Source organism: Ruditapes philippinarum, unplaced genomic scaffold, assembly GCF_026571515.1.
Source record: "Ruditapes philippinarum isolate M1 unplaced genomic scaffold, ASM2657151v2 ctg1235_1_1_1_1, whole genome shotgun sequence".
Lineage (NCBI taxonomy): Eukaryota > Metazoa > Mollusca > Bivalvia > Venerida > Veneridae > Ruditapes > Ruditapes philippinarum.
The window spans coordinates 209,339-281,427 of NW_026855406.1; positions in this window are offsets into that span (position 1 = coordinate 209,339).

The following is a 72,089-nucleotide window of genomic DNA, read 5'->3' on the forward strand; positions in this document are numbered from 1 at the left end:
AATGTGACTTTGACCTGTACTTGAAGCCTCTTTTAGGGTCATTAGTCATGTTAGTTTTGTAAACGTCTATAGTAATGCCTAGCATAAACTCTTAAGGTAGATTCATATGTGTTTGTCCTATACAAGTTAACATATAATAAGAAACCTTAAGAGAAGCTAAAGGGTTATAATCTATCAATATTAGCAGAGGACAATAAGTTTAGACTTTTACAAGTTTAGGGCATTATGATTTCTAAGTAAAAAATCTTTTGAATACAAGTTACTTCCTTATATAGGAGTAAAAAATAACTAAATAAACAATCCATTTTCACAGAAGTTCACCAGCCAAATGTTTTTTGTTTGGTTTCAAATCACGCCAACACAATAAAGGATTTAAGGAGACTTTCAAGCATTATTGGTGCATTTTTATAGGCATAAAATATACAGACACTTTTTCTCTTGATTGTTTTCTATTATTTTAAATTCAATTTCTTTGCAAACTGAGTGTATTGTTCTTATTTTTCTAACAATATCAGACGTTGGGAGCATGTTAACAAATAATTATTTTATTTCAGGAAACAATTGTCAAATTGTTCTAAATTACAATATGCAATCGAAATATTTAAAGTTTGTCAAGATCTAATAATCGTATATCTTTTATTAAGTTACGAAGAAAATACATTGACTATAGGTTGATAAAAGGCGTTAAACCTGTGTAATTATTCTGTACCATATTAGAAAAAAATTACATTTTCCGGCGTAACCGCGAAACACAATTCACGTCAATCGGCGTTACCTCATAAAACGGCTTGAGTCACATTTTATCAGTTTTATTTTAATTTACCTTATTACAAGAATTTAAGTTTATGTCACTTGCCTACCGAAAATCAAAATTATACGGTATAATATGCATTGTTGTACTTATAACAGCCGACAAAAAGCCAAAATCTTGCTCTAAACGGTAGTCAAGTTATGATAAACAAGATCAACAAGGAAAGGCGGGTTCAATGAACGCAACCACCATACGACCCAGCAACAAGAACCAGTGGCAAGGAGCCTAGGCGGACCCCAAACAGAAACAGGACAGGGCACAAAATCGCAATCGTTTCCATGTATGATCTTCAACAGAATACAATTTTGTGAAAATAATTTTGATGAGGGTAAAGAGTTATGTCTTCGAAGCCGTATGCGGCTATTGATTTTCTTTTCAGTTCGGTTAAATAAAAAAAATATATTGGCCAGTTTTCTTACCGCGTTGGAAATCTTGTCAGGTATGTGCCATTTATTGCACAATTCTGCGTTATTTATTGCACGAATCGTGCGTTATTTTCTCATTCCGGCGGTGCTGGATATACACGATGATATCTGTTTGATGATGGTATGCACTGTCCGCTATTCTTTTTCTAAATATATTTGTATTACATGCATTCAAGTGAAAAGTGAAATTATATTTTTTTATTTTTATAGTGAATTTATATTTGATTATTTTCCACTATATCCGGACTATTATTGAATGCGGATAGAAATAGATCTATTTCACAACTAAATGACTAAATGGATGATCAACAAAAAAAATCCCGTCGTATGTAAATTTTGTTTCTTTAGGAGAAGCAAGTAATTAACTGAAAACATTCTCTCACAAATGTAACAAAATTCGAGAGATTTTACAGCACTTAATTTCAACCTTGGTTCAGTGACGTCATAATATGATGATGTCATGAGAAGAACGCATGCCGTTTCGCGGCGAAACAAGTTTAACTATCTTTAAATCACTTAAAAGCATGATCTTAATTGAATGTTTGTTTTACATGTAAGACTGAAAAACATTTCACCCATTTAAGATATACTTTAGTCAAATTTTAATTTTAAAAATATTAATATTTGCTACACAGTCTCTTTGTATTTATAAAATAAACTTTTTTGGAATTCATTTAAGGTAGATATGATATGTTTTGAACTCTGCACACTATATGTAGTCACCATATGCATATAGAGTGTCATTGAAAAATCTGGCAGTTTTTTTTAAAAAAAGGACCAATTTTACTTGACCCGTAATAGAGAATGCAGCTTCCCATACATAGTTTATTCATTATTTTATTCAAATTAAACATATTCAGTAAGAATTTCTTGAATGCCAATTCATTTCCAAGTTAAAAAAATATTTACCAAAAGATGAGCACAGTATAACTTAAACATCAGCTATCATATTTCCAATCGAGGCTACGCCACAAGGTAAAATACTGCATCTTATTTCGATCTTACATACAAAGAAACCAACGAATATCCTTTATGCATTTCGAAAACTTCCTAAAAGCAAACGAAAAATTTTTTTGTGTAGGGAAATTTTTAAAAAATAAATTTTTTTAAGACATAAAACCGCTAAAGTTGAAAATTTTAGGGAAACTTATAACAAAAAATATAAATTTTTAAAAAATGGGTTTTGGTAAAATCCCCGGTTCTGGTCAAAGTATTTATAAATGCGACTTGACCAGTGACGGAGGACGAAAGGCCTTACATCGTGCAATTTATTCTTTCCATCAACGTCCTGTTTCATCTTCAAGCTCGGATTAAACATGTAGTAACATTTGTATTTCAATTTAGGACTTTTGCTTTTCATATCAACCAGTCCTCGCAGCTAGCACATAAATTCGACGCACACCACACGCGTTCTATGAGCTGCACCTCTGTTGCGTTACCATGATTATCGAGGTGCATTGCAATGGTACTGATAATTAATAAGTAGTTAATATTTCACTTTTGAATATTTGCAAAATTGCCTTACTTAATGTTAGGAAGATAACATGTATAAACAAATTTCCAATATTTCAGGATCATCACATAAATAAGCTTATTTATTGACGTAGATTATATGTAAAACAAATTCTGCTGTTCAATTTCAGAATGTTCTTGTTCAGCTGAATGTTCCAAAACAGGTAATTGTTGTTTTCCGAATACGATGACACCTAAAAATGTTTCTTCTGAAAAGGTTAAAGATTTTCAATATGGTCACTCTTGTCTGTACCCCCGGGTTCCTCAACCAAATGTATATGCACAAGATTTTTACCAATCGTTCCTTATGGTTTCCTCAGTTCAGAATAATTCAAAGAGCGGTCTTGGCGGACAGTCTAATGTATCATGTGGTGATATAAATGTTGCCCCATGGGGAAGTTTATATCCCGTTTACTCTGCAAAGTCAAGAAAAAATTATAAGAATATAGAATGCGCTAAAGAAGACAGTGAAGATGTTGATATCATACCATGGAATGCTGTTATCAACTGCCAAAACGGAAAGTGGACATCAGGCATTAGCATGGCTGCAAGTGTATTAAACGCAGAATCACTTCCTAGCAACTGTTACATTTATTTGACTTTTCCTGGTGATTATGATGAGTTACAGCCGTTGATGTGTTACAACAATCTTATTGACACTTGTTCTGAATCTCAAAATTTTCAAGTACCTGAAGGGATGAATGTTTCTAGAGATGATATAGTGACACTATGTACAAAAAGTGGTTTTCTGTCACACTTTCGACAATCAAAGAGATTGTATGCCAATGTATTTTGTCATATTTGTAATGAGGTATTTTTTAGGTATAGGTTTTGCAAAAGCAAAACTTATGATGAAGATCCGATTAAAACTGTTACAAATAATGGTGTATTTACAGCGCTGATTGATTACAAGTTTATAACCGGAAGAAAACACGATGACAATGGCAAGAAACACGTTATACCTACTGTATGCTCGGTTATAGACGTAAGTTAATTGTTTTAAAAGGAATAAACTAAAATTTGAAAAATTTTTGTCTGTAGATATTTATATTTTGTGAGAATGTATACATGAAACATTTCTTCGAGACGTAAGTGACTAATTCTTCTTCTATAAAGCAATATATCTGTCAAATTATTTGAAATACAGTACCCCTCTTATAATCTAATCCTTAGCAGAGTAAATGTTCCTCATACGCAGTAAAGAGAACTTAATTTTTAAGTATGTTATATTGAATTTTTAAACGAAAAAAATAAAGAAAGTTTTAGGAATCTGCAACCTTAACGGCATTATTCTTAGAAATTTGTCATCTGAATCATTTTACAATTTACATTCTCTGTGGTTAGTATTTAGAAATATCATATTACTCTTTTATGTTCTAGGTAAACAGGTGCAGTGAAATCCTATGTCCGACGGGACAGCTTAGGAACATAACAAAGAATTGTGTTTATCCAAACAAATTTTGGTACAATCAAAACTATGCTGTTTATATTAATCTTACATTTAGTACATTCATGAATGTATCTGAAGCATTTGGTATTCCATACCAAGCATCAGTAGCGGAAGATTTACCACCTCTGAAATCAGTATGGTTGGAAAAGTGGTCAGTTGCTTCTATACACATTAGAGTGACGGATGAGCCCCAACTGTCAAATAGTGTTATTATCATCATGCATAGAAATATATCAAGTGTTCAACCAGACGTCATAATTACAAACATTACGAAAATGATTGGGCAAGCGTGGTCCATACGTGTACGCAATGTTGTCTGAGTTCTAAAATCAGAAAACTTTTCATTGGTGAGTAAGTCAATTCATCGCGGACATTATTATGACAAAGGTGATGAATTCTACAACTTAACTGAGAATCTTGATTGGCCCATCTATGTACCTGTGTATAAAAATATGACTCATAGTAATGAAATGCATACTATTTCAAGGTTATATATTTGCAATCAAGTTGAGCTTGAGCCATCAGAATTTCTGCTGAGCATTCATCATTATGCCCTGTACATCTACAAATCAAAGCGTGTCTTGTTTGATAACCAATTTGTACTTATACTTTTCAATTTCAACGAATATCGCGCCAGAATTTGTAAAGAAGACACTGGATTGTTTGAAAGATACACAAATGTGGGATCAATTCTCATAAGCATGGATCTCTGTAATGTTGAAATAAATCTGTTATTGACATATCTATTACATGGTCTCCTTTGAATATTAACTATATATTCTAAATTTATGATTTTGTTTGGAAATAATCACAACACAGACGAACATGATGTTTTGATCCATTGACCTCAAAAGTTATATAATATTATTTAAAATAAAAAGGGCATTTCATTAAAAATCGAGCCACGGCCAGGTTAGCTTAATACATGTAATAGGGCGATCCCAGTTCGATCTTTGGACAATGATGGTCACTTTCGTTGTGGTTGATTATGGAATCATAACGGTCATTTGCCTCGTCTGTAGCTCATACCACTACCACCACAAATTATTAAGCCTATTTTACTGCGGACAGAATGTGTCCAACTTCAATATAAAATAACATATTATATATATCCCTTTCAATAATCTCTCCATATTATCACACACTTTATGTATTGGCATGAAGGCATGCACTGTTAAAATTAATTTTTACCAATTTTCCAAAGTAGGATATCATATACAAGTACAACTATATTATGAATGTGTATTTTTTGGGCAGAATTTACATTTTTCGGAGCAATTTGTTGAATTTACTCTTTATGTATTACAGTTGTTTACCAATAATTTTTAATACTACTAAGTATTTGAAATTTCAAGAATTTAACATTTAAAAGTCACAGCTCAAAACAATTAAAGGCAAATGCTAAGTAATCCATTTAACTCATAGCTGAATGTTAACTGTATAACGGCATCTTTTTTTACTTTGCATTTTCTTATAGTGATAACAGAAACATTTTTTGCGAATTAATGATGGTCATCTTGTTTATGAGGTTATATGCCTTTGACTGTTAACATTTTGCAAAATCCAAGGGCAGATAATATAACAATAAAGGTAAACAAGACGTTTTTCTGCTGTTCATGCATCTGACTTCTTCTCGTTGATTTTACAAAATAACAAGAATTGTGTTTCGTTTTTATATTGTTCATACAAACGTTAACATATAAACACATACATGCACCAGCAGAAGAATAAGAAAATACAAAATCGAATATTCATTTTTTGATGTTGTTGTTCTGTTTTATTGTTGTTCTGTTTTTCTTTAAATATCAATATATAAATACATGTGTATTCTACTTTTTTAAAAATATCAACATGTTGTGTTTTGTAGTATTCCTTTTTCTATTGTAATGCTAACACTTTTTCATGACATGCTTGTCATTCAAAAATTACATTTTTAAAACAAGAAAAAAGAAGAAGAAATTATTGTCAATGACGATGACGGCTGACGTATAGTGTGCTATTGCTTTGGTATCTCTAAATTTTCACTATACAGTCTTTATTTACTGAATTTAAAAGGTACAGAAGAACGCTTAAACAAAGTAATCATGCGTAGCAGTACTTAAAGCAGAAATCGCGCAATAATTTGTAAAGAAATCTCTGGATTGAATAAAAGAAACACAAACATAGGAGCAATTCTATTCTCAGAACCTTTGATCTTTGTTTTGTTAAAGTAAGTCTGTTGTTCATATTATTATTGCATGCATTCTTCAAATATAAATTTTACATTCTGTATTAATGATTTTGTAATTGGAAAGAGTCAAAGCAAAGACAAACTTGGTGTGTAAATGCAGGGATAACAAAAGTGATTTATATTAATGAAAGAAAGTGTTAGCATATACACATATAAACAGGCCAGCAAATCGCAATTAAAAATTCTGTTTTTTTTTTGTTGTTGTTTTAAAGTTTCAACATCTACATGAATAACAGCCATACATGAACTGGATTAAAAAACTGAAGCACAATGGAATAATGTTGTTGTTTTTTTGTATCATAATTAATTTTCTTCTTTTTGTCAAGTCTTACACTTGAACAGAATGATATGTTATCAACACGACATCTTGTTCATTCATGTTTATTATACATGTACTAAAAACAATATTCACACCATTGCCTGCTCATCTGAGATATTTCTATCGGACTAAAAACGGATCCTGACATAATGAATATTTTGTTTCAAGTGTGTTGCGACGTCTGAGAGATTTTTTATCTACTTAATGTCATTTTAAGAGAAGAGAATATTTGTATATCATTCAAAAACGTGATAAAGAAAGCATTTCTTTACATAGAAAATTTCATCTGCATTTATTTTCAAACAAGAAAAAAAGTCACCAACGTTCTTCAAATTAACAATAAAGCATGGCACAAAAACAAAAATAATGTATGTTTCCTTTATTAAAATAATATGGTTCTTCATGAGTTTCAGCCCGAGTAAGCTAATATGCTTGAAAAAGGTCATTCAATCACTTGTAGTTGTTTTATTTATGATATAATTGCAAATAATGTATTTTATTTAACCTATTCTTACCAAATTTCTTAAATAAACTTGTCCGGTTTCCATTGTTTTGGAACTGTTTATTATCCATGTCGGGGATATCAGGATAAAGCATGTTAAAAAAGACCTAGCAAACAGTTAAAATCCTGGCCAGACTGCACATATGTATTTCGTCATCTTACTTAGTCTATTCAGAACAGATTATACTAGAAGAATTTATAAAAAACATATTATCCTCCAACCTAATAAAACATGTAACAAATTAATTTGTTTTAAAGTCATGTAGAAACTGAAAATAAAGTTGAAACCGTATGACAACTTTATCGCTTAAATTTTGAAAGGATAAGAGTGATTTCAATAACAATAAACGTTCCGTAAGCTAGCTGAAAAAGCCTTATCACTTGAAAAAAAACCCAAACACTCTGAAGGAGAATGGCAAGTTACTTTCTGTATGCAACTCTTAACCACTCGGCCACTCGACACTATACTTATGATTAATATCAGCTTTTATTCAAGTATAATTTCATACACTGAAGATACAAAAATAAATGTCAGAGACGTCTGTCTGTATTACTTTGTTTCTGAATTAAGTAACACATATTTGGTTAAATAAATTATGTTGTCAAAGAAAATGGAATCATCTGACAGAGCTTACAGAAGGCATTTTTGCGAAGACAAGAACATATGAGCCGCGTTACGACAAAACCGACATTGTGTGTGTGCGACCAGCATGCATCCGCGCTGTCTGATCAGGATCCATGCTGTTCGCTTACAGACCCTATAACAAGTAGAGAAACTGATAGCGAACAGCATTGATCCTGATCAGACTGCGCGGATCCATGCTGGTCGCAAACCCGTTATGTCCTATGTGTTTTACTGGTTTAAACTGTTCAATGTAACAAAGGCGACGTCTCACTTGCTGACTGTCCTTTAAATCAATATTTTAAAATATTTTGCAATCGAGCACATCTAAGGTAGTGGACACTTTTGCAAATATATTAATTTTAAAGGGTTTATCTATCTCATATACTTAAAAACTTAAGAAATGGTTAAAAAAAGACAATAAAACATTTTGCAATTAATTTGGCTTATAATGTCATGTCAATATTTTTCAAAAGTGTATAAAACATATACGGTCCCTTTGTTAGCCTTTTTCTGAACAGTATTCATAGTTTTTTTCTTCCTATTACAAATTTAGTTCTCTTTGTGGTAAGAACTTTTTCAGTTAAATCCATTAGGATTTCCCCTAAAGAGGGCTTCCATTGTCCCTACGAAGAAGTTAATACCTCAACATCGGTGTCACAATACAGAACTCTTTCTCCAAGTGGTTTTAAAGAATTGAGTTTTACTTGGGCTTGGACTGTGGTAATGCAGGAACAATTACATTGGTTCAGGAGGATGCTTCCATAAAATAACCGGTATAACCCGAATACTCATTCAAATGAACGGAACTTGATCGTAAACAAACTAAGTTTGAGTAAGAAAAGAGTCAAATGTACGAGAACGTTTTTTTCTGAAATTTGTTTTTTGCTATCAACCGGAGGCCAGGGTTTTCATCATTTTATTCTCCTACACAAGAATTATCTTGAAAAATGCTCTTGAATGAATTGCCTTTGGCAGTTCAACAGTAATATTGGACACCACTGGCAACTTGTATAACTTTAAGAACGTGTCCAAATATTGTGTAATTTTACCCCCCCCCCGTTTTCTGTGTGAGGGCCATAATTGGCCATGTCATTGAAAAGCCATTTTGACTATTCTTATTTAAAGAATTGAAAAATACATATATGCTACACCTGCCAAATGCACCGACTCACTGAGCATTTTGAAACACCATTTGGATTCATCCCTCACCATAAAGCTATCTTTCTGCAAGAAACTGTAGTGTTATCAGTGACTGAAACCAGTCAAATTAAATATAATGTTGAAAGAAATTTAATGATCATAGTTGCATATTTTAAATTCTATTTGGAGATGTACGTTGATTGAATGTGCCGTTTCTAATGTGTAATTTCACGTTTCAAAATTGAGCATAAAACTGCAGCTTAAAGTTTACAGATCATGCCTTAAAGAAAAAATACAAATATTGTGGGGAAAATAGAGAGGATATTTTTCCTAAGGTGTTTGTTCAAACCAGCTTTAAAATGTAAGGGAATATACCCCGAATGGTTAACGTGTTGCTAAGTAATCAGATGATTGCTTGCCGTGTAAGTTCAAGCCAGGTAAGGGATAATCCGTTGTTCCTTGAGCAACATTCTTTACACTCATTGCTTAGTAATGGATTTTAAGACTTTCAATAAACTTATAGTTTCCAACAAAATCAAACTCAACTTAACTCTCCAAATAAAAAAAAAATCTGCCTGACTCAGAACATTTAATGTTCAGACTTAAAGTAGGTAATAGGTTTTAAGAACCGTTATTCAATGATATCGGATCCCCATTCAAGAGCAAGTAATAGTGAAATAATATATACATAAAATATATAATGATAGTTATTGCTTTTTATTTTTGATATACCTGATATGTATATGATTAAATGAGCTTATTTAAATGAATCAAACGACTGGGCTCAGCTGGACGAAACTAAAGTGTCGATCAAAACAAAGTCTGAATATACTATATCATTGCGAGATATCAAGTTATGATAAAATATTAATTTACATCAGAAAACTGACAAGAGCTCAGTTTTCAGAAGAAAAAGAAACAGTGACTTTGTAAATCTAGAAAAGAATGTAAAATAATGAGCTTCCATTACATTTATGGTAGGATTTTGGATGATGTCCTTAGAAGTTATTGCGTTGTTTAAATGAGTCAGTGAAACATTAATCACAGATTGTCATTTCTTCTGTATGTTCATAAAATCATAAAACTATCCACTGTGTGGAATGAGTTCCTACAAAAATTAAGAGATGTAAAGTCCTTTGACAAGTTTTAGGCCATTAGAAAGAAACACTTTTTTTCAGCTCAGTTCAGGTTTAATTAACTTTTATGTGATTCAATATCTGAACTGTTTATGTCTGTGTTAAGACAACTACGATAACAGAATTAAACATGTACACACTTGTTTAATAAGTGTCTGCATGCGTTTTACATTAATTTATTAATTTATAATCAGTTATCTGACATCAAATATTTAATTTGTATAAGTAGTAACAGTTTATTTTGCTCTTTCTGTTTGAGTTAATTGTGTTTATTGTTTGTTTATTTTTTAAATGTTGTTTTGGATTATTGTTGCAACGATTTATCATATTGTTTGCGGCAGCATGTTTTTGGTTGGACTTCCGTTTAAACTTACAGGAAAGAACTAAATATAATTATGTAACAATTTCATTGGTCATACTAAATTACAATCTGAAATCTCGGAATCTAATTTGCCATTGTTAAATGAGTAAACGTATATAAAGGACTTTTCTGACATGATAAACGCGTCTAATTTTTAATTGATCTAAATGTGTGATGGAAACGAACTTTCTAAATGCGTAAGTTCTTTAACTATCTAGTTAAATTTCAAATGATATTATCACTTATTTATGAGAAATGGAAACAAAGTTCATAATGTTCTTGTATTTAACATTTTAATGAAGTATCTATATAATCGCTAACGATATAATAGTAGGTTTATTATATATGTTTGTCAAAGAATTTTTGGACTGGAAAGCTTGCATTCGGCTCATTTTTCAGATTTTAAGTTTCTTCCGATATTTACAAAGGTGTTTTCCTAGAGCTCAAACAATATTTACAAAAATGACAATAAAGGAATTACATGACAGTAAAAATGAACTGAAACGAAAATATTGAGTACAAGATAAAACTTGTTCTGTTTGTAGTTCTTACTGTCTTCTTCTTTACTTTTCAATGATTTACTCCAGACTATATATATAATTTTGTTTCTTTTTGAAATACGTCGAATGTGCCAACATATGCATTTGATTTTAATATTTAAAAATCTTAAACGTAAAATTCATTAAAAGCGTCAATATCGTTATCCTTATTATTACATTTCCATGTTTCCTATGCAATTAAATCAGTTTTAGTTCGGCCCACAGGTGCCTGAAACAAAATTTTATGTTATATATGAGCTATATACTATAAACTCAATATACATGCATATATAGGCATATTATGTAAAATATTTGATGACGTGACTAGCGCCTATGATTAAGCCAAGTATCTTTTTTCAAAGATACTGCTTGTTTATATTTAATTTCAAAGTATTTTTAACATATGCTAAAAAGATGTCTCGAACTTATTTTTCATTTTTTATAACTATATTGTTCACTTTCTGTGATAAATTATTAAATTTGTGATAATCGATATTTTCCTATGTCACATAATACTAGATCTTAAGGAACTTAAAGGAAATATGAGTTTTTAAAGTTTTTTTTGTGTATCCTGATAACTAATATTTTATGGCATGTTAATTTGTAACGTCATATATCCTTTTTCTGTTTGATGTATATTTTATAATGTGCCATGTTATCCAATTGTATACCTATTTAAGTATGGTGAAATTTAATGTGCTGTAAAATGTATAATCATACTACATATGTGCACGCGGCGTCTAGTAGATATGCATTCACCTATTTAGCAATGGGGAAAAATTTGGACTTGTTTTTGTTTAATTTGTGTTTGTTCGCCCCTCTGTGTTCCTCAGATGTATGTCTATGTTGTTTTATACTGTTTTGGTGACACTTTTGCTTGTGTCTCTTGTTGTTTCTCGTCTATTGTAAGTATCTTCCCCTTTGTCCCTATTTTTTATTTATTTTATTTATCCCCCTCCCCTCTTCCGCGTATCTCATGTCCCCTTCCCCTGTGCCTTTCGACTTTATGGGCCTAATATTTATTCATTTATTTGTTTTCTTTTAGTTCCTAATCAGTTACTTATTATTTGCCTGCCCGTGCTCTACCTTATCCCTGTCCTATTTTTCTTTGGGGGCCTCCTGGGCTCCTTACCGATGGCGCTTGTTGCTGGGTCGGATGGGGGCTGCGTTCATTGAACGCCGCCTTTCCTTGTTGATCTTGTTCATCATATTTTAACAACATCACATTGTTAGAAATAGCTTTCCTGATGAAAAACATGTTACCGAGCTTTAAGGGATTAGAATTAACGTTTAGCTGAAGTGAAAGTGCCACGTTTGAATATCATATTCTTTTTATCAATATCTTTAAAATTTTATTTACCTAATAAATAATGTGCACGTGCCAATGAGCCAGTCTATAGTCGAACGTTCTAAAAAATCAAGGTTGAGAGAAGTTATTCCTAAGGCAGTGTCACTCACTTCATTTGCTCCGCCTCTGTTGAAGGATTCCGCCCGGTGAATTGTCGTATTCTTTGTTCTATAGTATGAGGCTTAATTCTGGATTCCACTATTCTTGATAAATTATATACTGTTGTAACACTGTTTAAATCCACAACTTTAAAAACTCCTGACTGCTGGTGGGTAGTACATCATTAATCCTTCCGCCAACAAATGAGTTCCTGGAAAATAATCAAAAACAACTTTCAAAGTCATCATAAAACACACAAAAGCTACACACATGCAAAAGATACACTAAAATTATGACCAATCTAACTAGAGATTTTTTTGTAAATTGGGCCACTTCAAAATTTTAAAGAACTACTTTCTAGACTACAACGGGTTGGGTTTTATTCCGTACCGGGTTGAGACCTTGAAATATATAGTATGAAGTATTATTGCAAAATTGAATATGATGCTCTGTATGCTAGCATTTTATCTGCCAGAAACAAGCAAAACCGTAAGTAACCCGACATATACATTTTTATAATAAATTGAATTTATCAAATGAATAAGCATATGCGGTTGCATATATTTCCAGAACAGTGATTATCCGTGAAGACGACTTGTCTACAGTTTTATATTCGTGTTTTATGTGTTTAGTTGATATTTACTAAATGTCTCAGTAGACGGTAAGATTAAATTGTACAACACTAATTAAAGTTATGTACAATTTCCAAGCAATACGGGAATATCTAGCTCGCTCTTGAGTAAACGAAAAAACTCAGCAGGGCCTCGTTACAGCCGTTATCGTTAATAGTTACCCGCGAGCTATATGTTCCGGTCTGTACTGGCAGCTGGTGTAAGATACTTATAGGATTGAAGCTTCATGCTTTGATATTCAACAATTTATTGAATTATTAAGTCCATTCAGTTTTTCAGTACAAGTTTTATCGTCAATTACATTTTTCCTTAAATTAATATAAAAAAGTGACTTATGCTCACATTAAATTCTTCATGGAATAATCATTGGATATCTAGTAGTTTTGTCAATTCCAATATATGACAATTATTTAGTTTTAAGCTGGGAAAACTGCTTATAGATGAGTGAGAAGATGTGTTACATATTTCAGACATTATAAGTATTATCATAAAAAACATCAGCAACAACAACAACAAACACTTGATATTATTTGTGTAATATTGATTACAAAAAGTTATGTTTATTTAACAAAATGCATAGCAAATTACAACAATTGTTTAGAAATATATAAAATTTAACCTTTTTTAAGAATATTTTATTTAAAATCCAAGAATGTATCAGCCCAATAGCTTTCTTAAACGGAGATGTACAACTAACTTTAAAAGAAGAGTGTGACGAAATTCAATTTAGAAGTATTTCTTGATGATGAGTATTTATTTTGTCATTATTGATGATAATATTGTTAATATTGTTGATATTTGTTGATATTATTTTCAGGAAACCCTCAACCAAAACAAGCTAATAGGTCTACATGGAATTTTTTTAATATATTTCAAATACATGTATTCGTTTTTGCTTGAATCATATATAAATGCAAGAAAAAGCGAAAAGATTATAGACAATTATTTTATCATTTAAAATGCCCGTGAAAATTATAAAGGGATGTTATGGCTTGTGATAATGTAATATTTCATAAAAATTATTTTGATATTTATAAGATAAAATTGAAATTGGATGTCCAACCGTAATACACATATCACGGGAACAATAAAAATGACATAATTGTGCTTCAATAATGACTAAATAAATAAATTAATTAATTAATAAATTCTTTAACTAATTAATCAATTAGTAGATTACAATAAATACTATAAATAAAAAGAAAGTATTGTGCTTTTTGTAACACTTATCTACAAAACTGCTCAATTTGAGATCCCTTGCCCCGAAAAATGAGAGTATATCCGGAAAGCTTGAAACAGTGTTATCTATTACCGAATCAAAAATCAAATGTCAAAATATGAATGTTTAAAGCGACATTTTAATTTCTTTAAACTATAAGTTGTATTTTAGAAGATTTTTTTAAAAATATATTTGAATGACAGCGATTTTCGCATGCTGTTTATTAGCCACAATGAATCGTTATATTCGCCTTATAAAATAGGGGCGTGAATAAACAACAAATAACCAATATCAACCAAGATCTTTACGGCCAATAAAAAAACGTTTTAGTTCGAACCATGTTACGTTGGAAAGATTAATAAATATATTTTCTCCCGATATTAGTGAAACTAATTCAGAGAAATAGTGGTTGAAACACAATGGCAGTCATTCTTGAAACAATATACACTTTCTAGGGGGCTGATATTAAAATAAGTATGTACAGTTTATTTATTTACTTTTTTTTAAAGTTTTTTATTCATTGGCGTAACTAAAGAACTCTCTTTACTAAATTAAATGTAAGAACTAAGCGTCTGCAAGATTAATATACAATATTAACTTATGTACTTGACATATTTTCTTCAAATTTACTTTTATATACAAGTAGCAATATTTTATATAGTACCGTACAATAAAAATATATACATGTGTATGCAATTTCTACACAATGTTTTTAATACAACAAAACCTTAATAGATCAAACAATGCATTTTAAGTAAGTAATTTTGGATGTAAAAAGTCACTTTTTCCCCGCTGTAACTAACACTCGAATCAGCTAAAATGCAAAATCGTCCTTTTTTGGGTATCTGGTTAGAGTTACTTTAATTACCGAAGGAGGACCAGGGCATATCATCACGTTAGCTTGTAAATCGCTTTTTATAATACATTGTGTTTGGGATTTTAACATAAAAATACCAAAAATAACAACATGGTAAAGTTCCCAGGGTTAAAGCGAACTAACATCAATTGAAATCTGATCCTCAAAAAAAACTGGCTGTATCGCTATAGGTTTTGTTTGTCATTTTAACATTGTTATAATTAGATTTAGCCATTGACTCTGTGATTTTGTGTTTGACTTAAAATGAGGGCCAATAACGACGCTTTGATAAAGTCAAACAACTCTAAACACGCTGAATAGTCGTCAGTAATTGCAATACATTTACGGCATTTCTGAATTCATTTGTTGAAAATATAAATGTATTACATATTTTTAAAGTCAAAGACAACTTTCAGTGTGACTTTTGCAGTTCATCCGATAAATCGTAGTGATTAACGCATAGCAAATTCATAACATATCGGTTTCGTCTTCTACAGACTTTCTATTAATATATAAACTCTCATATCATTTACACATATATGATTGTTTACTTTTATCACAATTGGTAAAATTTCACGGTCTCGCAATCAACAATCGAAGTTAAAGACAAAATTAAACTTAATACGCTTGTAATTCCACCTCACCTGTTCACGTAATAAATTTGCAGTTGTTTCTTGAAGGTGCCAGTTGAGGTTTATGTCAAACATAAACGTGAGACAAATTTTTATCTTTTAGGAAATATAGGTTTAAGGATATACTCCCATGTCTTACAACCGTGTCTTGTCGTGTTAATCAAATACTTGAAATTTGTGGTAGTTTTCAAATAATCCAACTTGATAATAATTTTGACAATAAATTCAAAGATAAAAATGAACATTGTTCCAAATCATTTTGTTTGTATCAAGGTTGCCACATACCTTACAATGGATATCGTACTGCAACTTGTCTTTCACAATCGTTTATATCTTTATCTGGAAATTTATCTAGAATCGATATCGGTAAGTTACGTACCCTGTAATGATACTATAACACTGACCTCTTTCTTCACCATCCTTATTCCATCATTGTAAAAGATTCTTGCCGCAATTTCAAATGTTTATTGTGAACAATTTATTCTAATAGCCAAATATAGGATATTTAACAGCTTTACGTCAGAAAATCCAATTTGTAGTCGGTGGGATAACTAACAAATATCAAATCATATGATGTCAAATATTCTTTCAGTGAAACCTTTTAGCTTTTAGCATTGTCAATAGAAAGTCAAAGTATGACCACATCTAATTTACAATGCAATAGCTTCATTTCTTATTCTTATTGCAGATATGTTACAACTTGCGACAATATGTGTCTGTTTGTTTGTGGGGTATGGTTTAGCAATTGAAGACTCGTCTCTTTTCACACGACTACCAGATATCATTAGCTATGTTTGCCCCAGCAGTGACGTATGCTCAAGCAACCGTTCATCCCAAACTGAAGATTATATAGAACTTGAACAAGGAATGGAATCTTGCTGTGAAGGTAGTTATATAACAGTGTATTGACCGTTGTTACAGATATATTCTTTATAACAAACAAGTTCATTAAAACTGTTTTACATCCCTTTCTAGTAGTGAAGGTCTGTGTAAGACTCTTGCAAGAATCTTTCTAATAATTCTACATGCAAACCACCGCGTGATGAAAGATGGATATCTTTATCATCATACACAATCGAGCCGCAACACGCACCATATCCTCTAAAAATAAAAGAAATACACAAATCACAACTCAATTATATGTAAGCAAATATGGTTATACGCAGACAACGCACATTATGTACGTTTTGACAGTGTCAAACAACGGGTCAGAACAGTACACTTCGTTGATTAGATTTACTACTAATAAAAATATCTTAACGTGAATAAACCTATGACAAAGATCATGTCAAACAAAGCGTAAACATGTATCTCTAACAAACAAAGTTCACATCAGTATGGTATAAAAAAATTGTCACATATAATTTTGCTGTACCGAACTACATTTGTGCCTAGTATGTTCAAGTTTTTTAATGAGAACTTACATTTAGAATTAAATTCTATATCACAGTACTGTTGTACATTTGTGCATAGTATGTTCAAGATTTTTTAGTGAGAACTTACATTTAGAATTTAATTCTATATGTTAATGACTGAAATCTGCGATTTATATACACTACTTTTAGTACATGAAAATAACACATTAATATTTAAATTATTAGAAATATATAATTGATCAGTATTAATGCAAATGCATGCAACATTTGCTTTAAGACAAAAATAAATTTACTGTATTTTAAAATTCTGCATTTGAAAGTATTCCAGACTGAATTTTTTCAGTAAATATTTCTTTCGACATATTTTTTTTTTCATTTAAAAGGGAGTTAGATTTTTTTTTGTATGTAAGGAAAATGGTTATCTTCAAGTTTATGTTTCAATTGATCAAAAACTTTCATGTGAAATTTGAGATCAATTCCTTACTCTGTTTTATTTTTCAGACACAACACTTTTCACTTAGAATAAAACAAACATCTAGTTTCCATTAAAAAAAAAACAAATGCAATGAATTTATGCCGCGGCAACATTTTCTGCCATCAGTGAAGACAATGATCAGACGGCATATCTACCATGTATTTCCAGTAACGCCGGAATGTGAAAATAAAGCACGGCTCGTGTAATAAGTAAGGTAAAATTGTGCAATGAATGGCGGATACCTGACAGGATTTCCAACGCGGTAAGTAAACTGGCCAATATTTTTTGTTATCTAACCGAACTGAAAAAAAAAAATGAATAGCTGCATACGGCTGCAGAGACATTACTCTTTATCCTTCATCAAGAATACTTCCACGAAACTGTCTACTGTTTAAGATTATTCGTAAAAATGATTACTTGACTATCGTTTTGAGCGTCATTTTTGGCTTTTGTCGACTCTTTTAAGTACAACAATGTATATCATAGGACTGCTATAATTTCGATTTAAGGTAGGCAAGTAACATTTACTAAAGTTCTGGTGATATAGAAAATTAAAGTAAGCTGATATGGGATTTAAGTCATTTTAGGAGGTAACGCCGGAAACAGTGTTTTTTTCTCATATGGTACTGAACTGTTAAACATATTTAACGCCATTAATCAGCAAGTATCAGCACTTTTCAAATATGTATTTGAATTTGTGGGGAAACTACAATTCATTTTCTGGTCACTCGTATGGATGTGACTTTGATCTGAACTTGTGGCCTCTTTTAAAAGTCATTAGTCATGTTAGTTTTGTAAATGTCTATAGCGAAACCAAGCATAAACTCTTACGGTAGATTCATTTGTTTTCCCTATACAAGTTAACATATAATAATAAACAATTCATTTTCATAGAAGTTCGAGAGCCAAATATTTGTTTTGGTTTGGTTTAAAATCACGCCATCACAATAATGGACATATGGAAACTTTCAAGCTTTACTGGTGCATTATTTCAAGCATAAAATATTCAGACACCTTTTCTCTTGATTGTTTTCTATTATTTTTATATTCAGTTTATTTGCAAACTAAGTTTATTTATCTTATTTTCTAACAATAGCAGACGTGGGCTGTATGTTCACAAAATAATTATTTTACTTCAGGAAACAATTGTCAAAAAGTTACAATATGCAATAAAAATGTAGAAAGTTTGTCAAGCTCTAATAATCATATATTTCTTAATAAGTTACGAAAAAAATACATTGACTGTAGGCCACAAATAACTTTATAAAAAAGTTAAAGCTGTGTAATTGTTCTGTACCATATAAGAAAAAAAAAACATATTTTCCGGCGTTACCGCGAATTTCAATTCACGTACATCGGCGTCACCTCATAAAACGGCTTGAATAACATTTAATCGGTTTAATTTCAATTTTCTTTATCACAAGAATTTAGGTTTATGTCACTTGCCTATCGAAAATAAAAATTATACGGTATAATATGCATCATATAATTGTTGTGCTTATAACAGCCGATAAAAAAGCCAAAATCTCGTTCAAAACGGTGGTTAAGCCATCATTTTTACGGATGATCTTGAAAAGAAAAAAAAATGTGAAAATAATTTTGATGAGAGATAAAGAGTTATGTCTTTGCACCCGTATGCGGCAATTGATTGTTTTAAGTTCGGTTAAATAAAAAATATATTGGCCAATTTTATTACCGCGTTGGAAATCCTGTCAGGTATGTGCCACTTATTGTACAATTCTGCGTTACCTGTTGCACGAATCGTGCGTTATTTGCACTCGGGCGTTACTGGATATGCACGGTGATATCTGTTTTATGATGGTATGCACTGTCCGCTATTCATTCTCTAAATGTATTTGTATTACATGCCTTCAACTGGAAAGTTGAATAATATTTTTTCATTTTCATAGTGAGTTCATATTTGCAAATTTTCACTGTATCCGCACTATATTTGAATGCGGATAGAAATATATATATTTCACAACTTAATGACTAAATGGATGATCAACAGAAATAAATCCCGTCGTATGTAAATTTTGTTTCTTTAGGAGAAGCAAGTAAATAACTGAATTTATTCTCTCACAAATGTAACAAAATTTGAGAGATTTTACAGAACTAAATTTCAACATTGGTACAGTGACGTCATGATGCGATGACGTCATGAGAAGAACGCATACTGTTTCGCGGCAAAACAAGTCAAACTGAATTTAAATCACCAATAATAATAGCTGTCCCATTTTGCAAGTCGGATCGGAATATCCGTCCCGAGGTGACCCGCCCACTGGGCGGTAACGAGGCTTGTCGATATGTCAGATATTTTTTCTTATATTCTTCGTTATTCCATTATATTTAAAATTCTTTATCTTTATTTTCAATGAAAATTTAAATCATTACAACCGTAACTACTTTCTTTCAACAGCGTATGAATTACAAAATCATTCATAACGGTAAAATGACGTCATTTTTATCGTGCAATTGTACAGCACGCGACTCATCTGGAACCCCCCATGCCAGATGAAATTTCCGGCATGGGTAAAACTGACGGAAACACCAGTCTGATATGCAAGAAAAAGCATGAAATGAATTTAATATTTGTTCGTTTTACATGCAAGATTGAAACATTTCACTAGTGAACACCAGCTATTATATTCCCAATCGTGGTTACGCCACAGGGTAAAATACTGCATCTTATTTAGATCTTACATGCAAAGAAACAAGCAAATATCCTCAGTCTATGTCTATTTCGAAAATTTCCTAAAAAACAAACAAAAAATGCTTTTATCTATGATGAAATATGGACAAGTTATTTTAAGACATAAAACACGCTAAATGTTGATAAATTTTAGGAATCTTATAACTAAAACAACCTATGAAATTCTTCCATAGAAATGCTGCAAACTGCCGGCTAGAACATCGACGGCTGCTGGTCAAAGTATTGATGAATGCGACTTGACCAGTGAGAAAGGCCTTAAATCGTGCGCTTTATCCATTCCATCAACGCCCTGTTTCATCTTCAAGCTCGGATTAACCATGTAAAAACATTTGTCTTTCACTTTAGGACTCTTGCTTTTTATATCAATCAATACTCGCCGCTGGCACATGTTGATGTAAGCGCTGATTTTCAGACGCTTTGATGACAGCATCTTTGAATAAACACTCAATAACACAAATATCTTTACGCACAAATTATGTCAATATTTATTATGACCTCAGTTTTGATTTTGACAAGATTGAAAATTACATGTATATCACGCAACTTTAAATTTGACGCACGCCCTAAGTCGCGTTCCATGAGCTGCACAACTGTTGCGTTACCATGATTATTTGAGGTGCATTGCAATGGCAATGATACATGTAATCAATCAATAGTTAATATTTCAGTTTTGAATATTTGCAAAATAAACTTACTTAATGTTAAGAAGATAACATGTAAAAACAAATTGCCGATATTTCCGGATCATCCCATAAATAAGCTAATGTATTGACGTAGATTATATGTAATACAAATTCTGTTGTTCAATTTCAGAATGTTCATGTTCAGCTGAATGTTCAAAAACAGATAATTGTTGTTTTCCGAATACGATGACACCTAAAAATGTCACCACTGGAAAGGTTAACGATTTTCAATATGGTCACTCTTGTCTGTACCCACGGGTTCCACAACCACCTGGATATATGCAAAATTTATACCAATCGTTCCTTATGGTTTCCTCAGTTCAGAATAATTCAAAGGGCGGTCTTGGCGGACAATCTAATTTATCCTGTGGTGATATAAATGTTGCTCCATGGGGAAGTTTATATCCCGTTTACTCTGCAAAGTCAAGAAAAATTTACAAGAATATAGAATGCGCTAAAGAAGACGGTGGAGATGTTAATATCATACCATGGAATGCTGTTATCAAATGCCAAAACGGACGGTTCTCACCAGGCATTAGCGTGGCTGCAAGTGTATTAGACGAAGGATCACTTCGTAGAGACTGTTACATTTATTTGACTTTTCCTGGTGATTATGATGATTTAAAGCCGTTGAAGTGTTACAACAATCTTGTTGACACTTGTTCTGAATCTCAAAATTTTCAGGTGCCTGAAGGGATGAATGTTTCTAGAGATGATATAGTGACACTATGTACAAAAAGTGGTTTTCTGTCACACTTTCGACAATCATATAGACTGTATGCCAATGTGTTTTGTCATATTTGTAATGAAATATTTTATCGAAATAAGTTTTGCAAAATATATGCTGAAGATGAGATTAAAACACCTCTTGAAAATGGTGTATTTACAGCTCTGATTGATTTTAATTTTATAACCGGGAGAAGACATGATGACAATGGGAAGAAACACGTTTTACCCACTGTATGCTCGGTTATAGACGTAAGTTAGTTGTTTTAGAAGGAATAAACTTAAAAACTGTAAAACAAAATATATATTAAAAACCTTGAACATTTTTTGTCTGTATATATTTATAATTTGTGAGAATGTATACATGCAACATTTCTTCGAGACATAAGTGACTAATTCTTCTGCTCTACTTCTGCTTAAAGCGTTATATCTATCATCACATTAATAGAAATACAGTACACTTCTTATAATGTTATCTTTAGTAGAGTAACTGTTCCTCATACGCGGTGAAGGAAACATTATTTTAAAGTAAGTTATATTGAATTTTTAAACGAGAAATTAAAAAAAGTTAAAGGAATCTTTAACCTTAACGGCATTATTCTTAGAAATTTGGTCATCCGAATTATTTATCAAAGTACATAGAGTTTCTCTGTGGTTAGCATTAATAAATATCATTTAAGTGTTTTATTTTCTAGGTAACCAGGTGCCGTGAAATACTTTGTCCGACGGGACAGCTAAGGAACAGAGCAAATAAGTGTGCCTATCCAATTAAATTTTGGTACAATCAAAACTTTGCTGTTTATATTAATCTTACATTTGGTACATTAATGAACGTATCTGAAGCATTTGGTATTCCATACCAAGCATCAGTTGCGGAAAATTTACCACCCCTGAAATCAGTATGGTTGGAAAAGTGGTCAGTTGCTTCTATACACATTAGAGTGATGGATGACCCCCAACTGTCAAATAATGTTATTATCATCATGCGTAGAAATATATCAAGTGTTCAACCAGACGTCATAATTACAAACATTACAAAAATGATTGGGCAAGCTTGGTCCATACGTGTACGCAATGAAATGTTAGTTTTAAAATCAGCAAATTTTTCAGTGGTGAGTAAGTCAATTCATTATGGAAACTACAACTCTATCAAAGCTGATGAATTCTACAACTTTACTGAGAATTTTGATTGGCCCAACTATGTACCCGTGTATAGGAATACGACTCATAGTGATGAAATGCATACTATTTCTAGGTTATATATTTGCAATCAAGTTGAGCTTGAGTCATCAGAATTTCTGCTAAACCGTAAACAATTTGCCCTGTATATCTACAAATCAAAGCGTGTCTTGTTTGATAACCAATTTGAACTTATACATAAGCAAACGTTATTCGAATATCATGCCAGAATTTGCAAAGAAGACACTGGATTGTTTGAAAGAAACACAAATGTGGGATCAATTCTCATAAGCTTTGATCTCTGTAATGTTGAAGTAAGTCTGTTATTGACATTTCTATTACACGGCCTTCATTGAAAATTCTTTGAAAATCGAGGCACTGCCAGGTTAGCTTAATAGGTAGTGCGTAAAACCTATGAATCGGGCGATCCTGGTTCGATCTTTGGACGATGATGGTCACTTTCGTTGTGATTGATCATGGAATCATAACGGTCATTTGCCGCGTCTGTTGCTCATACCACTACCACCCTAATTTATAAAGCCCATTTAAAGGTACTCTACTGAGGTACGGCCGAATGTCACAAAAAAGTAAAATTTCACGAACCGATAATTTTTGTTACCTGCGTGGTAGGGACATTCAAACAGAATCAGTGATACATTGATATGTGTTCTTTGGATTGGCAAATCGTTTGAAATACATATTTTCTCCAATTTCGTTGGAAAAGCGTTTAAACACCTTTCAGTTTGCAAATCCGAATAAAAAACGGTTACGTGATGATTCTCGGGATGACTAAAAAGGGAAACGGAGAATTTTTTGTGTATCGGCAGCAACGAAAGTGCGAAAGTGGAATATATCAACAATCCATAAATTTAAAAGCAAATTAGGGGTTTGTTTGTTAAATTTCTTATTGTTCACATATGTTCTTGTGAGAAAAATCTTTCAAAAGCAATTTCAATATATTTAAAGCATTACATTGTTGTTATCATGTTTTTTTCTCCATTACAATGATGAATTTAGCTAAACGTACGGAATTGGAAACTGACATACACAAATTTTACAAATAGTCTATGTTAATTTGAGAGCTTTCGTGTAATTATTAAATATTATGTATTAACTTTGTAATGGTTAAAATATCATGATATCTAGGCTAAGAAAATTTACTTTGTCAATCAGTGTAATGGGTTTTATTTCAAAGGTCACTTTGGTTTATCTGACACCCGTTCAGAAAAAAAACAACTTCGTAATACCTTTTATACAACGAACATGAACTTGAAAATTTAAGCATAAAAAATCACACGCACACACAGAATGTTATTCCAGAGATTTCTCTTTAACTCTGATCTAGCACTGAAAGCACTGGCTAAATAGAGAATGAATCCGGCGTCATTATAGGACATTTAGGCTTCAACTTTATTAGTTAATATTTCTTATGTATGTCTAGTGCAAATAATTAAAATTCTATAAGAAATATAAGAAAAAATCTATTTCCTTTGCTAGATAGATCTGAAATTTAATATTTATCATTTTACATACATACTTGCATATTTATCCGCATTGGATGTAAACTTTGTTGATGAGAAGATTACTACGTTTTGATCTAGACATTCAAAACTATACGTAATTGATTCCTGTTTCATGCACATGGTAAACATTATCAAGAAGGTCGGAAAAGAGTTACAATCTGGCTCTATTAATATTATAATAATCATTATTGATTTAGCAGATATCCTGATAAATTTCTTTCTTATTGGAAGGCCTCCGTACTAGTGATGGGTCAATTGAGCTGTGCTTTAATGTTACCAATATATTGAAGCTTCCCGGCGGAAAAGAAATTGAGAGCGTTATAAGAGTAAAAAGGAAAACTGGAATAAAGACAAACAAGACGCAGCCCCCGACACAGTCAAGCTTCCACAGCAGGGCTATTGCCGTGACTAGTGAAATAAACTTAAAACTGATTATATAGTTGTTGTTCTTTAAACCCTAACTTTCTTTCAAATTACTAGTAAACGAAACAAACAAAATTATGATACTTGCAAGACAAATGTGAAGGGCAGGTAAGTAAAAGTAATTTTAAGAATTCAGTAAGATATTATTAACCTCACCTCATACAACAACTATTGCTTAAACTATGTTTTATAATACTTCCAACTCCTAGACGGTATACAAACTTGGGAAAGGGCAATGCATATCTTAACCATTGTTTTTACTCCTTATAGCCTGTTTATCATGGCATACTCATTGTTAATAGTTTTGTAAATATTTTGATAAAAAAGGTCAGGTTCATTTCCCGAATATTAAAAAACACGAGTGACTGGTTTCAAAAACTGCAATGCCTAAATATTGATCGGGTGTATTTCATTGCATAAATAAGTTAGGAAGAGAACCCTGCTTTTCTTGCTTTATAGCACTAAAACCTTTACTTTTATCTACTTTTGTCTCTTTTTTCTTCCTGTTTTTCATTTTTTGTTTCGTCTTTTTATTTACCACTTGAAAGCCTGAAATTAATTTTTTCATTTATAATTTAGCCATGGTCCTGTGTTGCTTGGTCGTGTGGGTGTAGCATTCATTGAATGTTACCATTCCTTTTTGTATTTCTGATCGGAGATCAGGAAATGCAAAGCTTACATTCAATCTCTGACACAGCGGTTTCACGACAAACCTAACAACAAGCAGTTCTTAAAACAGATAAAAACTAGCGAATTAAAAGAAAGAAATATTTTCATTTTGTTATAAGTATCCAACAAATTACAACGCATTCAAAGTTTAAAAGTAGCTTTGGGTTAAAGTATTGTCAATGAATGCACATTCACAAATTACGCTGATGAATATCATTTTAATCAATGAAAATGCTATTTTAAGCGATGTCGAGAGCGTATTTCACAAATAAATCTGACTGTCGAGTAGTGGAATATATACATGTCGGACTGTTTTGGCGAGAAGATTTTTGTTAAATTATTTACACAGGTTTATCTTGAACAAAAAACCTCGAAATTAATAAGGATTACAAACCCGAAATGCAATGGAAAATCTAAATTTAGTATTACTTGATTTTATTCAGCCATTGTTCGTTTATCTTCTCTGTGGTGCAACGCGCTCGTTTAGTGTGTCTGGGGTTCAAATTCAATTCAAGGCAATTACATGTATTTTTTATAAAGTTTCTTTGTTAAGGAAATAGCCACGATATGCAAGGATAAAATGTGGCTGTCATTAAAAAGAACATAAGTGATTTTTTGATGCAACTCTAGTCATGCAAAACTCCATATGTATCAAACTCTGGTACCAAGCAAGAAGAATTATAGTACATGAAAATAAACTTATACAGGAAAATAATACAGTTATACAGTGCAATTTAGATTGCAAAGATCAGAAAATACCACAGACTTGCAGCCTTTTGATTTATCTTGTTTTTCGTATGTATGTTCTGGAGATTAGGTGGGTGTTTCTCGGAATACTTTAAGATTTATAAGATTGTGTATTAAAAGCCTTTGTAAATTATTTCGGAAATACTAGATATCGTTTTGAAAATTTATAAAGCTACTTGAGTATTTAAAACACATGAACGAAAAATTTCACAGTAACGGGAATTAAAATTAATTCGTATGTATTTCGGTTATAGTGATTATACCGTGATAAAACGTTAAATGTCTCCTAAGAAATGTTCTTTGGAATTAAAAATTCAGTGTAAGCACTAGAACATAAATCACTAGATTGCTTGCAAAATCTTTATCGGCTCACAAAACATGATATTTCACAGTCATGATCAAATGAACAGACTGTCACTTTCTTCCTGTAACCGAAAGATACGACCAGACTGTCATTTTCTTCCTGTTACCGAAAAAAACACGCCAGAACGATTTCAAGTAGAAGACACGTCACTGACAGAATGTTATTAATATTTGAATAGAAAAGAATTTGCTAAAGCCAATGTATGAAAGAGAAATCGGGGATGCTACTTATTAAATTATTTGCCCATAAAAGAGGGTTTATTTTACTCGTTTAGATTATTTTCAAAATCAAAAGTCTCAAACAGCAAAGGTCAGCTGATATTAAGATGTAAACCGCGACATATAAAATTAATTTACCTGTGAAACTGGAGTGAAAATGTGTTAGTTTATCCGTTTTTTTCTTCAGTGCCTTCAGCACTTTGATCTTATCTGTACATGTAGTACAAGTAAACTATATCGTTTTCACCGAAAAATCATTAAATTCTACACAAGTGTCTAATAGAATCATAAACATTTATTGTATCATAGTTTGAATACTTTTCTGTTGAAAACGTGTCAGAGTTAAATCGAATTCATATACATGCACAGTGCGTAATTGGAGTGCAGGTAATAGTTCCCCACACTCCAGAGCATGCCCATTGATGTACTCATTCTTTTTTTCTTTCTTTTTTTTGGAGGGTTGGGGGTGCTTTTTGTGGAATAACGATAGAAATGCCACATTCAGAAGCTGGTTCATAGGTTTTTATTGGGGGTTTCATATTGTTTCAACAGGGAACGTGCATTTAATTTTGCCTAAGGTATGAATATGATGTAATTGTGTGGGGAACGTGTATGTACGATCCTATCAAGATAGCCTACGAAATCAAATCAAATAAGACATGTCATTAACTGTATTTGATTTAAATACGTTATAGATAGCGTTAAATACATTTATTCGTGTGATTACACTGTGCTCGTTATAGTATAAATATCACCGATGCATTCTGTTTGCCTTAGAATATTGAAATTGAAACTGAAATGTCAATGAAAATAATTGTACATGTATATAATATCTTTCCGTTTTGTCTAGAAAATGTCCGTTTCGCTGGCGTTTGATTTTTCAAGACATCGAAATTGCTAACTTGATTTTCTTTTATACAGTTTTTCTTCGTTATACTTAAGTTATACAAACATGATAGGTTAGAGTGTTGTGAAAAAATCAAAAGACTGTTTTACCCCTGTTTACTCTGTTGTTCCAAAAATGTCCGTTGCGTATTTTAGTCATACCCGATGAATTGTTGGTAACTTCTGTACATGTCTGGGAAAACCAACTTTCATTTTTACATCAAAAGCTAATGTGAAAATGCATTTTCTAGCATAATTGTTGTTAGAGGGTTGATTAATGTGTAAGTTATTGTTATTTTAGTTATAATATTCTGATTTGTGAGGAAATTTGTTTACATTTTTTTTGGACACCAAATTTTTTGTCAGACCTCAGTGTAGCCCCTTTAACTGCGGACAGAATGTTTCCAACTTTAATATAAAATACCAGATTAAATATATCATTTTCAATAATCTCTCCATATTATCACACACTTTATGTATTGGCATGAAGGCATGTATTGTTATAATTGATTTTTACCAATTTTCCAAAGTAGGATATCATATACAAAGTACAAACAATTTATTAAATGTGTATTTTTAGAGCAGAATTTACATTTTTCAGAACAATTTGTTGAATTTACTCTTTATGCATTACAATTGTTTACCTATAATTTTTAATACTACTAAGTTTTTGAAATTTCAAGAATTTAAAATTTAAAAAAGTCAAAGCTCAAAACAATAAACGGCAAATGCTACGTAATCCATAGACTCATAGCTGAATGTAAACTGTATAACGCGTCTTTTTTACTTTGCATTTTCTTTTAATGATAACAGAAACATTTTTTGCAAATTAATGATGGTCATCTTGTTTATGAGGTTATATGCCTTTGACTGTTAACATTTTGCAAAATCCAAGGGCAGATAATATAACAATAAAGGTAAACAAGACGTTTTTCTGCTGTTCATGCATCTGAATTCTTCTCGTTGATTATACAAAATTGCCAGAATTGTGTTTCTTTATATTGCTCATACAAACGTTAACATATAAACACATACATGCACCAGCAGAAGAATAAGAAAAAACAAAATCGAATATTCATTTTTTGATGTTGTTGTTTTGTTTTATTGTTGTTCTGTTTTTTTTTAAATCAATATAAATATACTTGTGTATTCTACTTTTTAAAAAATATCAACATGTTGTTGTCTATTGTGTAAATGCTTACACTTTTTCAGGATATCCTTGTAATTCATACATTACATTTTTAAAACAAGAAAGAAAAGAAGAAGAAATTATTGTCAATGACGATGACGGCTGTCTAATAGTCTGATATTGCCTTGGTATCTCTAAATTTTGACATACTACATAGTCTTTATTTACTCAATTTAAAAGGTACAGGAGAACGCTCAAACAAAGTTATATATTTGATAACCAATTTGTAATCATGCATAGCAGTACTTTCAGCGAAAATCGCGCCAGCATTATTTGGTATAGAGACTCTGGATTGTATAAAAGAAACACAAATATGGGAGCAATTCTATTCTCAGAACCTTTGATCTTTTGTTTTGTTAAAGTAAGTCCGTTGTTGATATTATTATTGCACTGCCTTCTTCAAATATCAATTTTACATTCTGTATTGATGATTTTGTAAATGGAAAGAGTCAAAGCAAAGACGAACTTGGTGTATAAATGCAGGGATAACAAAAGTGATATATTTGAATGAAAAGACTCAGTGATATAAAATGCCATTAAATTGTTTAAAATGTCATAAAATCAAATTTTCCCGCCAAACGTATGTGGGTGGTTAACTGTATTTAGTTTTGTTTTATAAACAGTATGTTTTGATTGTAACTTACTTACTCTTAAAATATCAACACTTTCTTAAGTAGCAATCGTACAATAGATATTTTCAGATAAAAAGTATGACCAACCAAAATTTCTTTGAATACATGTTTCACTTTATCAAGTTTCTTTATCTGTTATGATAAAGGAAATGTATAAGATACAGTATTCATGTGTGATGAATGGCAGAGATATTCTGTGTTACACTAATTTTGTGAATCTATTTATTGTCATAGAAACAACAACTCTTTTTAAAGTTTATAAAGATATATAGCTTATACCCTTAATGTACCCATAATTTTTGTTTTTGAAACATATCTAAAAGACATAAAATCAATCACGCCAATTAAGTGGTTTTAATTTTTGCAAAAGAGTTTTGTATTAAAGCACGTGAACACTTTCCTATTTAAAGCATATATTTCGATATATCAAAAGTCGATTTGTCTCAGTATTTTTAATGGTCTATGTATTTTAAAACGAACTTGAGCCTATATAAAAAGCAGTATACAGAAAACAAACTTCATATCATTTTATGTGTAGGTTTCGGGCAGATTTGACTTATTACGGAACAACTAGTCGAGTTAACTCTTTATATATTATAATTTTATACCAATACTGTATAAAATTACTATGTCCTATTTTTTTTACAATTTTGAAATACGAATTGCAAAAAAACACAGCTTATTAAAATAGCTAAAGGCGTATGCAAAGCTTTTAATTTGACTTATAGCTGAATGTTAACTGTATAACGGCAATTATTTTGACCTGTGCATGATTTAAGATAGAAAAAAGAAATATATTTCATGCGAATAAATGGTAATCACCTTTGTTTTTTATGTTTTTTTTTGTTATTTGCCCTGGAATGTTAGAATATTGCTAAATAAACAATTCAGGTAAACAGGACCCTTCTCATGCAGCTGACTTTTTATTGATTGTACAAAGTAACAAGAGTTGTATTTCTTATATTAATGAAAGAAAGTGTTAACATATATATACACACATACATAGGCCAGCAAAACGCAATCAAATATTCTGTTTTTGTTGTTGTTGTTTTTGTTGTTGTTGTTTTAAAGTTTCAACATCTATATGTATAACAGTCATACATAAACCGGAAGAAAAAACTGAAACACAATGGAATAATGTTGTTGTTTTTTGTATCACAATTCATTTTCTTCTTTTTTTCAATCTTACACTTGAACAGAATGATATGTTATCAACACGACATCTTGTTCATTCATGCTTATTAAATACATGTATTAAAAACGAGAAAAGAAATATAAAAAATAAGTCTTTTTTTCTTGAAATTCTAGATCAAATCTGTTGATAAACTAGTGTTCATACATGTATATTAAAATATTCTCTTCAAACTTTTTTAAAACAATTTTTTAATGACAGAGAAAATATTACTAAACAAAATGTATTTGAAAAGCAAATCTATGCAATGATGATTGAATAGAATATCAACGGAATAGAAAATCAAAGCCATTTAGTTTTAAAGGTCATATTTACAAAAATATGTTAAAATGAAGAACTTGAACCTTAATTGTAAACCTGTAGCTAATGAAAGGGAAAAAAGGTAATTACTACGGTTGAAATTGCTTGCAAAGGTCAACACAACTGAACCATATTCACACCATTGCCTGCTCATCTGAAATATTTACATCGGAATGAAAACGGATCCTGACATAATGAATATTTTGTTTCAAGTGTGTTGTGACGTCTGAGAGATTTTTTTTGCCAAATATACTTTCTATTTAAGGTGATTCTGCTTTGTCAGCCATGTTTGTTTTCACAAAGTCTGTCCAAAGTGAAAGTAGGCCAAAATTCATATAACAAAGCTCACATTGTTAAAGATGAGCCATTTGCAAGTGCACTTCCAGTTATAGGTTTTAAAGACTATTTTAAACAAAAATAAAAAATGGTAATAATAAGAAAATTTTCCTTGAATGGGTTAAATTTCTGAAGACCAAAAACATTTTGTTGCAAAGTTTTATGCACATTTCATGAATGGCAAAATCCTTTTTAAAGTCTATTTTAGTGCTCACAAACGCTATTTTTTTCAACTTTGAAAAACATAAATCTTTGGAAAGTAGTTTATCTGACCTTGAAAAAACATGGCCACCATGACATGTGTAAAAAGTAGTACCATGAAATTAAACTTATCTCCTAATTTGCTTTCGCTCAAACGGAAATAAATCATTTATACCTTATTCTACAGAAATTAAGAAAATATAACGCAAACACATATGTAGCATCAGTAATTCACATTGCATTTATTCTATTTAATATTATATATTTAAACATCAATATAATATATCGAAACATAACACATGATCGTATCCAGTACATACATACCCATAATAATGAATCTGAAGATTCTCAAAATATGAAATTCTGTAACAAATAGATCTTATGATTTAATTAATAAATTAATTCAAGTTGATAAGAGAAAAATTACCCAAATAATAAGAAACACTGTACAATTTAATTATCAATCTAACTAACCTTAAAATGTTTCTTATGAAACTGAAATGAATATCATCGGGCGGGGAGGGGAGATCAAACTTGTAAACGTGATTGACTATGCAATGCAATGTGAAGACCTCGAATGATTCACTTTAGCGAACCGCTAGCTTATATATCAACACAGCACGCAAATTTCGTGCAAATAACAACGTGTAGAAACAAGGATAAATACATTTATTTCCTTATTCGCTTTCGCTCAAACGGAAATAAATCATTTATCCCTTATTCTACAAAAAACTAAGAAAATATAACACAAACACATAATTGAGCCGTGTCATGACAAAACCAACATAATGGGTTTGCGACCAGCATGGATCCAGACCAGCCTGCGCATCCGCGCAGTCTGATCAGGATGCATGCTGTTCGCTTACAAACCCTATTACAAGTAGAGAAACTTATAGCGAACAGCATGTATCCTGATCAGACTGCGCGGATGCGCAGGCTGGTCTGGATCCATGCTGGTCGCAAACCCATTATGTTGGTTTTGTCATGACATGGCTCATATGTAGAATCAGTCATTCGCATTGCATTTATGATCGAATTAACAAAGAACGGGCAAATGGGCCAAAAAATAACAATAAAAACTAATATTACTCAAACAATTGAAAAACGAAATTACAATCCTAAACATTTAGTAACTAAAAGTCGTTTATCTATGTCATCCTAAACATAAGAGTCCTTAGCCTTTTCACGTTTCCAACGTCCATGACGTTTAAATAACCTATCTGACACTCCAGCATTGGCAGCAGCTGTAACACCACCTGATCTCAGACTATGCAATCCAAATTTTGATTTGTCCAAACCGTTATGCTCAAACATATCTAAAATAAGTTCACGAGCTCTAATGTAAGACAATGGAGAAGTTCCTCTTAATTACGAACAATTAGAACTCTTGAAAAAAGTAACAGAACGAAATATAAAATCATTTGAGTTTTCATCAATGTTTGCCATAGTTAAATAACGCAATAACATGTTAACAGGTCAAGTTACATTTCCAATCTTTGCTATTAAACACCAACTTCCATCTCGATAAATGTCTGTTTTACTGTGATCAACAAACAATGCAAAAAAAAGAATATCAGAACGCTTAATATTTATCAGTTCAGAAAATCTTAGAAAACCAGCGTAAGCTAAAAACACATTGTTATATTTCTAAGATTTAAATTTACATCAGTATTTCCAAAAACATTAACCAACTTAAAAAGTATTTCCGGAGTAACAGGTTCTTTCCTAGAAACACGATTTCCCAGAATTCTATGAGCAGCCTCCCTGACTGATTTCCCTTAAAAGGATGAACACGGATTATTTAAATTTCCTGCTAAATCATTAGCCCATTTCATACCATAAAATGCTTCATCCACAGTAGATGGAGAATTACAACTTTGTATTAAAGACACTAAATATAAAGAAAAATCCACATCATTGGCAGGAAAAACGACCAAACCATGTTGTCTGGCCCATTTACTCAAACTGTTGTAGGATCTCTGGTATTTTGTACTCGTATTACAGGCTTTTAATGAAAGAGCGACTTCCGGAAGTGAAGCAGCCAGGGAGGATAACTCTGGATCGTCGTAAACTTTATTACTCAATCTGTTCATTATTAAACCTGAAAAATGTATAATAAATTCAATCGTTAAAAAATTGATCAAATAAGAATTAGATAAGAAAAGCATAAAAACATAAAACATTAACAGGCCTGCCAGACCACTTTTTTGCCTAGCCCAAATTACCCTAAATTAATCACATTAGATACGTCTAAGTTCTACTTAAACATATAACACTAATCGTGTCAAAAGGCTACGATAACTCATTTGTCCTGGCCAAGTGGCCCTGGACTATACATATCTTATAAGAACAGGTCAAGTGACCCTTGATTGAATGAAAATTTACACACGCAAGCCCTGGCCAAGTGGCCCTGGACTCTACATACATGTATCTTAAATAAAAACAATGCTATGGTTCAGTGACCCTTGACTAAATGGAACATTTTTCGTACACTAGCCCTGGCCAAGTGGCCCTGGACTAAACATATCTTAAAGAAAAAACAATGCAAACTAACGTACACAAGTCCTGGCCAAGTGGCCATGGACTTAAAATAAAATATATGTGCAAATACAAAATGACAAATAACTAATACACAAGACCTAAACAAAAAGGCCCTGGCTCCACTCCATAAATTAACATTATGTAAATCATAAATCACTTCCGGAAAATTAACAAATGCATGGAATGAAAAGAAACTTCAACAACATTCATGAATGTCAAACTTGAATATCAAACATTTAAAATACAAATAATTTAGCAACAATCTAATCTCACGACTAAAACCTTGCTTGTGAACTTTTTTGAACCAAAGATTGTATTTTTTTTATACTGAACAAGATATGTTTGTAAAACATGTATGCCCCCTATCGGCAGCCAGTTTGTCATGTGATCAGGTTATTATGCATTTTGTTAATTTGAAATAACATTCTAGAATAATAACTAAAGTAACGTGACATTGTCTTTAAAGTTTGTTTTAATGCAATGGAAATTAGTATTGCAAATGTATTGTAATGTATTGCAATGTATTATCACACTATGTATGATTATGAGTATGTACTATGTACAAGTCGAAATAAAATAATGTTCTGTTCTGTTCATGACTTCTGACCCAGTGAACAAGCAATTAATAAGGGTTATCTAGTATCTACTGGTCATGACTAGTCACAAGGTAATAATTATTGTGACCCCATAGGTTGTGTGCAGCAATTAAAGTTATTAAAAATCTTACAAAATAATATATACATAAATTTTATAAACCACATAGGCCTCATTAATGACAGCCAAGTTGTTATATTACATAAGACCTTCAAATGTGTATACCAAAAGCACATAAAAATATCAACCAAGGCAACTTGAGTTGTAGGTTATTAGTCAGAAACGGTCATTAAGTACAAGGTCACTATGACATTGACACCTTGACCCCAAAATCAATAGGGGTCATCTACTGGTCATGACCAATCATCATACCAAGTTTGAAATTCCTTGGCCTAAGGGTTCTTTAGTTATTGATCGGAAACCGTTTTTAGCTCGACTTTTTTTTGAAAAAAAAAGTAGTGAAATGGTTATAGTCAGGTCGGCGTTCCCGTTGCCCTTGCCACTGCCGTCCGCAAACTTGTACCTGGATCATAACTTTTTTATTTCTTGGTGTATTGTCTACATACTTGGCCACAACAACCCTTGGGACAAGACCTTTCAGTAGACCACACAAACCTTGACCTTCATCCATAAATGGCATTGACCTTCAAGGTTAATAGTCCAATTTTTGCTTGTTCATGCTGTTATTGGCTGTAACTTTGTTATTTTTGAATGGATTGTCTTCAAACTTGAACATAATAATCTTCAAGGATATCCCTTAAAAATAACCAGTCAGATCTTGACCTTCACTCATAAATGACCTTGACTTTGAAGGTCAAATTATTGAAATTTTCAATTTTTTTGGCTATTATTGGCTGTAACTTTGTTATTTTTGAATGGATTGTCTTGAAACTTGAACTGTTAGAAATATACCGAAAGACCTTGACCTTCATTCATTAATGACATTGTCTTTGAAGGTCAAATTATTGAAATTTTCATTGTTTTGGCGGTAACTGACTGTAACTTTGCTATTATTGAAGGGATAAACTTCATATTATAACAGAACATTCTTAAGGACCAGACCTTGTTGTTAATCAGTACCAAATTTGCTTGGGCTCTTTAACGACCTTGACCTTGAAGGTTATATTACTGAATTTTCTCAGATTTGTGCATTTATTGGTGTGTGTGTGTGTATATATATATCATGTATAGCATATGTATGTATGTAATACATGTATATATATATATATATATATATATATATATATATATATATATATATATATATATATATATATATATATATATATATATATATATATATATATATATATATAAATGACTGTTCTGCTAGGCGCTGTGCCGTAATTGGACTGGCTTATCGATGTGGTGGTATGTGTGTATATATTCTCTCATTTCTATCAATTTATCTGCACACTTGTATCTTAAGTGATCCCCCGCAGGGGAAAGTATAACTGTATTGAATTTAATTATCTCCCTTTATATATACTTTATCTGTCTAAATTCATTGTATCCTACGGATCTACTTGATCTTACGTGATCCAGTTGACTTTCGGAAATAGATATATAGTTCTCTGGTCCCAATCAGTGAAGAAGACAATAAAAATGTCATCGTTGATTTGTGAGATATGTTAACAGAGAACAAACTCTATATATGTGAATGTTGAGGCTTGTTTCAATGTGTAGTGCAGTTTGTGACTGTATATAAAGCTGTTCTGAAACCATCATTTTTGTGATGGTGGATGAGCAGTGGCTATGCTTTCATGACTGTTCTGCTAGGCGCTGTGCCGTAATTGGACTGGCATATCGATGTGGTGGTATGTGTGTATATATTCTCTCATTTCTATCAATTTATCTGCACACTTGTATCTTAAGTGATCCCACGCAGGGGAAAGTATAACTGTATTGAATTTAATTATCTCCCTTTATATATACTTTATCTGTCTAAATTCATTGTATCCTACGGATCTACTTGATCTTACGTGATCCAGTCGACTTTCGGAAATAGATATATAGTTCTCTGGTCCCAATCAGTGAAGAAGACAATAAAAATGTCATCGTTGATTTGTGAGATATGTTAACAGAGAACAAACTCTATATATGTGAATGTTGAGCTTGTTTCAATGTGTAGTGCAGTTTGTGACTGTATATAAAGCTGTTCTGAAACCATCATTTTTGTGATGGTGGATGAGCAGTGGCTATGCTTTCATGACTGTTCTGCTAGGCGATGTGCCGTAATTGGACTGGCATATCGATGTGGTGGTATGTGTGTTTATATTCTCTCATTTCTATATATATATATATATTTAGAAATTGCATCATTTTTCTATTTTTAGAAATTGCGTCATTTTTTCTATATTTAGAAATTGCATCATTGTTGCTATTTTTAGAAATTGCGTCATTTTTTCTATTTTTTGAAATTAGTCATTGTTGCTATTTTTTTCGAAATTGCGTCATTGTTGCTATTTTTAGAAATTGCGTCATTGTTTCTATTTTTTGAAATTGCGTCATTTTTTCTATCTTTAGAAATTATTGTTATTTTTAGAAATTGCGTCATTGTTGCTATTTTTAGAAATTATTGCTACTTTTAGAAATTGCGTCATTGTTTCTATATTTAGAAATTGCGTCATTTTTTCTATTTTTAAAAATTGCGTCATTGTTTCTATTTTTAGAAAATGCGTCATTTTTTCTATTTTTAGAAATTGCGTCATTGTTGCTATTTTTTCGAAATTGCGTCATTGTTGCTATTTTTAGAAATTGCGTCATTGTTTCTATTTTTTGAAATTGCGTCTTTTTTCTATTTTTAGAAATTATTGTTATTTTTAGAAACTGCGTCATTGTTGCTATTTTTAGAAATTGCGTCATTTTTTTATTTTTAAAAATTTCGTCATTTTTTCTATTTTTAGAAATTGCGTCATTGTTGCTATTTTTAGAAATTGTTGCTTTTTTAGAAATTGCGTCATTTTTTCTATTTTTAGAAATTGCGTCATTGTTGCTATTTTTAGAAATTGCGTCATTTTTTCTATTTTTAGAAATTGCGTCATTTTTTCTTTTTTTAGAAATTGCATCATTGTTGCTTTTTTTAGAAATTGCGTCATTTTTTCTATTTTTTGAAATTGCGTTATTGTTGCTATTTTTAGAAATTGTGTTATTGTTGCTATTTTACAAATTGCATCATTGTTGCTATTTTAAGAAATTGCGTACTGTTGCCATTTTAAGAAATATGCTTAATGTTTCTATTCATATATATATATACAAAATATATAAACAAAACTAATGTGACAAGACAGACCAACTAAATTTATAAAAATGAAACCTTAATACATGTTCAAACCTTTCTATGTTTGCGTTTAGAAAAAGTAAAAAGTCGAGCGTTGCCCCCCACCCGGCGGTGGCTGTTGTTACCTACAAGGTCAATGTGACCTTGACCTTTGACCCTTGACCCCAAAATCAATAGGGGTCATCTACAGGTCATGACCAATCACCATACCAAGTTTGAAGTTCCTAAGCCTAAGGGTTCTTTAGTTATCACTCGGAAACCATTTGGTCCACGGACCGACAGACCGGACGGACCGACGGACCGACAAGTGCAAGCAATATACCCCCTCTTCTTCGAAGTGGGGGCATAATAAAAATATCTTGACCAGCTTTAAATTCGAGCACTTCTAACATCATAGATTGCTTAATACTAGTATTATCGGAAATTAAAAGGCCAAAAGGCTGAAAAGGGCCAATTCGGAAGTATCAAAAATCCAACAGCCCCGCAAGAAACCAGGTAAATTATAACTCTCGGTACCAAATTTACCGGCGGAACTAACCAATTATTTTCTTCAGCCCAAGATACTGAAAAGGCATCAACATTTTCATTCTTCGGAACCCAAAACTTAGAATTAAATCTAGGAGATCTTTTATTATAATGATTAACAAACCGGTCAACTGTATGGGGACCCAACAAACTATCTAAAAAATTAAAAAAAAAGTCCTCAGAAACTCCCCAATCATCCCAATCAAAAACTTTACTGATTCCGTGGGCAACATAATTTTCTTTCCTAGGAACCCACTGCAAACAAAGGGAGATGTTAAATTTAAAGCATAATTGAAAATTTCCAACGCAATAATTTAGGTTGCATACTACCACTATCAATTATAGCGACACAATTTTGATTATCCGTGCACCAACGAACAAAATGACTTTTTAAACGGCTGAAAAAAGATCGTACAGCAAAATTGATAGCAGTTAATTCCCGCCAAGGAGAACTTTCAGACTTTTCGGATTCCGACCAATTTATATGACAGATTTCGTCGGGGGAACCTTTAATTATAGCCCCGGCGGCATAAGAGCTAGCATCCGAAAAAATAGTTATTGTGTGAGACAAGTTACTCAATACAGGCCGTAATGGGTTATAACCTAAATTAATTTTGTCATCCAAAATTCAAGTTCATATAAACATCCGCTTTCATGACTTAAATTTTTGAGTTCGAATCCCAACTTTGTCTAGCTTCTATATCCATTTGTAAATTTTAGTCATGAGTTTACATACATTGAGTAAAACCGGAATCATCGACACAATTTTCCCAGTTACACGTGCGATATCCCTAGCGGTCAGTGACGTCAAATGTGATAAACAATAGAAAATAACTTCTCTCGTGCTATTCAGTCTTCTTTCAGAAATACCTAAAGAATTATTAGATAAATTCCAAACTAAACCAAGCCATTCCAATGTTTGAACAAGGATAAAAATTGATTTTTCTAAATTCAAAACAAAACCTGCTTGTAAGATAACAGTTTTAACAAAATGAGAATCCTGAAGAGTTGACTCAAACTTTTTATTTATCCCCCATCCATCATCTAGAAAAAGCACTAAAGGAACTCCATTTTCCCTGACGTATTTAACTACAGCTTTTAAACATTTCGAAAAAACGAATGGAGCAGAAGAAAGACCAAACGGCAATACAGTTAAAACAAAATACTTTTTCTTGCCTTAAATATTCCAAGAAAATCCCAGAAAACTTTGATGTAAAGGTGAAATATCTATATGATGATAAGCGGATTTTATGTCAAATTTAAACATACAACCATCTTTAAAAAGCATTTCAAAAGCTACTTTCCAGTCTTCAAACTTAAAATGTTCCTTCCAAATAAACTTATTTAAATGACATAGATCAAGAATCAGCCTTTTCTTGCAAGTGCTATTTAAAGCAACAGAAAGGGGATTAACAACATAAGGTTTAAAAGGTTCTTCTAAAATGCATCCCGCATTAATCAAATCTAAAACAGCATCCGTTACAAAATCGGAATTTGAAATAGCAGATTTGATTTGTTGTTACGTAAAACGTAACTCAAAGGTGTTTCTAAAAAAGGAATCTTATACCCAAATTTTATAATATCAAGAACAAAATCATGGGCCTTTAAAGTTTTCTTCCAAAATGATACATTTTTACAAAGACTGCCTTTGACGGAGGGCTGAGCAATTACATTATCGGACATGTTTGATAATCTGTATTGAAAAAAACTTGCTATAAAAAAGTAAAGTTTTACAATCAGCATGTGCAAAATCAGTGAAAAAATACTTATCATTTATCTCCTGTTGACTCCTAGTTCTGGCTTCCAAAACTTTATAAGCCGCTTTTTAACATTTTTATTTTTCATCAGATGCGGCATTAAAGTTTTGGATTAGACCCGTTACGAAACCTAACCAGAATAACATAAGTTGATTTATTCTTGTTTTTCACTTGCAAATACACTTGACCCGGTCAATTCTTGTGCATTTTACGGTAAAACAATTATTTAAATATCGTTCTATACCAATTCAAGTAACAAAATAGTAATACCGTCATTAAAATTGCCTATTTAACTGTAAAACATCAATTTTCGCCGACTACAATCGGCCATGACATTCAAGTGCCACGCGAGACCTCGTATGACGTCATTCGCGGGAACAGATTTGAATAGATTTGTGTACTATATTTAGAACATTTTGTTGACATGATTTCGATATTTTTATTCAAGATAATGTTTTTATTTATTTTCATGAATTTTTTAGTATTTAAATATGATTTTATTGAATATAACAGTCGGTTAAAAACCTTTTTCAACATCTTAAAAAAAAGTAATCTATAAAAATATTGGAGGCACATGGGTTCCTAAAGGTCAATCTCGTAATCACGTGGTTAAACATTTTGGCAAGATGGCGGCCAAGTGCCAAAATTTTTACCTGTCGGAAACTATTAGGTAGTTTATGTTTCTTATAAGATTTTTATTTGTCCATCCTTGGCTTATCAACAGATTATATATCGTTTTATCAAGGTATGCTTCACTTTACTTCGTGGCATGTCCGATAAATAAATACGAGCATGTCAGATTCCTGGCACGATTATTGGTGGACTTTCCCTACGGGGTTATCTTCAGCGTTCACGTCATGTCATATATATAAACGGGTACGCTGAAGACCTTAAGCTAGTTGACTCCCTGCCTTGATGCTTGACGACTTGAGCGGGAAAGTCTCCACCTTTTTGTCATGAGAGTCCGCTGAATCCACGTGTAGTAGGGTTTGTACTTTGGGCCTGCATTTTACTTGGACAATCTGGTCGGGTGTGTCAAACTGCCGCATGCGAAACATTGGATGAAGGAAGAGTTTCGCCGAAACTGACGAAAAGAACTTGGTGAAGTCGAATTACCCGGAAGTACTGCTGAACCGACTTGACAGTCCATACAAGAAGAAACAAAACCAAAGTGAAGGAAGGGCTCGAGTTAGGCTTTTTGTTATGGCGTGGTTTCTTCTCAAGAGCCCGTTTTTCCGCTCGACGGAGAGTCTTGTCATCCTCGCTTACGCTGGCAAGTTCGTCTGATAAATCTTGAATCAAGTCAGAATTGAATGTATGTTGACGCTGATTCCCTTTATAATTGAACGTGTAATAATTGCAATCTCCTCGAAAACGTTTAAAAGTTTCGATTGAAGAAGTATACACTTCGTCTCTTAAATCTCTCTTTAACGAATCAAATTGCTGGTCAAAATAATTTCTCATCAAATCAAAAGACTGTGAAACAACATCGTCTCTTAGAGTTATCCGAATTATCTCTGCAAATATAACCACGTGGTCGCTCGTCTTTATTAAATTTATTAATTGCTTTTTAAATTTGTCTTTTGACGTCTTATCTGTGATATGCAGGCTTCATAACCTCAGATCCCCTTTCAAAATTCCATTTTATTTAGTTCCGCCCATTGTTTTCTCGTTTAGGGAAAGCGCATTCTTTTATTTGGGGACCATTCGCCGCTTTTCATGGAATGACACTACTGTGTCACATTGAAGGTTCCATGAAAACCGCCGTATGAACACATCTTCGGATGTTTTTAAATATAAAATTTCACAATTTTAGTGCTTAAATGTTGAATTCTGCTTAAGCCGGTGCTAGGGGGCGTGGACGGTAACTTGCACTTTCAAGTACCGTCCATGAACAGGCTCAATCGAACCGAGCCTGCAACATTTTCAATTTTGTCGTGTTGGGCTTTCTTATGGGATTCTGTATTTCTCTATTCTATTATCAGCCATTGATATCAAACTTGTAAACGTGATTGACTATGCAATGCAATGTGAAGACCTCGAATGATTAACTGTAGCGAACCGCTAGCTTATATATCAACACAGCACGTAAATTTCGTGCAAATAACAACGTGTAGAAACAAGGATAAAACATATCATTTTCCTATTTTATGTATACATGACCAACAGACACACTTCACTGTTACACATAAAAAGGTTAGATTTTAAAGTTTGATTGGGTGTTTTCTATTTTTTAATTGTAGTTTCATAAGGCATAAAAATGATAATTGTTTTTCTTGCAAACTAACTTTTTTACAAAAAAAAAAATAATGTAGGCCATAGTGCTTAGAAGGACATGAGCCTAGATAGCGGGATTTACCTGGAGTTTAAGTTTTTTGCAAGAATTTTGTATTTGCCTGGCAAAAGATAACCTTTTGTAGGCACTAAAAACAGGACTTTAAAAAAAAAAAGATTTTGCCATTTCAATGAAAATGTGCATAAAAACTTTGGGCAACAGAAGATTTTTGAACTTCAGAAATTTGTAGCCCATTCGGTAAATATTTTTATTTTACATTTTTATTTTTTGTTTTTATAATTGTCCTTAAAAATATAATCCTAGAAGTGTACTTGCCAAAGGCTTCATTCATATAATACAATGTTGACTTTGTTGTTATATACTTTTGGGGGCCTACTATCAACTTTGGACAGACTTTTTTGAAAAATCAAACATGGCTGACAAAGGGGAAATCACCTTTAAACGTCATTTTTAAAGAGAAGAGAATATGTGTATATATCAATTCAAGAACGTGATTAAGAAAGGATTTTTTTAAATAAAAAAAAATCCATCTGCATTTATTTTCAGACCAAAAAAAGTCACCGACGTTCTTCAATTAACAATTAATGTATGTTTACTTTATTAAAACCAAATTTCCAGATGTTTCAGTAAAATTTAAAATTTCATTCACAAAAAGTACATGACTCATTACTAACGTTAAAATTCTTGGAAGCAATATTGTCTCCCATGTTTGAAGGATACGTTGAGTAAAGGTCAAAAAACCCAACAAACAACAACTATGGGGAAATAATATAATAAGGCAAACCTAAATTCTATGTTCAAGGGTATTGGAATACACGAATTAGTGCATTTATTCCATTCTTGCTTATGATATTGGGACTTTTACATTATGCTTGCTTCTATACTTCTTTATGGACAATGAAAACCTGCGTTTTTGCTGAATTCAATCATCGCCTTTATTTTACTGAATTTGCACTTTCATGTTAATTTGCAAACCTTATTGTTCCCCCTTCAAACCATCAAACTCACATATTTTAATTTATCTATATGATTTAATTTTTCAAATTTCTTTTTTAAAGATCAACGCTTTATGTCTTGTGGGTGTTGGATAAACATTTGCTTGCTGTGTACTTGATATAAATAAATGTCACTTTTTGGTTAGGGTTTTTCTGTCAGTACCTTTAATTTTTGCCTTATAATTGCGATTTGTCACCAAAAATTATTAAATTTTGATCAATAATTGGCAATTTTGATGTGTCTTAGCATTTCATTATCTTCAATATATTCACTGATTACAAATATAATTGCAAATAAGATTCACTGCGCATCGACAACGAAGATGACAACCGATAGCGATATTTATAGTCGCATGTTACAGTAAACGGTGGGTCACTAAAGGCAGTTGGCAGTAAGCATAATGCGAGTTGCCAATAATTTGTGTTCCGTAGATGTAATGACAGCCAGGTGTTCGCTTTTATTGCGTTCAAATCCCCGTTATTTTCACGGATGAACCGTACTTTTGGCAATGGAGGTAAACAAAGTTAAGGTCCCCTTTTTTTATATCTTTTATATTTTTATATAACGGGGCGTATTAACAGAAAAGTGTTAGTTGGAGACTGACAATGTAAAGGGTAAATTTATGGCAAACAAGCACCGAACACGATGCACAGACGAAAAGTTGCTTGTTTTTGAAGATTCCAAACCACATGTGAAAAAAATGTTATAGATTTGCCTTCTAATATACTCATCCTAAAACTACAAGTGGATCCACCTCTTTAAATTATTGTTTACAAATTTCTTTTTGGGCGTGGGGTGTGAAGTCGTATGAGCAATAGTGAAATTGAATTTTAAGATATACTATGCTCAAACTTACGCTGGCCAAAAGGTGACCATGTTGTGTTTTTTATTTATCACATGCGCAACTGAGATAAATGGTTCGTGGCCACGAGATAGTTAAGTCGTGAGAACAAGATACTATATTGTGGCCACCGGGAGTTTACTTAGTTCGTGGCCACAAAGATAAATTCAGTAAGTGGGTAAAGAGATTGCACTAAGTGTTAAGTCGTTGGGGCCACGAGAGGAATTTAAGTTCGTTGGAACAAGTTACTAATAATGTCGTGGCCACGAGATAAGTTTAGCGGTGGCCACGAGAAATTAAGTCGTGCGAACGAGATATTTAATAACCAATCAAATTACACTATTTGAACATGAATTTTCCTAACCCCAAGGATGCCTCCTTCTCCTGTCCCCCGTTAAAGGTACGTACATTCATTACAAGTTAATTTGGTCAAAAGATTTAGCGTCATTGTGACCCTGATTTCCTGACCAAATTTGGCCCTAAAAATTTTATAAGATGTTATTACTGATCTTTTTTAGGTTATAATAAACTACAGCTTATTCTTCTACAAATTTCATCCGATCAGACAATGATTTTACATTGAAAGTGTCATGTTTGTCTGAAAGACCCGTGACCTCCCAAACATCCCTCCCCCATCATTAGGAATATCTACTGTCCATGGGCAATGATCCCTACCCCAATAAAATAAACCAGGACTAAGTCCCTCTCAAATGTTAAAAGGCGCCGTGTAACGTACAAAATGACCAATTCTATCATAGAATTATTCCAACAAAGGGCTTATAACAAAAGTAAAAATTAATGTTGGTTTTATGGCGGGCCTGATGATCCTTAAGACATGTATCAAGTTCAAAGTGAACACTTTCTAAAACTTCAAAAAAAATTAATGTTGCACCGTAAATCTTTAAACAGAAGGGTTTAGGAAAATCATTGGGTGGTAATCTGATTTAATTATTTCGTCTGCAAGACGACCAGTTATTCTCGTTCCCACGACTTAAAGATCTATTAAACCTCCGTGGCCCACCGGACCTTAGTATTAGTACCAGTAAAAAACCTGGATTTTTTTCTGTAGAATAAAATAAATATAATTTGGGGCTTCATACAAAATTCGGTTTGTGCATCCTTTCTGTAATTCCTTTACACCCTGTAAGTGGGCCAGTATGAAATAACCCATTTCGTAAACGAATATAGTGTTATTACAAAAAAAAAAATATAATGGAAAGTTTCCTTTTAAAGCACAGACACAAACTTTAACTTGACCCCCCCGTAATAAGGAAAGCAGAAATTCCATTATACATTATGTGTAGTGTTTTTTGTATTTTCTGATCGCCAAGATCCCAGGTTAAAATAAATAAGCTAAACATCCCACCGTGTCCTAACCACCAAAAATTTCCCCTTCAAGACCTAACAAGCGCGGCGAGAAAAGTAGTTCTCACTCCAAAAAAAAAAAAAAAAAACTGCTTTAAAAACCAACCAATTTAAAGAAATAATAATTTTTTAATGGTAGGCATTTGAAACGAATTACAAGTGCATTAAAAAGTTTTACATTAGTCAATTCAGAGAAATAGAGGTTTACATCACCCCAAATTTCGCGGATGGGAATATCCTTTTTTATCCCCAATGAAAAAATGTTTCCACTATGTTCCGTAAAGCTTAATCAATGAAAATGCTAATGTTTAGCAATGTCGAATTACCCCGAATACTCCAGAGGTAGAACCAACAAAATTAAATCTGACTGGTCGAGTAAGGAATATATACAGTCCGCGGAGCTGTTTTTGGCCCGAGGAAAGAATTTTCCCGGCCTAAAATTATTTTAATCAGTGTTTAACCAACAGGGGTTTATCCCCGTGAACAAAATACCTCGAAATTAAATAAGGATTACAAAATACGAAACGAAAAATTTTCATTTTAGAATAAAATACTATTTGCTTTTATTCACGCTACTACGTATTACGTTCACTGTTGGTGCAGAGGTAGCGCGCCTCGTTTTAGGGTGTGAGAGGGCCTGTAGGTTAAAACTCCTTGTCGAGGTAACATATTGTTATTTTTTTTGAAGTGGCTTTTTTAAGGAAGTTGCCAGCGATATGCAAGGATAAAGTGTGGCCGTAATAAAAAATGAAAAATGATTTTTTATGCAAAACTCTAAGCAAAATGGCAAATTCCTAATCCCAATCACAAAACCACATGTTAAACGCAGTCCCTGCGTAAGATGAATTATAGTATATAAAAATTCAAAACTTAACAAGGAAAGATCAGAAAAAATACACTGAGCATGCACCCCCTTTGATTTATTTTAAATAAAACATATTTAGTAAGAATTTTATAGATTTCAATAAATTTCTTGTGATAAAATATTTTACTTGAAAGAATGGGGGCATAGAATATCATTAAGCACAAATGTTGTGAATGTGGTGGTGTTGCGGGGATGTTAAATCTATAATCAGACACACTTATGCCCAACATTTGAGCCGCGTCACGACAAAACCAAAAAATGGGTTTTTGCCGACCAACATGGTCCAGACCAACCTGCCCGTCCGCAGCAGTCTGATCAGGATCCATGCTGTTCGTCTTTCCAATTTTTTACAAATTAGAGAAACCCTCCCTCTTTTGGGGTTCCCCTCAAAAACGGGTGAGGGGGAGAAAACCATGTTTTCCGGGTTAGGGGGGGTCCCCGCGGGGCCTGGGGCGCCGGGTATGCCCGGCCCTTTTAGGGCCCCAACCCCCCGGGACTCCCTGTTTCCCGGGGGGGCCGGGGGCGCCCCCCGTAACCTAAAAAAGGAGGTCCGGGTGGGTTAAAAGGGATACCCAGGAACCCCCAGACTCCAACACACTGTTTTTCCCCTTTTCCCTTTAGGGTAGAGGGGTGACCAAGTGGGGCCCGGTTTTGGTAAATGGTTTGGAAAATCCCCTTGCCCTTGGATATAATTTCTTAAAAAATTTAAAAATTTTCCCTTTAAAAAACACCCCGGTTTTCCCAAAATGAAACCCAATTAAATTTTCACAAAAAATTTTTTAAAAAAAAAAAACTGATTTTAAAATTTTTAATTCATTTGGGTTTTTCAAAGTATCCCCCTTTAATTCCTACTGAAACTGCATGATGGGGGGCCCCGTGTATTAAAACAACTATATTCCATATATGCATTATAAATACGAGTATAACTATCCCAAGGGAAGGCGGGGCTAATGGCGAATTGTGGTAGGTTTAAATATTTGCAATTTATTGCGAAGTATATTCTCTGGTATCCTTGAATGTGGCGGAGACTGGATTATCCGTCTCCATCGCAACATCCCCATGTTGGAGTCCGAGGTGGGCTGCTGGGGAACCCCGGGAGAACCGAATTTTAATACCTTTAAATCAATGGATATACCAAAAAAACGAAAATCGCGCAAGAATGATTCAAGTGGTAACCTTTCATTTGATGGAAGTTTTCCCCGTTTCTAATAATCAAATCAAACGCGATCCAAAAACACTTACGAAACTAAAGACCCTTTTCATTATAGAAAAAACAACTTTCGCGGCTTTAATTTGGAAACACCCCCTAAACTGTTCCAAGAAACTCCCCCAATGGGGGAACCTTGATAGGGGTAGACCCGGAAAACAACAATGGGACATTATTCTGAAAAAGTACCAAACTTTTTTTTAAAATTGACATAACGCCACACCGCACCAGGGCTTTTAAATCCACCCAAAGGGGGTCATCAGATGTTCTGGGCCCTTTGCGGGGGAAAGCTAGAAGCAAATATTTCTGGAAGAGTTTAAAAAACTCAGCAGGTTTAAAAAGGGGGCCCAAACGCAAATTTAGTCTACCCAAAAGATTTGGGAAAAGGGCTGCCAACGGAATAGCCCCTTTTTCTAACCCTTCTCCCACCCCTTCTCCCCATCAGATACGATGGGGTTTCCCCTTTAACCCCTTTGACGTTTTCGGGTTTTCATTCCCCCAAAACCCCAAAACAATGTTTTCAAATGCTTTTAAATTTTTTGGTCATCATTTAATCAAAAAATTTCTTAGTCCAGACTATTTTTCCCGCAGATTTGACCCAGAACCATTTAAACAAAATGAGACCTGTAAACCTTTCCCCCTGTTTAAAATGTGCAAAAATTGTGGAGGGAGAGGCATTTTACGCCCACTTTCCCGGGCATGCCCCCTTGTGGTTAAAAGGGGAAAAAGAAATTCTTCGTCAGAAGTATATCGCCCAAAATATTTCCCTTTCAAGAGCAGCGACAGCTTTGTGAATCAAAGGAACCCAAAAACAGACCCTGTCGATTCAGCTGGCCAGTTATAACACAAAGTCTGTTAAGAATGGGTTGACTCTGCAGTAAGGGGGTCAACTTATGTCAATGCCCCCAATTTTAAGTCTACCATTAACCTACCCCAAAAGCATAAACAGCTTCACAAAGTAAGCAGGTTAAAACCCTTGTGCAGACTCAGTACCATTAAATATGAAAAAACAGATCAACCAAGGAAAGGTGGCGTTCAATGAACGCAACCCCCATATGACCCAGCAACAAGAACCAATGGCAAGGAGCCCAGGTGGACCCCAAACATAAAAAGGACAGGGCAACGACACGTTAATCATTAAATGATAAATAATTTGTAACTGATTAGGCATTCAAAGAAAATAATAATAGCCCACAAAGGGGGAAGGGGACAGGAGACCGGGGAAGGGGGGGGGGTTAATCAAAGAAATAAAAACTAGAGGCAATGGGGAAGATACTTACCGTAGACGAGAAAACAACAAGGGACACAAGCAAAAGTGTCACCAAAACAGTATTGAAACAACATAGGACATACATCTGAGGAACACAGTGGGGCGCCGCCTTTGGAACGGTCAGCAGCATAATGACTGCTGGGGAGTTTAAACCGGTTAATGGTGCACCAAAACCTCGCTCTTAGCCCCACCATTGTTCCTATAAACGAGACAGTGTAAATAAAATGAATCCCCGCCAAGTGAAATTCTAACAGTTGTCATGGTTACAAAAGGTTAAATAAGTAAAAACACTAAAAATGATATCATGTAGAAACATATAAAAGTAAACCCAATGACCATAACAAAAGTACTCAATGTCCTAAAGGAAGACAGAGCAACAAGAAAAATCACCTACAAGGGCCCGACGAAGCAAGGCAGAAGACGAACATTAAAACAATTCAGTCCCAAAGGGCTTTACGAACTATCCATCATAGAGTCTCCCACTTGGTCCGTCAGATGCAATCAAAAAAGAGGAAAGCGTAGTGTCCAACTGTAAAAGGGTTGAACACTAAACATGCAGTATGTCTTAAAATAGTAGGTCATAACCTCTTTTAATAAAACGTTTAATGATTTTAGTAAAAAACAGCAGAAAAAATTTACCATGACCCAAAATCTTACGAAGTTTGTAAACCACATCGCCATAAAAAAAACCAGGTGGCTAATCCCTTGTCGCAGAAGAGTTTTTTAAATCACTATTAAAATTTAGAAATTAAATCAAATTACGATTTGTAAAATTTAGTAAAATATTTCCGTAATTTTTATGATAGCGGTAGCCCTTTTTAGAAGCTTGCTGGGTAATAAAAATATTCCGCTCGTTGAAATCCTTTACGTTGTTACAAGCTCTAGCGAATCTAATTAACTGAGAAACATAAACCCCGTAGGATGTTGCATGGGGCACGTCTCCATCCAAATGTGGATAATTAACTATACAAAAGTCAAAGTCATCTCTTTTATCATAAATTTTCGTGTGAATAGAATTGTTATTGATAGTAATATGAAGATCCAAAAATGATGTACTAAAATTTCAAGAGTTCGTTTTATTAAGTTGTAGTTCATGCGGATAAATGTCAGACACCATTTGATCAAAATAAGGATTATCTAAATTAAAAATATCATCAAGGTATCTGGAAGTATTATTAAATGCGACTATAACATCTTGTTGTTTCTCTTCAGAGAGACTCAACATAAAGTCTCTTTCATAGCAGTACAAAAACAAATCGGCGACCAGGGGTGCACAAATCGGCGACCAGGGGTGCACAATTCTCCAAAGAAGCAAACCGCAAACATTCAAATAGCATCTTCTGAGAAAGTTATTAAAAAACAATCGCCTAAAGAGCGAATTGTCATCACAGATCGGTTGAAAAAAGCAATGCGGAACCCGATCAACACAGAAAATCGGTTCGATCCACTTCACGACACCCAATTGATGGAGGATGAGGATCTTTACCTTTCCCCTCCTCCAACTCCGAATAGCAGAAGTCATATAAAGTTTCCTAAATGATATAAATATTCTTTAAAATGGATAATAGAAGTCATTCTATCATACAATGGAATTGCCGAGGTCTTAAGTCAAATTATAATGATCTACTTTTACTATTATCAAATTTCTCTCCAAATGTATTATGTCTTCAGGAGACTATGTTATCTCCTAAAGATAATATCTCTATAAAAGATTTATACACTTTATAATTATATATGCACTATAACGCCAGAACATCATGTGGTACAAAGCATTGCTATCGCAAATTGCATTCCTCAAAAAGAATTAAAACTAAACACAAGATTACAAGCTTTAGCTGTGCAGGTGACCTTATATCGACCACTAACAATTTGTTCTTTATACCTTCCTCCAAATTTAACGGTAACAAGTGATGAACTTGAAAGTATTGTTCGGCAATTACCATCACCTTTCCTTTTGTTAGGCGACTTTAATGCTCACAATCCTATGTGGGGCAGTTACATCTACAAATAATAAGGTTAACATAACTGAAAAATTGATAGATAACTTTCAGCTTTGCTTATTAAACAATCGGTCACCTACATACGAGGGTGTCCCAGAATTACGTGGACTTTTGCAATAAATTTTTTATTTTTTAATGCATTTTTAAGCAAATTTGTACACAATACCTTTAACATATCCTTAATGAATATGTCCATTATTTTTTAATTTCTAACATTGCTTCTCTATATTTTACGTCGCTATAGTAACGCAGTATGCGCAGGGCGGGGCAGTCCAATATTTTGTATTAATAAGTTGTCTTTACTTTCGTATATCTTGCGTATTTATAAGAAAAAAATGGCGCGACGTCGTAAGCATATGCAGTGACGTCATATGAACGTTCGTTTGAAATTTTGACGTCATAGCTGTTTCCGTTATTGTTTACCAGCGGACATTTGACAACCGTTTGCTCTTTGATATTTAACAAAAAAATGACGTCCACGGATTACGCGGAACATCGACTATCATCAATGTTTGTGTTAATCTTGGGAAGACGCCAACACAGACGCAGGAAATGTTGGAGCCTGCAAAAGTGAGACCTCCTGTTTGTCGATCACTCGTTTTCAAGTGGCATAAGCGTTTTTGAGACGGCTGAGAGGACACTGAAGACGACAAGGGTCATGGGAGAAAGTCAACATTGACTGCGGCGTCAATTAAGGAAGTCCAGGACGTCATAGATCGGGACAGGCGTTACACCAAGGTCAATGCTGAGTACTATTCAAGGGTAAGCAATAATTTTGTGTTTAAAAAAATGATTTTTAAAATTTAGCTAATCACAATTTATTATTTTAAACGCAATTTATCCGCTTCAGCTTTTAAGAAAGTGAACTCAAACTGCTAAAGTAAATAGTAAGCAGTGTGCATGATAGGTTATTTCCCTTGTTAACGCACATTGTCTTTGCGTACAAAATAAACTCCACAATAATAATAATGATAATAATAATAATAATAATAATAATAATAATAACAAAAAGAATAATAATAATAATGATAAATAATAATAAAAATAATAATAATAATACGGGGTCAGCATTATCACCGTCGTCTTTAACACTATTATCGTAACAAAAGTTAATAGTACGCTTTATTATTATGTATACAGGCGGTTGTACGACCAGTGGATATATCGATACCATAGATGTATTCAGTTAGGCGGCGACTTATGTTGAGAAAAAACAGACATTCGACGCCACGCATTTATTAACAAAACTAGCGACGCCACGGGAATGACGTCGTAAAACGTCGGAATGGAGAAACGGACTGCCCCGCACCCGCTACCCTTGTCTCATTACCCTGCCCACAGACACTGATCCAGTTGCCGGACAACTTTGAAATTTTTTGTACTAATGCAATAAAGTTGCATTTTGTTCATGTTAATTTTGTTTGTTTTTATTTTTAGTAGTTTTTTAGTTACAGCAAAAGTCCACGTAATTCTGGGACACCCCTCGTATTTACATCCAGCTACAGGTACGTTTTCTTGCATCGACCTCTCGATTGTCCACTCTGCTATATACTTGGACTTCGATTGGAAAGTTTTAGATGACCAGTACGGCAGTGATCATTATCCATTGTTACTTACATCAAATGACTCTATACCAGATGAAGGACGTCAAATTTTTAAATTTAAGAAAGCAGATTGGGAAACATTTACTAGGCTCTGTTATATTGATCTAACAAAAAATGAATTTGATTTCACCTCTGATGATATAGCTGAAACTTTCTCTTCAGCATTACATACGATTGCTTGCAAAGTTATTCCATTACAAAAAAAACAATAAAAGTAACAAAATCAAAAAAAAACATGGTTTAACGATGAATGTTAAAAAAGCCGTTCGTATACGCTAAAAGCTTCACTCAAAAAGTTTTGAACATAAGCCCTACAACAGAAAACCTTGAAAATTATAGAATATTTAAAGCCAAAGCTAGAAGATCAGTGCGTCAATCTAAACGCCAATCATGGCAATCTTATGTTTCAAATATTAACTCAAATACTCCTATTAGGAAAGTCTGGGATGCAATACGAAAAATAAGTGGTAAGTATAAAAAGAGTCCAACTGTTCATTTAAAAACTGGGTGATGGCCAATATGCAAAAACAAAAACAGATATTGCAGAAACTTTGGCTAAAACGTTTGAAAGAACTTTTCTTCAAGCAATTATACCAAATACATTTCACAAAACATAAATGTAAAGCTGAGAAAAGAGGATATTAATTTTACTTCAACAAACGACGAAGACTATAATTCCCTTTTCTCTATTGATGACTTAATTTATTCAATCAAAAACTGCAAAAGATTAGTGCTGCAGGCCCGGACGCGAAATTTACTACCAGTTTCTTAAACATTTTACCACCCCAATCCTTGGACTTGCTTCTTGAAATTTTTAACAAAAATTTGGGTATCTGGTGAATTTCCCAACACTGGAAGAAATGTGTTGATTATTCCTATCCCTAAACCTGGAAAGATTCAACTGACCCTACAAATTATCGTCCAATTTCACACTTAACAAGTTGCCTCTGCAAAACATTCGAGAGAATGATAAATAATCAGTTAGTTTGGTATCTAGAAAATAATGGAATTATCACTAATTTTCAGTCAGGTTTTCGTAAACAGCGAAGTACAAACGATCATCTTGTACGACTGAGACTTTTTATTAGAGAAGCCTTTGTAAATAAACAACACCTGGTATCAATTTTCTTTGATCTTGAGAAGGCTTACGACACTACTTGGAAATATGGTATCCTAAAAAATCTGAAGGATGCTGGACTTAATGGCAGACTTCCTCTTTTCATTTCTGGATTTTTAAACGATAGCACTTTTAAAGTAAGGGACTTGGTTCAACTTTTTTCTCAAGACCACCAACAAGAACAAGGTGTTCCTCAAGGAAGCATACTTTCTGTTACACTTTTTGGCCTTAAAATAAACAATATTGCTAGCGCTCTTACACCAGGCATAGATTGTTCTCTATATGTAGACGATTTTCTTATCTGCTATCGATCGAAAAAGTATGAGAACAATTGAACGGCAACTTCAACAAATTTAGATAAAAATCAGAAGTGGGCAATAGAAAATGGTTTAAATTTTCAAAAGGTCAAAAAACTCAATGTGTTCATTTCTGCCGATTGCGAAAACAAAATAATGACCCTAATCTTACATATCTGGTTCTAAAAATTCCAGTAGTTGATTGAAGCTAAGTTTCTAGAATTATATTTGATAAAAAACTTTCTTTTATACCGCCATATTAATTACATTTAAAAACTAAATGCCTAAAAGCTTTAAATTTACTTAAGGTTTTATCAAGTACAAATTGGGGGTCAAATTCTTCCACATTACTGAAAACTATACAGAAGTCTTGTCCGATCAAAATTAGATTATGTTCTGTAGTATATAGGTCTGCCAAGAAAATCATATCTTCAAATGCTAGATACCATACATCACCAGGGTTTACGTTTAGCTTTAGGTGCTTTTCGCACTTCACCTGTAGAAAGTCTATATGCGGAAGCTGGGGAACCATCGCTTTATCTTTCGTCGTAAAAAGCTATCACTTCAATATGCAACTAGAATTTCATCTAATAGGAAAATCCAGCTAAAAATATTATTTTCAAACCAAGTTATACTGAAAAATTTGTTTAACAAACCAAAGGAAATTAAACCATTAGGCCTTCGTTTTTAAAAGATGTTTTTAGATAAACTTAAAATTAATCCAGACAGTATCCTTCAAAATGACGATGAGGATGTTCCACCTTGGACTTATAATTCCCCGGAAATAAATATTAACCTTTCAAATATAAAAAAAGGCATCAAATTTCAACTGAATATTTCAAAGAGAAGTTTCTAGCAATTAAGGAAGAACATGAAGTTTTATACATATTTATACGGACGGTTCAAAAGAAGGTTGCAAAGTAGGTGCGGCTGTGTTTGAAAATAATTTTACATCTAGTATGAGGTTACCAGATAATGCATCAATTTTTACTGCTGAAGCAAAAGCTATCGATTTTAGCATTGTCATACATAGCACAGCATACCCACGATAAATTTGTGATATTTTCTGACTCGCTTTCTGTTTTAATAATCCATTAAAAATAAAAAAATCTGACAATATCATGGTAAAGAAACTTCTTTTACGATTTCATGATATACTAAAAACAAAATATGTTAAATTATATTGGATTCCAAGCCATGTAGGAATACGAGGAAATGAAAAAGTAGATGCTTTAGCTAAACAATCATTAAATTTTCGAAAAAACTGACTTATTGTTACCTGCTTGTGATTTTAGACCAGCTATAAATAAACTCGTATCATCTGAATTGAAAGCAAATTGGGACAATGCCGTTTTAATAAAACTTCACGATATTAACCCATCTCTTGATATGTCACCATCTCTATCTCTGTCAAACCGCCGTGATCAAACAGTTCTTCTTCGATGCCGAATTGGACACACTAAAATTACCCACTCTTATCTCCTCACTAATGACAATGCCCCTTTCTGTGTAGGTTGTAATGAAAATTTTACTGTCAAGCATTTTCTTCTTGAATGCCATGATTTTTCACAGGCCCGTAATAGATTTTATTCTGTTAATTCACTCTAAGAACTTTTTAATACAATTCCATCAAAAAACATAATTGATTATTTAAAAGAGATAAATTTGTATTCTAGGATCTAATTTGCTCATTTCTATTGTCATTGACAATGCTTTACATAATATTTTAAGCCTATTATAGCATTCGGCACGATATGGCCAGTTATATGTTGACGTGCCGTAAAAATCCAAACAAACAAACAAACAAACAAGTAGAGAAAACTGGTAGCGAATAGCCTGGATCCTGATCAGACTGCGCGGACGCGCAGGCTGGTCTGAATCCATGCTGGTCGCAAACCCATTATGTTGGTTTTGTCGTGACGCGGCTCATTTGTAATTGACTATGCACATGTAACAAAAATAAACAACTTCCTTCTTTCCTTATTATACATGTATATTTTAATGCGTTACATACCTATTCGCCACTACTAGTGAGTCTGAGACATTTTTTAAGTTAAAATGCCAATAATTTTTGCTTTTTAATGTCCAAGTCATTAGATAAGACATTCGAAGTACCTAGGCAGGTTCTAGACAACTGGATGACAGCATAATATGTTTTGGTAAGGGAGTACACTAAGAAGACTATTGCATGAAACTGACACGTATATATTCCACGTATATTTGGGGGTAGGTGCAGCCCTTAAGCCAGGGCCTGAAACCGCCACTGACTGTACGTGTAACTGCCCCATTGCATCACTTTTTACGAGCATATTTTTTTCTATTAGACTGTATACATATATAAAATTATATTGCATAATCCTTTACTACTTGTATTTATATTCTTTCAACTGCAATGTATGTATTAAACGCTTAGTACGTATTTATATATACATTTACGCAGTATCTATACGGAAAATTCCGATGATAGGCGAATCGTGAAAAAATTCCGTTGACATAGATAACAGAGTTCTCACCCCTTAACAGTACATAGTTTTAATTGTTTATCATAATGTAAGATGATCAAACATTATCCACAAAGCCTCAGACACCGAGCTGTATTAAGCATAAACACTGCATAATGGATATAAGCGAAAGCTAATAGTAATCACGCCATTCGAGCTATAAGTCATATTTTAAAAAATCCATCAGGGAACATTAAATAGTTAATTTTAAATGACTTATACATAAAAGTAATACAAAAAAAACTAAACCGTAAATGGTTTGTATAGAGCATGAAGAAAGGTAGCTTATGCATAAAGGTATATGACGTTAACATTTTAGTATTCAGAATGGCTTGTTCCAGTTTATTAGTTATCACTCAATGAAAGAATTGGTGACTACGAAATGTTTGAATGAAATAACGAAAAATGGAAACCAGCATAATGCAAAATTTAAATATCATAAAGCAAGATGGAATTAAGCATAATGCAAGTTCTAATGTCATGTAGCAAGATAGAATTAAGCATAATGCAAGTTCCAATGTCATCAAGCAAGATGGAATCAAGCATAATGCAAGTTCCAATGTCATCAAGCAAGATGGAATTAAGCATAATGCAAGTTCCAATGTCATCAAGCAAGATAGGATAAATGCATCAATTCTGTTCCATATTCAAGTACACCGCAGAAAAAACCGCTATGAACCGCGTTATTGGCGCTTTTTACAAAGATGAAGTTATATACTAGTAAAAACTATTTTCGTCATCGAGCTTATAGGATGGCCTTTCTTGTTTGAGGCTTTTTTAACAGTCAGTTATCTGGTGAATCGACACTTTAACTTATTCAGTCTATACTTCTCAGGTATTTCTTGCCCTGTCAAAAAAGCTATTCATTCACGTCTGTCCCTGAAAATTCTCTTTTTTCTTTCATCTGCGTTCGTCTAAGCAGTATGTCGGCCATAATTAGTTTTTAGTCATAAAATTGTACGCGTAACTTTACGTAACAACTTACAAAATTCGTACCTGCGCAAAATTTGAAATACCTTTTTACGTCAAAATCTATCTAGGACGTAAATGAAAAAAATACTCAAATCTTAAGCGTAGGTAAAACGCCTCACAGGCCCCTAGACTTGACTACTCAAAAATTGATTCTGAAGCTTTGTTATTTTAGTTCGATTGTGTAGGAAGCTATAAGCTTATAGACACACTTTCGAATCCGTTCCTGGAACCAACCAGTACTGAGCAATGAGTGTAAAGTTTCTTGCTCAAGGAGTCAACGACTTGCCGCTGACGGGGTTTGAACCCATACGGATAGCGATCATTAGATTACTAGTCCGACGCGTTAACCACTCGGCCATGCCGCCACTTGCTAGAATTAAACACGTTATAGCATAAAAAATATGAATCATACACCAGCCAGAAAAATACAGGTACCCATTACTTTGATAACATAATTCAATTAACTAAATATTTGTTACTTAATGTAAAAGCATTTTAGTACAGTCTTATCCTTTCAAAATTTAAGCGAAAATTTGTCTTAAATACAACGTCTGCATGACTCAAAAGCAAACCAATTTGTTACATGTTTTATTGGGTTTGAGGATAAAATGTTTATATCAATTCAGTGAAATCTGTTCTGAATAGACTGAGTAAGACGGCCAACTAACTTTCTTTTGCTAGAACTTATTCAAATAAGTATAGAATATGATGAACAAGATCGACAAGGGAAGGCGAAGATATCATTTGGCTGAGCCCAATTTTTGATTTCCTCTATGTTATTCCTTACTGCATGGTTTAAAATTCCTGAATCACTATTTTTAGAATCTGCAAGATATGGTCCTAATACAGAAATAAAGTATCCAGTAGTGCTGACTATTACCATAGGCGGCGCCCCACTGTGTTCCTCAGATGTATGTCTATGTTGTTTCATACTGTTTTGGTGACACTTTGCTTGTGTCCCTTGTTGTTTTCTCGTCTACGGTAAGTATCTTCCCCATTGCCTCTAGTTTTTATTTCTTTGATTAACCCCCCCCTTCCCCCGGTCTCCTGTCCCCTTCCCCTTTGTGGGTCTATTATTATTTTCTTTGAATTCCTAATCAGTTACAAATTATTTATCATTTAATGATTAACGTGTCGTTGCCCTGTCCTTTTTATGTTTGGGGTCCGCCTGGGCTCCTTGCCATTGGTTCTTGTTGCTGGGTCATATGGGGGTTGCGTTCATTGAACGCCGCCTTTCCTTGTTGATCTTGTTTTTCATATTTTAACAAGTGGCCGCCCTTTATGTACACTATAAGAACGTCTTTGGAATTTGAAGTTTGTACTTTTTCTAATATATATGTATGTTCCGTCTAATACAATTATAGCTTGGCTGGCATTTTCTGCAAGTAGTGACTGTGATAGGGCACGAGTATGGCTTTTTATAATTTCTTCTCTTGATATGTGCTGGAAGCCAAGATATTTAGGAACAAGTTCAGAAACAAGCACTTTTCTGATTGTATGTACTGCTCTACTTATGCTTGATTTAGATACATTAAAAAGTGTTGAAAGAATTTTGATTGACAATCCAGACTTAACTTTAAACAGATTAATACCCAATGTAGTAATGTTGCTTCTAACTGGCGTATTTCTAACATGTTCTTCAGTAATAGAGCATAAATCTAAGAACTGTTCTTTGTTCAAACCTGTAAGATTGAACAAATCTTCATTTGAAAATGTATCAATATTGTCAAATGACTTCTATTAGACGATGAATTAAGTATACACTGTCTGACATTATTTATAACATTCACAATTGTAGTCCGGTTTAATAAAACAGACTCTAATGTTTTTACGTTATCTAAAACATTTTGACGGAATTCAATTACACGGAATTCAATTGTCAAACTTCAAGATAAATGCGAGTGAGTAATGAAAATATCATTAATGCATGTTAGTTCTAGCCACTGTCATTTATTTTATTTTATTCAAATAAAATTTACAAATACAATAGCAATCAATTAATGAAAGGAAAGCCTGCAAACAAAAGCTTGTAATTCGACCCCGAGTCACTCGTAACTTTGACCATCTGCTAAGTATATTACATAAAAATTAAGAATGAAGGCACTATTTCGACACCTTGAAATTTTGTGTGCCAATTAGTTGATATTAAAGTAAAGTATGTGTGAAATATCTAAGTGTCGGGAAAATGCCTTCATATTTTTTTCCGTTGAAAGATATGGCGAAAATGACGAAAACACGTGAAATATTCGACATAGGTGTTTTTATTTCGTATTTTACTCCTTCCAGAAATGAATTTAAATAAAATTTTAGACCATGTTTAGAATGAATAAGTATCATGCCTGCGAGAAATGTTATTAGTTTTGTTTTATTGCAATCTTTATATTTTACTAATTTGCTGGGCCAATTCACATGTTTCGTGAACCTAGCCCTTTCTCAGGTATCAGAGCAATGTGAATCTAACTCTGAGGTATATTAAGTCACAGCCCGAAGTTGGGCGTAAAAAAGTCACAGGGTGAGAACAATGTGTAGCTGGACAGGGACTCGTACCTACGACCATTAGAATACCGTACAAAAGCTCTTACCGACTGAGTACACATTTTCTCTCCTGAACCATGACACCATATATAAAATATTACATCAAGGACTTGCCTTTTTTGAAAACAAGTTAAATACCAAATAAAAGGTAAAGGGGAAATGTCCTGTTTATAATAGTGTCACCAGTATTGAAAGAACCAGTCATTTTTGATTTATGAGACAATTTTTTCGGGCATATCATGTACCTCACAACTCCTACCACTATACCAGGCGCAAGGCAGATAGAAATCGGTAACCATTAGTTAAAATGACCTAGCAGCTCAAGAAGCGACCATTTCAGAACGAATCCAACGATAAACATTCATACTTCACTTCAGTGTTGTTATATTTTTATGGTCCTTCGGCATCATTGTTGCCAACACTATTGAGTGTTGAGAATTGAGTACTGCTCAAGCCGGTGCTAGGAGACGTGAGGGATGTTGCACGTATTCATTATCCGTCATGTACAGACTCAATCAAACCGAGTCTGCAATTCTCTTATAAGTTTGTTGTTATTAATGCTTTCGAGAAATCATTTTGTTTCCAGATTTCAATTACGCTTAATGTCAGGCTCTAACCTTCAACATCACGATTTAAAGCCACTAGGCCAACGGAAAAAATATGTACAACCTGATATATGTATCACACCCCTTGCTGAAACTTTACAAACACCTTTGGTGAAAATCCTGGATCCTCATCACGCCATAAACATTTAATTTCTATAACTCAATAGTTGTTTTCCATATAAATAGGATTATATGGGGATTTTTTTATTATCACTCCACCAATATCTCTCATACAAGTTAATCAATTTGTATTATTATATGCAACAATATAACAAATGTTTAATGCATTTAAAAAACTTAATAATTTTAATCCAGTTTAATATAATATATTATATTTAGAATTATCACAAGATTCTTAAGTCCAATTTTGTAAAAGAGTAAGAAAAATGTGCAGCCTGACCAGGACTCAAATCCGGGATTCTCAGAATACTTTACTACAGCCCTACTGACTGAGCTATGTGAATTGAACTATTAGCTATAGTCATATCATATATTAAACATCTCCATAAAAATCAGGTTTGCTGATACCTTGTCGTAAAAGAGTTTTCAAATTACAATTAAATTTTAAAACTAAATCTGAATTACCCTAGTAATGGCCACTGTATCGAAAATGTGTCTTAAGCTGGTGAATCTTGTTGTGCCGCGGTGTTTTTCTGAAAACTCGCATTGCGTTTACACATCCCCGACAGAGTAAGTGTTTTCCCGGTTAAAAACCCAATATAGCACCGGACATATACAGTTAGTTGTTAACCCGGTGTATTTCAAATTCATCCCGGTGATACCCGATTTGACATGGGTTTTACATGGTCCATCGAGACCATCACCGATTACGCCACAGTTACGCCACGGGTAATACAAGTACTGTTCTGGTTACGCCTGGGTAATGCGCTAATGCTTTCCGGGTCATGTTTATGAGAATTAAAATTTGCTTGACCTACAATGCCTACAGAAGTTGAGGTACCTGAAAACCTGAAAACGACACCCCCAGATAGCATATATAATGGTCGAACCAGCCGGAAAGTAACAAAAGCACACCTCAGAAGAAAAAGCAGAGACTGCTCCCTCTTCTTCTCACAGATGAGCAATATATGGGACATTAATGGGTCCAACCAGAGCTTTGTCACCAATAACCACGATTTACTCTGGCTGTACCGTCGCTCGGTCTGTTTTTACCGTGGTTACATCGTCTAATCACAGGGACTTTACCGTGTGGTCATTGATTAATATGCAACCCTCTTAACTACGGTTTGTCACCGTATGGATGCTGTATAAATACGGTGTTCCCCTGCGATTCCCGGTGCCAAGCTGATATAACCACATTCTGCTTAAGCCGGTGCTAGGGGGCGTGGACGGTAACTTGCACTTTCCAGTACCGTCCATGTACAGGCTCAATCAAACCGAGCCTGCAACATTTTCAATTTTGCCGTGTTGGGCTTTCTTTAGGGATTCTATATTTATCTATTCCATATTTAATACAACTGTGGAGATCTCCCGGATCACCACGGTTTTGTCCCGGTACTTCAAGGACTCGTGACAGCTCTTTGCCAGTTAACCAGGTTAGTCCCGGTGGACATCACCGTGGCAAACCAGGTATCCAAACCAGGACTTTCTAAAGTGGGCTTTAGAAACGTCATGTTTCTGTTACTAAAGAAATATTTTGAATCTATAAATAGTAGGGCTGGGAACGAATAAGGAATTTGATGTTCGAATATTCGTTTTCCATATTCGAAAATATTCGAATGTTCGTTTTAACAACTTTTCTTCCAATATTTATCTTTTATAGTATACGTATATTGAATGCATCGAATACTAATTTCTTTAATATGCTTGGAATATTGATGATTAAAAAGACCTTTATTACTATGTCAATTACTTATTTTATCAATTTTATAAAAAATATATATGTTTACTTTTGAAATAAATTCATAATTTGATTGTATTTTGATCAATTAAACCGACTGCTGATCATTTGTCTTATTTAAGGGAGGTAACTCATGTGACATTACTGACAATAATATGAATTATCGCGTAGCCACTCAGGAAAAAACTTAACTGGTATCAAATATTTTTTTATTTACTTATAATTTTATATAAGGTAAAAATATTCTTAAAAAGATTTAGCTACAACGCAGTAAAATCGCCCGGAGTCAAATTTTTTTACGGGATAAATGCATTCTGGCGGAATATATAGACACTTCAATGCTTTATTTTTTATTCAAATCAGTATTTTTAAGTTGTATAACAGTTACAAGTCTCCGATAGAATGGTCATGTTTTTTTTATTGCTGTATTTTATGTTTTGTACTATGTTAAATATACATTGATAAGACATAAATAAACAAATACACTAAACTTCCTTTAATATATACGTGCCATAAGACAACTTAAATCTGAAAAATTTACATAATAAACTGTTACTGAACAGTAATGCCAAATATTATTTAAAAGTTTTAATGATTAAATCATTTTCATGGGATTCTTCTGATATGATTTACTTTTAAAAATGGGTCGAAATCAATGAATGTTTCTTTGATTTATATGCCAATGTATTATATATATTATAGATAAATGGCATGCCCGATAGATAGCTCAGTCAGTACAAATTTGTTTGTTTTTCAACAACCCGTGAATTCCATTTACACAATGCTATTTCAGAACATTTCATACACACATTCACATATAACAGGTTTTAAGTGTAAGTCAACACAGTTGTGACAACGGAGATAAATGAGTAACGGAAAAAATATTTACAAATGAGCCAATCAAAATTGTTAGAAGAAAAAATGGTACGACCGATGAATGCAATGTTTTCTTAAATTAACGAGATGTAATTGAATTTAGAAGAATAGTACATTTATTTACCTGTCCAGGTAAATTTAACAACAAAACTTACACGCCAGTTACTCAGAGCCATCGGTGTTTGATCGGTAGTGTTTTAGCAAAAATATGGAGTGAACCGATGACAACGTATTTAGCACCGATATCACCTTTTTCCCACCTATCAACTGAGAAAGATAATTTTCATCGGTGAAAAATTACCGATTGCGATTTTTAATCATGTTTAAAATTCTCGATCGGTGAAAATAGTTTACAAATAACCGACAGCAACCTATATCACGAGATATGCAAGCTCTTAATCACTGATATCGCCGATTGGACCAAGATAACAAAATATGAAACACCGGCCATATCTGACGGAAAGTGTTTACTGATGACTAGCTATCAAACACCGATTGATCAGGGTTACGCCCAATTTAGCACCGATTTACAAACGATATGAACCAAAAGTATTTCATCATTTAATCATCGACCCATTCGTAAAAATTTCGTTTACTATTTAAATAAGCGATTTGTTTTGCTTATTACAATAAACTGTCGCACTTAAACTATGTGTGGGTGACATTTAGCCTTCCATATGAACAGAACAGATAATTCATCTAATCTATTAGTCTACTACTTGCACATGCATATGTTACGGATAAAGGATAACGTGCAATCACAATAATTAACGCTCAACATTCAACATAATGTTTCTCATAACCAGAGTTCCTTTAAAGTCACATGCTTTTATTTTTCATTAACAAGTTTTCTTTGTCGAAACACTGACTGTTATTATTGTGATTGAACAGGCATTATTGAATATGTAACATTCAATATAAAAATGCTTAAAAAATTAAATAATGCCCCATGTTTTTTATGAATTTAACATCACCAATAAAGACCGGAAGATATTAATTATATAAATATTAAGGGGCACGGAGTTACTGATTATTCAAGCGAAGTTAGTCATGAAACTGAAAGCATTTTTTACAATTTGAATTTAACCTGTGTCCAATAGTTTTAACAATCTATACAATGTTTCTGTTCTGTGACCGGCGTGTGATTATTTTGAGGCGGCGAAAAAGGTCACGGTTATTAGTAATGCCGTGTTAATCACACGCACGACTTTATAATTATTCAGTTTTATCCGAATGATAAATATTTTATATTTTATATTATAAGAAGTTGTTCTGTTACAATGTCTTTATAAAAAGTTACATAGACAATAATAACAATAATTTAATATTTAACAATACTGACTTAAAAAATTATAAATCAATAGTCTTTAACATGTTTCAATGTAATTGTTTTAATCAGCTTTATGAGTCCAAAAATCTTCCCCGATAGATAAATAATGACACAAAAAATTGAAATAAAAAAAAAGTTTGATTTATTTATAAGAATAAAAAAAAAAGAATTTACTGTTATTATTCTATATCAAGTTTCAAAGCAAACGCAGGGATGTAAAGAAAACAATAAAAAAATAACTGAAATAAAAAAAGAAGAAGAAAAACTACAAAAACCCCTACCGAATTGGGACCCCATTAGCAAAGAAAATAAGTATCTTTTTTCAAATTGTTTTATTGAGAATTCATAATTATTGAAAAACTGTCATTGACTTTAACATTAGAAACAATATGTTATTATATTAAAAGGTATTTTTCATGTATCAAGGCATTTCCACCAAATTTGACCCCATAAAAAGTTGAAATTAAACATGATGAAATAGGACTATATTCACAAATAATGGCGCTTAAACATTCACAAAAAAAACTGAATGGTTCTTCCTTAATTTATCCGAAACGTCGTTAAAATTTAGTAGATCACCCAAAACAGCGAAACAATATTGAGTCGACGAAAATCACATAAAACTTAAGGCCCCGTGTTCACAAAGATTTAAGGATCAAGATCAGGATCAAATATAAAAACTCTAATATTCGTCATGATTAATCTTCTTGGATTAGACATGAAATATTATTTTGATAAAACTGGACTTGCAATAGCATGTTAATAAAACTTTAGAATAAATTTATTGTTATTTTTGCATGATACGGGCAATTTACAGTTGATCCAAATATTAATGATCCTTATTTCGATCCGAATATTTTTCTATTTTTTTTTCTAAAATACTTTGGTTTCTTTGCATTTTTAAGATTTTCCATTTAATTCTAGCAAAACACGATTATTTATAGTAACACAAAACAATGAAAATAAAATCCGGATCACTTGATACTGATCTTTTTTTTGTGAACACGGGAACCTGATTAAGACAGATTACGTCTGATTATGTACAGTAATTCACCGGCTAGATTAAATCATCAACAAATAGAATATTGAATTAATGATCAATAAATGGTACATGTATAACGTCAGAGCAAAATTTCAGTAATTAAGGATAAATATAACTTTGTCTTTATTATACAACTGAAAGACGTATTTAAAGTATATTTGTCTAAAATGAATACATTTTCCAAAACTTTTTTTTAGATATTGATAGAAACAATAAAATCATTTTAATATTCTTATTTCAATTTACAAATAAACTGTCAACAATGTGAAGCATAATTCAATAATAGCATGACTGTAATCTTCCTTACTAGTGATTCTTACTTGATTGATGAAACATTACCATTTCAAATTATCGGTTTTTCTTTTTTTAACATTATCTTCAGACAAAACCTTTTAAGCCAAATCCTTGGAGTAGATGTTGCCATTATGACTATACAAATGTCTTTAAACTCATTCCATGTACTTTTAAGATATCGGAATTCGTATGATCACCTTCGATGAAAGATTGAAGAGGCGTCAACTTTTAAAGTATAATTTATGTTACAAGACGATGCGGCTTTCATGTTTTTTTTCTTCAAAATCACTTTTTACAATTTCACTTAAAAAAAAAATAATATACTTCAATCAAATGTCAAAACGAAATTAATTCTAGTAACCCAATGACTTTTGACACTTTTTTATGTTTATATTTTATCACACTTAAACACTTTGAATGTGATGTAATAAAACATTAAATTACATGTACTTAACACGCGTTTTATCAGTTAATTCAAATCATCTATTTCAATTTTTCAATTGATTTATATACTCAGATCATGCAATCATGACATCATTAGGTAATACTACAATTATTTAGACATAACAAATGAGGCATCAGAATTAGACAGTATCAATATAACATGATATATAACTTGTTAACATAAATATTGCGAAAGAGTCAGTATTACAACAAATAATTGATATACGAACGTTACCGTTTTATATTTTACAACTTATAAAATATAACCAATGCATTTTTTAGCATTTTTACCACGTGATGTTCCAATAGAAATGATTTCTGGGTCATGTCTCCTTATTGTAGCCTCGTTTTCATTTCCGAAAAAGCCATTTAAATCCATACTATTCTTCAATTTGTGATATTTATATGTTGTTTGTATCCGTAGATAATAAAAGGAAATGAAATATCATAATAAATTATGATAATCTGATAGCATAAATATACTCAGAGCTGTTCAACTTGAAACTGGTCAATAGATGTGATGATGTATAAGTGAATTATATAAATTGCTTCAAATATTTACACAACATTCAGTCAGACAGAACAAAATGAGTTGTCTCTGGAAAAATGAAGACTTGTCAAGACACTATTATTTATTTCTTTTGAATAGAAAAAATGGCCGTCTTACAGAATATACATTATGATAACTCTGACAAGCTGAAAACACATCAGAGACTAAAATATAAATAAAATGCTTTACAAATATTCCCATCCTTTTGCAGCTTTCAAAACACCATTATTAAAAGATTGAACCTGTTTACTCATATGTTAGATTGTCAAACATGTGTACATCCAGGGCATTGATTCCAAAACAATATTTATTGTTCAATTTCCGTTTTTCAATTGAATGGAAATGACAATCTATTCATATATTGCTCCAAAGGGCTTCAATACATGAAATTAATTATGACACAAGAGATAAAATTTTGATAGCAATTTTGTTCACTTTTAATCTCCAATAGTTAATAATTAATGACTTTGATTACTATTTTTGCATTTAAATGTTGCAAGTTTACAATCGCAATGTGATTCCATTACATACTCAATGTTCCGATACATCAAAATTTTAACTGTATAATATATCACAATTTACTAAAACTTTATCTGTCACGAGAAATAAAACTTTTCTTAAATTAAATATCAATTAGTTGTATCGTTAACTATACACTTAGGCCAATTATTTACAAATATTATAGCTAAAAATAAATAAATTATGAATAGATGTTCTGTCTGTTGGGATTAAAATGATCTCTTTATTGATTTGAAACATTCCTGTCAAAAGAAATAAATTAGACGTCATATATAGAACGTGTATAAAGTTGTTTTGGTTTATATCATTGTTCCCATACATGTTTCCTAATTATGCAAATTTTCGCACACCGATATCATTTCGCGACATTATCCATATATTGGAACGTCTCAAAGCTATATCTGATGTAATATTTTAAATATTTTATAAAAATCTTAAAAAAAGGAAAATTAAGTAATTTTCATTACCGTATAGTCGTAGTTTAAAAGATTTGTAACATTAAATTTTTTTATTTACTATTCGTAAACAGAATCAAATGTTCGAAACAAAGTATTATACCATTACTTAATCAAGTTAGCGCTTTCAAAGGCATGCCAATCTAGCTTTCAATAACTTATGATGTCAGAATTATTTTATCATAAGTATTCAGTTTCATTTTAATCACAATGTAGAAACAGTTTCACAATCCCAAGACAGCACAAAAAACAGCTGTATACACTTTAAAGTTAATTTTCATCCAAACATCATGTGCACGGCAAATAGTATTTAATTCGAAAAAATTAGAGCGAAAATAATTTTAATGAAAAAGTCAACGTTGTTTTCAAGATGAAAAATAAGGATCCATCAGGTTTGTGTGGCACTTGGTGTACATCACACTATCGTCACTAGAGCATAGAAAAGATACCAGCTACATGGTACACCTGGCAGAAGGCATACTGCAGGTCGGCTAAGGGTCAAAACAGCAGCTCATGATCGGTTTTGATCGTTCAGGCAAGTCGTGCAAGGTTTTAAATAGCAACTGCTCTTCGAAATAATATTGCTTATGATGCAGGAATGGGAAGCAATACCTGTTAAAACGATCAGAATCGTAAAAGGGGAAAAGGCGCTGCCAATCTGTTATTGATAGCCACGGCCCACACACAAGATATACTGTCTAAAACTGTATACAAAAAGACTGACCTATTAACAAATTTGGAAAACACGCTGCTTTTTCTGAAATCTTTAAAGATTGGGGTCATCCTCTTTCCGAGCATACAATGAGTGAAACACTCATTTATAGGGTTAAGTTCGTCCTTCAGCTGAATTGATAAACAGTAAATCAACATTTAAAACATTTTGCACGGCGTTAATAAAATGATCCCAAAAATATTCACGCTCAAACATATGGTGCTAAGCAAACGATGAGTAGTATAAAAATGAAGTAAGGGGTAACATTGCTGCCACTAACAGCTTTTAATATGAGTGAAGGAAACATCCTTGAAGGGCGCCGTAATGGCATTACAGCACGCTTGAATTTTAACGTTTTGTAGGTCACCAAGTAATTATGAAATGCCTTAAAATATACAGAAATAAAGACAGAAGATATCAAACTAATCTATTAACATCATTGTTCATTGATCTACCAGCAAACATTAATGTAAATACATTCAGTGGTAAAAAACAAAGCCCATGGACAGCAGTAATAAATATTTATTGTTTGGCAAATTACTAATGTCACAATAATTGGTAATTGTACATTTGTATTATGACATTTTTGACAGAAAATCCTTTTAAATTCACAAGATTCAAGCATAAAGAACCACTGGAATTTTAGTTACTGAACTTGACATATACCTTTTTCTTGTATAATGATTGTTATTCAAATGGGAAAACTGAAAATAGTTAACAGTATGTGTAAAAACGTGAAATGAAAGAATGTGCGCACAAATTTAAAAGAGTGTCAATGTCTTAGATGAAATAAAATTTAATATTAATATGTTTTTTCCATGAGATGGAAAATACAATAGATCAAAGAACTATAAGACACCTTTGTAACATAAAACACTTTGAAAATACAGCGTGTCTCCAGCACATGCATTTATAACAAGTGCAACGATAAAAATCACCAATCTTGTTACACATGAAACATTCACCGTATGAATTATACATCAGCGGTATTTATAAAACCGCATTGCATTCATTTCATCTACATGTGCTGCGGGGCTTTGAACTCACCACGATCGTCCATGTTAACACGTAAGCTTGCAGTATTTACAAATTTGCCATGTTAGGGGCCCTCGGCGGGTTTTCTTATTGAATATTTTGATGTATTTATTTAAATGTTCAAGTCAAATCAAGTGCATGTACTAGTTATCAACTTAGATTATATTTTTACTTAGAGTGATCGGGTAATAAACCATTCAGAAAAAAATACAGTAAAAATCATGCTAACATACTATTAAAGGTGGGTAATTCTGTAATGCACATTAATTTTCTGTTTCTTAAAAACATCAAAAAGACAAAAGCATTATCATTATGAAATCTATGTCATCGAATTTTGTTTGGAATTAAACGACACATTGTCAGATCACAAAAAAATTGAATAATAAAGCATGATAAATGGATACGAAGAGTGCTAGCACACCGCGAGTAAAATGCCTGTAGCAAATACCAATTGCAAATAGAATGAAAGCGCTGCGCTCATGTAATGTTGTGACATTGTAAAATCTAATTAAGTATCAAAACTACTTTTTCAAAAGCTTTTGAAGATCGGTACCCTGTTACAATTTCCAAAAGGTTAAGCATTGGTCTTGACTGAGCCATGTTTCTTGCAGGTTTTATTTTTTTGCAAAAAGTTCAATGAAAATGATTTAATATTGTGTTACCTTTATGCAAAATAAATGTCATTTTCAGCGCTATTTTTTACGGTGGTAAGTATCTTATATGATCTAAATCCATTATAAAAACAATCTTAAATACACGTTTTTCTTTTCTGCAATAAGAAAAAAAGATCATTATTAATACTTAAAGACGCCTTTAGTAATGACACTACAGATATCTTAAATGAAATATAAGTTTTAATAAGAATATCATGTTAGCGTGTTATCAAACATGACATCATAAGGAAATACTACAATGTACACAACAAATGAGTCTTCAGAAACAGACAGTATCAATATAACATGTTTACATAAAGTTTGCGGGAAAGTCAGTATTACAACAAATAACTGATATACGAGCGTTACCGTTTTATATTTTAGACCTTATAAATATAACTAATGCATTTTTAGCATTTTCACCACGCCATGCTCCAAAAAAAATGATTGCATGATACGTGATGTAGCCTCGTTTTCACTCCGAAAAAGCCATTCAAATCCATATTAAATTCTTTTATTTGTGATATTTATATGTTGTTTGTATCCCTTGATGCATAAATAGAAATGAAATATTATGATGATAATTTGAAACCATAAAAATACTCAGACCTGTTCAACTTGAAACTGACCAACGGATGTGATAATGTAAAAGTGAATTAAAATTTGCTTAAATATTAACACAAAAATTCAGTCAGACAGAACAAAATGAGTAATTTGTGGGAAAATGAAGACACTTGCCCAGACACAATTATTTATTTCTTTTAAATAGAATTAATGGCAGTCTTACAGAATTTACATAATGATAACTCTGACAAGCTGAAAAGAACATCAGAGACTAAAATATAAATTAAAATGCTTCAATTATAATCCCATCATAATGAAGTTCTATCTTTTACGGTGTAAACAAATCTCCTTATTGTCCACTTGTCGCTATTTAAGAACAATCTCAATCATTTACAAGTCTTTTTGTAGAATTGTAAGTACACGTAATTTAGCCATCTGAAAATGAATTGTCATTTATTTATTAATTATCATTACAAGAAACAAGCATTTTGTGTTAAATATTTGGGCTATAACACCATTGTTTGAAGAGTGTACCTGTTTGCTCATATGTTAGATTGTCAAACATGTGTACATCCAAAACATTGCTTCCCAAACAAGTTTTATTGTTCAATTTCCGTTTTACAATTGAATGGAAATAACAATCTATTCATATAGTGCTCCAAAGGTCTTCAATACGTAGAATTAATTATGACACAAGACATAAAATTTAGATACCAATTTTGCATACATTTAATCTCAATTAGTAAATAATTGATGACTTTGATTACTAGTTTTACATTCCAATGTTGCAGGTTTACAATCGCAATGTGATTTCCATTACATACTCAATGTTCCGATACATGAACATTTAAACTGTATAATAATTCACAATTTACTATAACGTTATCTGTCACGCGTAATAAAACTTAACAAAAGCATTA